At 40.6% G+C, this 72,089-nt stretch overlaps 3 long non-coding RNA genes across 3 annotated transcripts in view; all 3 read left to right on the forward strand.

Moving 5' to 3' along the window:
- Nucleotides 1-6,545: 6,545 nt before the first annotated feature.
- Nucleotides 6,546-17,239, forward strand: LOC116996230. The gene is made up of 3 exons (XR_004417915.1): nt 6,546-6,636; nt 14,664-14,826; nt 17,123-17,239. It is a non-coding gene; the product is annotated as an uncharacterized LOC116996230 (long non-coding RNA).
- Nucleotides 17,240-20,512: 3,273 nt separating this feature from the next.
- On the forward strand, nt 20,513-27,734 carry LOC116997091. The gene is made up of 4 exons (XR_004418085.1): nt 20,513-20,594; nt 22,386-22,559; nt 25,595-25,708; nt 27,628-27,734. It is a non-coding gene; the product is annotated as an uncharacterized LOC116997091 (long non-coding RNA).
- A 42,235-nt stretch (nt 27,735-69,969) lies between these two features.
- Nucleotides 69,970-72,089, forward strand: part of LOC116996199 — a 12,360-nt gene continuing 10,240 nt past the window's right edge. The window contains exons 1-2 of the long non-coding RNA XR_004417905.1: nt 69,970-70,053; nt 71,443-71,551. This is a non-coding gene — a long non-coding RNA (uncharacterized LOC116996199). The remainder of the gene's footprint in view (nt 70,054-71,442; nt 71,552-72,089) is intronic.

The following is a 72,089-nucleotide window of genomic DNA, read 5'->3' on the forward strand; positions in this document are numbered from 1 at the left end:
TCCACCATTTTGTGTGGGACTGTGGGTCACTCTGCCATTTTGTGTTGGGCTGTGGGTTGCTCCGCCGTTTTGTGTGGGGCTGTGGTACACTCCACCATTTTGCGTCAGGCTGTGGGGTCACTCCGCCATGTTTGTCAGGCCTTGCGTTCGGCCGCCTCCATTTGTGTGTGTGTGGACAGAGGCTGGCTGAGCCTCAGGCGGTGTGGGTGGAGCAGAGATATTCCACCTGTGGGATCTCGCCCTGTTTCCCCTACACTTCCCACCTGGCTGTTTGGAGCCACTCAGTCATCCCTCTGGTCTCCTACAGGGACAAAGAAGAAGTATTAACTATTCTGTATTTAATATGCAAAACAATTAAAATAGCATGTGCCATATGGTTCTGCTTTCCTTATGAAAAATTATGTGGTGAACTGAGGAGGCAGCCCAGAGTTGCCTGATTATTTAAGATGAGATGATGTTAATTCTTCCCTATCCAAAACTTCAGTACAAGGCAAATGTACTGAAATAAATGCCTTTTAAGATTCTGCGGAGGTCACATTTGTTATTCACGAAGGTTTCTGGCCTTAGCTGGGGTCCCTGCAGTGATGCCAGGATGCCCATCCCGAGCTCAGTGGAGAAACCTGGGATGCAAATGCACTGTGCTGTTCAAGGGATCTGTCTCTGCCTGTGTTTTCTCACGAGGTGCATCACTTACAGCTTCCTATCTGGATTGTGTATCCTTAAAAGCAGCCATTTATATATCAGTTGATAAAAGTGCAAGGCTTCTATTTCATAGATAAATATTTATTTGGTGGTAGGTGATTATTTGTATAAATAATATAAACATATATTAAAAATATATAATATATAAACATACATATATAAATATATAACATAAAATAGCATTCTTAGAAGGACCAGTATTTTCTGACTGAAAAACTTCCCCATTAGGTTCACTTTGAAGAAAGAACTGCACAAAGACTGGATTTATTACTCAACAGATGCTTATCACATTGCTTAATGCTCTATTTCATGGTCCATATTCATCATCCTTTTTGATTCTTAAATCTACACCCAATTCTTTTTGAACATCTGGTGTTCTTTCTCTTCTGTGTTTGTAAGAGAATAATTTGTTTGGGTGAAGTGTTTCTTCTTGTAATGCTCTTAATCCCCATGGGTGCTTGGATCATAGGCAGGAGAGCAGGACTTCTGCGATTAAATGAAAAGAGGTTTGCAAGATTGTTTCATTTTCTGATAAATATAAGTTTGTTCTTTCAATGACTTCATGTGTTGGCAGCCTTTGACATAAATCTGCTGATGTTGAGAACTGTCCTTGCTCAGGAAATTGCTCTGTGAACCATTGATCTGTATACAGATTTCAAGGTAAATTAAAACAAAAAAAATCCAACCAAATAAACATGGATTTCTCTTTAGAGTGGGCATTAAACTTAGGAATATAGTTTATTGCAAATTTCAAGATTGTTCAACATATTTTTGTATTAGGTGCTTGCCATGTGCCAAAGCATATTGATTCGATTTTTGGTAAGCACATGGGAGTGTGGGCATCATCTGAAAAGCTCCTGAAGCAGAACTGAAAATACAGCTTCCATTCCTGGCATCTCAGTAGAAGACTTTAAAATCTTTTCTTTCTTTTTAAGTTGTAGGTATTTTCTGATACTTTTGAATTATGTTAATTTAATTTTTTTTCCTGTCATATTTGATGAAGAATCAGAAGTCTGGTAAGAGTGAAGTCTTTTTACAATTTTTCATCTTACTGGTGCCTTGTCAGCCTGATACACAAAGAGACTTAGATATATTTTCCCAAGACATTGCCATTTCTCAGACAAGTGTTGAAATAGTAGTTGACATCTTTAATAAGAAAATGGAGCCAGGAAACAGAATGAGTAAATTAAAACAGCCATTAATTTGATTCTAGATTTGATTTTAAAAAAATAGTCTAGACATGAATTAATATTGAAAGAACTGCCATGATTGTAGAATTAATCCTTGCCTGGAATCAGATATTTGAGATAACTTATGATCAGCCAGCACAAGTTCAGAGTTCCACAGCTAAACGTTGACATAAATAATTGGAAATTGAGAAGTGAATAAAATAGCTAAATGGGAGATGCACTGGTTTATGAAACAATTTCAGGGTACAGTTGTTTTTTCCTCTGCAGAGAACAGACAATCTTTTTTACATATAAAATAAGACTCGGCTTTAAAGTATTTTTAATTTTTTCTGAGTTGATGTTTTTATTTGCTTCTTAAGTGGGTTAACTTTAATAATTGCTTATTGATTGTTCATAAGCAGTGGCTCATATGCAATGTTCGTATTGTTTGATTGTTTGTGTTTTCTGCCTTGTTAGATTACTATGGATTTATTCCAGATCTTCTCCACTCTTGAGCTATCTCAGAAAATTTGGGTCATCTCTAAATTTTGTGTGTGTATTCATATAAAATATCTAAAAGAAGTAATGCAAACAGCATTTATTCAGGTTGTTTGGTATTTAAGTTTTCACTTGTTAAACATCAGCAGGGTTAAGTGGATTTAAAGTATCCATGTGGGCTTCATCTGTGTGACATGGGCCATTTTCCCAAGAAATTATGGTTTGAAATGGGAAAAATGTATTAGCAACTTGTAAATATTTCTGTATTCTTTGTGTGCTTCTATTGCCTCTCAATCGATCTGTGCCTAAAACAGGGAGGATGATGCAGCTTTTCCTCACAGTTGGAATAAAAAATATAGTGTTTGGAGAAGGTGAGTGTGGCAGACATTGTGGTTTTTCTCAATATTTTTTATATTTTATATTTTATCTAATCCTTGTGAATTCAGAGAAAAGTTGCAAAATGCTAGAACCTGTTCAGAGAGACAGAAGTAAGTTTGTCCTCCCCAAAATGATTTCTGGAGGTTTACCTGCTAACCCTGGGTGTGTGGGATTGCCCAGATGTGGAAGTGTCATTGAGGGATTTTATTTCCTTCCAGGGTAGGTCTCTTAACCATGCTGTGGTGAGAAACAAAGGAAGCCTTTTTTTGTGTGATTGGATTCTAGAAGTTTGCAAACCAGAGAATAGGGCTGAGACATGAGTGGCGTGGAATGAGTGATGTCTGAGCAATGACCTCAGTGACAGCTGCACACTGTCATCCCCGAATTCCTGTGCTTCAGAGTCTTTGTACACTATCACACGGGATTCTGGCTATTCTGGAAGCAGTCAGGGGTTTGGAACCTCAGCTACTGGGTGCTGTACTCACTGCATTTAGCTTTGAACTGCTGCAGGCTGAGTAAGTGTCTAACAATGTTTCTGAATGAAAAATGGAACTATAACTTGGCACATTTCCAAAACATCACTAAGGGGCAGCATTTATATCACTAAGCAACTTCATTTAATTACAGTTTTAATTCTGTTGAAGATTACTTTGCATTTTTAATCTCTCATGTCCTTGCTCTGATCTGATCCTTTTGTTCCTAAGTTATCACTGAACAGTGCATTTAGTAATAACAGTACAAACAGCAGCTAACATTTTTTTTCATATTGAGGTTTGCTCAGCCATTGTCTGGTTGTTGTAGGTTGTCAGGTCAGTTTGGAGGAATACAGGGACCCTTGCTTTGATCTCTTCTACGTTTTTATTCTTGTGAGCAAGTCTGTGAAGAGAAAAAGTAGGGAATGTGGGGTTTTTTGCAGCAGTTCATTTCAATTTACTTGTAAAATAAGGACTTGAGTAAGGTGTTGGTTTCAAAGCCAAGTGCTGTGGTGACAGCATGATGGGATTTTTCACATGAAGTTTTCTTCTTCCTTTTGGTCTCTAATTAAAGCATATGTGCTGTTCCCACTCCAAGGTCTGCTTCCTTGCCTCCTTGCACCTGTGTGACCACACCAGCTGCAAGACATGGTCTAGTGATGCCTCAGTTCTGCCTGACCCTGCTGGTGCAGCTGGCTTGTTCTGAAGCTGCCCTTTCAGGGCACTGTTCTTTGTGCAAAAGTCAAGCAAAAGAAGAAATCTGGAGGTCCCTGACACCAGCAGCACAGGTATAGTTTTAAATTGATACTGTGACTTTTCCACTGGCACAGCCTTTGGGCATAGATGATCTTGGTTTTGCTTCACTGTTCCATATTCCACTGGATGCAAATTATTAAAACTCATCCTGAGAATATTAGTTTTGCTCAGAACGTTAGACTCTGCTTTTTCTTCTTTTTCTGCACTCTTTTTGGTGAAAATTTGTAGCCCAGTTGGAGTATGTCATTCAATGTAGAATATTGAGAAATGTCACATAATTTAAACCAAAGCATTTCCTTGAGCTAAAGGTACCTAAATTTAACCAAAATAAGTGGGTGAGGGATCTGCTCAGATGCTTTGTATCAGATCCAACTTGGCCCTGCTCTAAAACAGTAATCATAAAGGTGAAAAACAAGACTCATTAGGCATTGGGAAGTGAAATCTAACAGATTGAGGCTAAAAATTTTTTATGTTTACAAAAATATTGAAATATATAAAATGTTCTTTCAGATGGCACAGCACAAATACAGTTTAGAAGCCGTAATAAATTTTCTCTCCAATGAATTTCAAATATTCAAGTCCTATATTAGCATATTTATCCTTCCATGTAAAACTGCATCCCAAAGTGTCAACCTGGTGAGACAGTTGTGAGACCCAGCTTTTTATTTCTGTTTATTATGTGATACATTATAGTAGAGTCTCATGGAATAGTTATAAACTAATTCCTAATACTGTTTGCCTGAATTATTCATTTGCTGTGTTGCTGCCATGATTTTGGGGCAAAGGTGATAATGCTTAGCTATATTTCTAGCAGTTCTTAAAAATAATTGGATTAGAAATCATGCACTGAGACCCTGCTTATTATTCTTAACGGTTCAAGACTTATGTAAGTGTTTTAATCAAGCAGTAAATGATGTGTATCTCAGACTACTTTCTTTCCTGGGTTTTGGGTTGCAATTTTGTAGGCACTTGAGCACAAGCCTTTTCATTTGGCACAACAAATTTTGGTAGCGTTTTCCCTCTCTCGTTGCTCGCAGTAGGAAATGAACCGCGGTCGTTAAGGGTGGAGGCGAGGCACACTGTGCTGTCTAAATAAATACACAGCATTAGCACATCGCTGAACTAATGCGACCACAATTAATCCAATACACCTGCAGAACGTCGGAGCCAAATCACCTCTAATTGATTGCTGTTGGTGTTTTTCTGGCTCGCTAATGGAGCTCCAGTTTTGAGCGAGGCAAACAGCCTGGTGTGTGTTTGCATTGGAGCCGCCGTGCCCGCATTGTGCCGCACCTGCCTGCTCCCCAAGTGCTTGTTAGAGCTGTCATATACTTTTATGAGCACGGGAGCAATGTTCTGGCGAGCCAACTTGACTCAAATTGTGCTGGGACATAAAACATGAAGAGCCACTTGTGATTGCAAAGGCAGTAAGTCTAATTTGATTAGGGCTCCGGTGACGCGGCGCGTTATGGGCGCCGTTTGTCATTCTTCACCGTGCTCCTGCAAAGATCCTGTGCAGAGGAGGCACAAGGCAGCCTGTGAACACAGCCAGCACCTTCCTTGCTCAGGGGAGGAGCAGGGAAATGCCAGGAGATCGTGGTCAGTATTGGCTTTGAAATAAAAAGGAACAGGAAAGGCAGCAACCAGGAATTCCTGCCTTCTGAAACGAGGGAAAAGTTTTCAGTGGGAGAGGGATTTTCTCCTTAAGAATTATGCTGCTCACTCTCAGTTATTCCAAACTCCACAATTTCAAAACTCTGTTGTTAAAAAACAGGGCCTTATTTTAAAAAAAATAATCTAAAAAAGCTTCCATGAGTTGCCAAGCAACTAGGCTTGGACAAAAAGAGCCTCAGTATTTCTGGGTGTATGTTTGAATATAATATCTCCCCCCATTCTTCACAGCTGTGGGTCAGAGTAGTGTCTGTCAGCAGATTTGGTGTTGTATACAGAGAATTCAGCTGATTAAATGATTTTACAGAGATGGCAAACAGTAAAACTTCTGTCAGTGTTAGTATGATAACAAAAATATCTCCGTGTGGAAAATTGCAAGGGTTTTAAATTTCCCATCTCAAGCATCCCACTGGAATATGTGTTTGAGATTTTGTCTTCTGCCTTTTAGTTTTTAAGTGTCTTAGTGTATAAACACTGCTGAAAGGCTTCATTAGAAGGCTGTGAATACTGGGTGGATAAAGGCCTGTTTTTCTGCTTTCTTTTTTTTTCTGGAAATATTATTTTTTTCTTGACACCAAAGTATCTTTGGGATCACTGCTGAAATAGCTGGAATTTCTGCCACTGGACTTCTATGAAAAGATGAGAGTTTCAGAGAAATTTAGGATTTTCATAATTAGATAAATTAATTTAAATCATTACAAAAATATATCATGTATTAATATACTTTTATTCATAATTCATGGTAAAAATGGACATGGCTGTTTAGATTCCTGTATTTTAGAACAGCTTAGAAATTAAATGTATACAGTGAGGTCCTTGTATTCTCTTTTCTGAATGTTTTTCATGTATTTTTTTTCCCCTAGACAATACTTTTGCACAAAAAACTTGTCTTACAGATAACTGTTTGGAAATGCCAAAAAGAAGTGCTCACCAGATGTGGCAGCTCTAAACTGGGGGAAGAGCTCTGTCAGTGGAGGGAATGAGAAAAGGTCTGTAGTGTTTTTCACTATAATAAGTATTTATTGTTTGGTGACTGCTGGTAGAGAAACCTTAATTCTTCCAAAACCAAGTGAGATCTATTCTTATGGTTGTGGGGTTTTTTTGATAAATAAATTATACTGGATATTTTCAGCAGACTATTACAGCTTTTGAAGCCTTGTGACATGCATTTTAATTATCACTTAGCATCCAGTGTGTTGAATGTTTTTAAGCTTGTTCAATGCATTAAAGCAGCAACTGTGTTAATAAATTCTTGTCACTGATTGATATTAAATGACATGTAGCAAACAGTCCATCTGTCTCTGTTCTGTCATCCCATGCCTTCTTTCATGTTTCCATTACAGTCTGTAATAAATAGTCTGATCATTTTGAGTGACATTTGGGATCTTTATTAGACCAGACATTTCAAGTGCATCTGTCTTCTGACTGGTTTGTATCTGACAGCTCTAACAACAGCTATTACCTTCTGAAAGGCTGCATTCACAGTGTTCTCCATATTCCCGTTCCTAATTTCCTCTCTGTTTTTCAGAGTGCCTGTTGCTGGCATTTTTTCATTGTGTATTTCTTAAATCCAAGCACTTCTTTTCTACGAAGATGATGATTTTATCACTGTAATGCTGAGTCCAGCTCTGTCTGCCTCTCACTCAGAAGTTAATCCTGCTCTCTTTTGTCTAATCCTGTTGCTGTCCTCCGTCAGCCTTATCACTTCTGCCCCTTCCTATCTCTGTGGGTGTATCCTCAGTGCTCAGATTCCACAACTTGTGTAATATAAAAAGTTCCTGGAAGCCCAGAGCAGAACAACTAAAACTGCCAACGCAGCAATAGTGTTGGATGTGTTTAATCCACGAGCTATTACTGAGGGCCACACCATGCTCTAGTTACTCTTATCTCAACTTGCTGTGAAATTTCTGTGTAATTGTTGTCAAATCTGATGGCTAAACTACAAAGTTGGCAGGAGATTGTTTCTTCTTATCCATTCAGTTCATGTTACTCAAGAAGTTGAAGACAGAACCTCTCCTTCCCTCAGTTACCCCAGTTGCCATCCCACTGTTGGATTTAACTCTTTGCTAATTTTAGTCACCCATATTTTGGGTGGCCACAAGAGCTGCCCTTGTTTTATCTCCTCATGCCCTGGTGCTGGGAGGCGGCAACTTGCGAGGAGTCACACTGCTGAGTTAAGCCTGACACAGAAAATTATTTAAATTGACAATAATCCTTTCTTGTGTGCAAAGCAAGCCTTAATCCTGCTGCTGAGGATGTGCTGGATTAATTTCCTCTCCCTGCATGAGCAGAGGCAGCAGCCTGTGCTCAGCAAAGCCAGGGAAACGCCTCCAGCTGCAGTGCCTCAAACCAGAGCTCCGTACTGTGCCACTCCTGCCGGGGCTCGTGCCATGCAAACCTTGGCATCCTGAGCTCAGAGATAATGGATCCAGTGACAGGCTATCTCTTGAAATCCCAGGAATGCTACAGTAAATTCAACAACACCTGAATGTCCCCCAAAGCATCCAGGCCCCCCTTCTTTCTTAACTTTACTGAAAGTTTCTTTGAGTTGAACTGAACTTGCTTTAAACGATAAGCAAATTTGGCACTCAAGGTGAGCAGTAACCATTAAAAAGACAGCCATTGTCATAGACAAATCAAACTTTAATTAAAATTAATTTTATTTTAGATATGTGGAAGTAAAAGTAGAGTCCTTACCTGCCTCCATTTTTTACATCAGCACATTTAGTCCACAAGTGCAGAGCAGTTACTGCTGCTGACTAAACTGTAGTGTGATCTATTGTGTTCTGAGCTTGTACTTCTCTCCTTTAAATATTAATATTTCATTATTGCAACACTTTATTTCCAACTCTTGTGAGAATGCAGCATCATACATATTTAATTTTTCAGGCAGACACATTCCACATACACAGGAGTTTTGATGGCAGGTTTCCTTGTTCCAGGGAAACTCTGGGCTGGAGGACTGGGTGGCACAAGGGGCCAGGCAGAGCTTTCCACTTGATCCCAGCTCTGCTGGAGGCCGTCGCTGCCGTAACCTCAGGTCAGTGTAAGCAACCATTCTGTGTTCTGGTCTCTCCCCTCACACACAGCTGTGTCACACACACACTCAGGTGGGTGTCAAGTGACTTGCAGTGGCACCAGAGTGTTTTGTAGCTGCTGTTGTTCTAAAATGTGACCTGTCTTCAGTCAGGACAATTCATTTCCTTAAAAATGCAGCCATGGGCTGTTGAGATTTCTTAGGGTGGCTTACTACTTTATGGGATAAACACGTCAGCAGAATTGTCAGACTCCTACTGTGTTGTATAAGAGCCTTTGACTACCTTAAGTGTATGCAGGGACCTCTGTGGGATTGTGAAAGCATTAAAAACAAGTCAGGCCAAAACGTCTGTGGCCCAGCTCAAACTGGATGACAGAAAGTGCTTTAAGTTTTCAGCTTTAGTCACAATGTGTCCCTTCAACCCTCTCCCTCAGAACACAGGTCCCTTGGTAAGAAGTCAAAATATATGTCTAATGAAGTGAAATATAAAATAGGGCTGAGCCAAGTTACATTTCAAATCCAAGGAGCTCCAGTTCAAGGTCACATCATTTACTCAGTTTTAGCCATAAATCTCCAGATCAATAACAGAGGTTGAAGCGGATAAGAAATATTTAACCTTTGGCAAACACCTCTATCTGTTTTGTATAGACCTTGAAAACACAAAATCCCAGCTCTGTGTCTTTACAGTCACATATGCCTGTGCTTTTTACCCATGAAAGAAACAGAAATGGTGATTATGTTGGCAAAATGTAAAAGATAGAATGAACATATATGCCAAAATATTCCATTACTCAAAATTTCTCTCTTTCTGTGTTCTTACAACACACAGCTTTGATTTAAAAAAATATATATACAAAGGTTTTCTAAAACAAAAATTTATATACTTGAAATTTAAAGCATGTACAAAAAGAAAATAATTAGGATGATTGACATTGGAGAATTAAGGGTAACATAACATTTCTTTTGCTGCTGTTCAGTGCTCCTCAGAAGTGGTTTATCTCTTTGGCTGCTAAATTCAAACTTAAAGCATTTTAATTGAGAATGACTCAAAGAGTTGTTTCAGTTATTATTTTCTGTTACATTGAAGGAAAAGATAAGGCTTCATACTTTCTTTCCTAGTTTTCTTTGGTTTTTTTGTTTCATTAAATTCAAACACAAACCTTCACTAAAATTATTTTGCAGTCTAGCGTGTTACTGGTTTTGGTTTGACTGAAATGTTCTACCAAAAAAATAGTAAAATAAATGTAGTGGAAAACTTCCCAAAGTTTTGCAGGTACCAAGTGCTATTTGCTGTTGCTCTTGAGCTAAGAACTTCAGGTCACTGATGTGTGTTCAGTGGATATTAAAGTTGGGAAGAAGAAGTAAAAGTGCTGCAGTTTGATGCCTGAGAATACCAGAGGTCTGAGAGGAGACACTTCAGAACCAGGTGAAAGAAGGATGGTAGGTGGAAATACAGGCTGAGAGCTGCAGCTCAGCTTTCTGATGGCTTTGGCATCACAGAGCAGAATGACAAGCAGCAGCCACAGCATTCCAGTTTTCACCTTTGCTTTGGAAAGTTTTTCAAAACAGAAAGGATTGAGGAATTTATCCTGAATTAGCAGATAGTATAATAATGACAGATGTAAATAGGAACCATGAGAAAGTTGCAGAGCAGCTCCACTTAAGGTGAGGAAGAATAAATCAGAAAAATCAGCAAAAACCCAGGGATGGAAATGGGAGGAGGAGTTCAGGACCCTCATGAGGACTTGCTGTTCATTTCTGGCTTTGGCCCAAAATGTCTGGGTATGATCCTGTCCCTGGAAAAGTGTTCAGTATTGCAGGAGGAAACCTTTCAGGCATCATATCCTGAAATTTAAACCCAGTAAAGGGAAATTCAGACAAGAGAAGGTTAGGATTGGGAAATCCAAAGTCAAGCTTACAAAGTAAGCATGTTTATCCCTTCCCAAAGCTTCCAGGTGAAGAGAAGGGAAAGCAACATTATACCAGTCATAAACTCTTCTTTTTATTGGAATGAAAGTATGGAAAATTGTAAGGCAGTCCTCTGTAGACTAACCCAAAAAGTGTATTGCCTGTGTTAGTGTGTCTCTCACCTTTTATATCTTTGAGAATCTGGACATGAGGAATTCATTTAGGCATCTTTAGTGAGAGCATTTTCAGGGCAGTAAAGCCTCACTGAGCTGAACTCAAGAACACCTTCTGGTGAGGCGTGAGTGAGAAAAGCACCTACTTAGGATCTCAGTGTCCCAAGGAGGAAAGCAATAATGACTCTGGCTCTCATCTATCTCATCCAAGCAGGCAGGACTCGCCCTGGGCACAGATGCCTGTTTAATAGCTTTGGAAGTGGCATTAACCCAGGTGCACAGTGGGCAGGAATGTGGAATTGCTGTCACTGCAGAGCCTTGGCAGCAGTGTGTAAAATCTGCTCTTACCTGTACCCACCACAGTACCACATTTGTGTCAGCAGCAGCAGGAGCCACAGCTCCCTCACACATATCCCATTAAAGTGGGAAGGCAATTAACTGATTTAGTGGAAAAGTTAAAACATAATTTTCTGCAAGAAACTTACTGCTTGGGAGCTTGGAACAACAAAGGTCATGAATGCATTCCCTCATTTACCTCACCTTCATCCCTCAGCAGTGCAGGATCTTCAGTCTCTCCAGGTTCTGCTGAGCATCATTGTGTGAGGCTCCAAGAGAGAGATGATGAACTGGAAAAGAAACAGAAATAGAGAAAATTTTGATTCTTAGAACCAATTGGCTAGCAGAAGAAATTCAATTTAGGTAATTGTTTGAAAAAAAAAGACCCCTCTTCTGAAAATCAGTTAGAAATTAAGCTAAACTGCCTTTCACTGTGATCACACAGGTATCTAAAGGGAAAAAGCCAGAGCACATCAAATGCAATTTGCAACATATCCTGGGTACAGCTTGTTCTGCCATCCACTGCAATCAATAAAAACCTTTCACTGATGTTAATGCCTTGGGATTGAGGCCTCAAAGAGAACAGCTGTATCCTGATGATGCAGTTGGGCACTGTCTCTCCAAGCCTGGCAGATTTTGGAGGTGAAACAGAAAAAGGTACCAAACAACTGATTTGCAAAAGGTTAGAACAGCAGAAATCAATTTGGAAAGCTGTAGCTTTTTTTAGATTGTTATTTGATCATGAAAGATCAATTTGAAAATACGTATTTCTCAAGTTTAAAAACTATGTTTGTGATAAGTATGTTATGCCTTGAGTAATGCAGGACTTTGTGTAGGTGGATTAGAATCAATACTTAAAGGAATTCAGGGACAGAAACCCATCCATTTGCCTTACAGAATTCTTGCAAAAATTCATATTGGCTAAAAAGCACCCATTTTTTCTAAGTAATGTTTAAACTTTTGACCTAAGTACTTGATACAAACTCATAACTCTCTCAAGCAAATAATAATAGTTTAAAAAGTGGATGATGCCTTGTTTACTTAAAATTTTTCCAAGATGAATATGGACATGTTTGTGAAATATTCTTTCCCATTATCTACAGCTTTTTCTGTCATGTTCTGAGTTATACAACTTGAGCGTTCTCAAAACTGACATATCAGTTAAGTTGCTGCAAGCAAAGATTTATTTGGAAATAGGTTTTTTTACATGAAGTTTTGTAGTTGTCTTCAAAGATAAGAATGGCAATTTATTTTTAGCCTAATAGAAGAAGGAGGAGGGAAAAAAAACAATATTTGGGTTTCTTTTTCCTTTAGGAAAACATGCAGGTCAGTGAGATAATGACCAGCCAAGGGCTGGGCTGTTGTTGGAGAGTCCAGAATGCCAAAGCTTCAGCAGTGTCTGGTGAAGGACAAGGACCTGTGAATAAAGAAATACTCCCACAGCTTCTATGAAACATCTCTTTTCTCTGCTAAGCACCTGTCTTATGTAAGCTCATGAAACATTTCAGTCATGACTTTAGCTGCGAGTCTGTTCTTTTTCATTCACTCGAGGCTCACAGGAAGCAATCACTGAGGAAAGAAGCTATCAAAATATTTATGAAAAATGGAGCCTAGTGCTTGTCAGATGCCATCTCAGAGCTCTTGGAGGCACAGTGAGAGTGCACACTGTGCAGGCTTCTTGAAGAAGGTGCTTATTCTGATCCCAAATGCTTTAGCTGATTGTGGAGCTCCCTGAATAAATCCAGCTCCATGCATCTCTTGCTGGTTGCTCAGCATATTCTTTCCCTTACTCTGAGTGCAGATTTTAGAGATCTCTTAGGAGAACAATTTGCTTTCTGGTAATACAGCAACAGTAGCAACAGCAGAACTTTGTGGGAATTGTTATATTGGAATGTCTATTTGCACTTCCCTTGGTTTGCCACTCTCTGTAAATTCAATTACTCCTTACAAACAGACAGGAGCAGGGTAATATAACTTAAAATAATTGTGTTGTTTCCATGTTTGAATGTTCATCAGTAACTTTTGAAACTTTGCTTTCTTTTCACAACAGGAAAAGTAGTAAGCACTGAAATAAAACTTGTTTAGTGCATTGTGAACTAAAGCAGCCTAACACACTCCAGTTAAATAATGAATTATAGTGGACCATATAATATTTTTTTAAAGTTGCTTTCTTTTCTATGTACTAAATTCAGAGTAACTTCTTTGTCAGAAGTTGTCATTAATATTGATATTAATCTTAAAACCTGTGTCAGTCAAAATCCTGAGATCCTGTAAAAAAATTCCAGTATTCATGTCAATTTCTGGTTTTTTAAAAGAAGTTTTTTAGCAAAACTCCAGTAAGTCTTTCACCAGCTGAAACACATACAGGACTCTGAAGGGTAATTTTATGTATTGTCTTTTCTCTGTGTGTGAAGAATATTTGTACTGATGCCTTTTTTGGCAGGAATCATTTGCAAATGCTCCCAGAATATTTTAGATATTTCTGTGATTTCTTTTGTTGTATCAGTAGCTTTTTGCTTTAAGTGGCTGGTAATTTATATGCTGATATTTGTGAGAACTGGAAAACTGGTGACTTTCATACACTTTTTGTGAACTGATTGTTTTCCCAAATGTTATCCCTTGGAAAAGAGTAATGTTAATATTAATTATAGAACATGAACTGAACCAGAATATTTTAAACCACATTTAAAGCTTCTTGTGTAAAGCTACTAGAATGATTCTCCCTTGTGCTGTTATTGTAAAACACTGATAATATAAAAGTCTTAAAATTGGCAATATAAAACTCTAAAACATTGATAAGGATTTAGGTGCATATGTATTTATACTCTCATATGTCTGTGCACACAGTGTGTTTTTGCTTTACATTTAATGAAATACACAAAATGTACAATATAATTGGCAAAGTAAATGCTAAATACAGCCTCTAAAAATTATCTTCTTCATAAATTTGCCTGGTATTGTAGAAATCTGTACTAGTAAAATGTATTCACCATGATGCTGTAATCTGTTCTCAGTGATATGCCCTCAGTATTTCAAGGAATGAGTATTTTTATCACTGATGATATTTTTTTTCACTAGTTAGTGGAGATTTGATGTTACTGTAAGTATCAAAATAGCATCTTGATGCACTCTGTTATAAACATCCATATTTCAGAAATAGAAAATACTGAAAAGATTAAGGATTAAAAAGTGAATAAGCATTTTTTGTGCAGCTAGATAGGAGCTGCAATGCTTTTAGTATTCTTTGCTTTTCAACACCTGCTTGCAAATCCATGATACTGAAAGAGTTCTTGGTCAGAACTTTTCATTGGAGCATTTTGTTGTTCCTTCCTTATGTTTATATCAATCTTTGGCAGTTCTGAAACTGTTCATTGGCTTTCTACCATTCTTGTGTCTAGTGACTTCTTAGATTATTCTTATTCCTCTGTTGAGTCAGTCTTTAGCAGAAAAATGCAAATGGACTTGCATGAAAGAGTGTTTGGCAGAGAACTTGCACATTAAATAGTAATACTGAAAAGTTAGATGGAAAAGGTTGTTTTCACAAAGCTCTCTTGATTTCTAGAATTCCCTGCCAAAATGCTACTGGAGCCAGGATTTGGCAGCTTGTGTTTGCCCTGTGGAACCAGGGAGGAGTTCCCAGGCATGGTCTGACTCCGTGCTGGAACAACATCAAGATTCCCTGAAGCTGGGGTGCACAGTTGTTTCAGGAAGAGCCTGAAGTTAAGGTAGGACCTGCTTCAGTGGTGTTTTCTATTGGCTCATGAGCAGCTGGGGAGGTAGCAATGGTTCTTTTAAACTATGCAAAACACAGGAATATTTAGTGTGCAGAAAGAGTTCCAGCCACTTTGAGGTGAATCAGTAACTGGAACTGTTTGCATGACTGAACTTTGGCTCTTCTCAGTGACTGTGGACCCTTGAAGGATCAGTTACTGTGGGAATTACAGTACTTCATGCATAAAACCCACATGTCAGAATATGTGAACCCCTTTGACATGTCACATAAAACATGTCTTCATATAACCTGGGTCTTGACAGAGCCCAAACTCAGAGGGAGGAGTGCTGAAGGTAGAAGGGATTAGGGGCAGAGTACGTAGATGGAAATGAGAAGAAGAAAGCCACAAAGAAAGCAGCAGCTCTGGAAGAAACTCACTGTTAAAGCACAACTTTCTAGAGAGAGCTTTGGGGTCTTCTAGGGTTAATTCTGTGTATTTTAAGAACACAGTATTCCTGAGATGCTTAGACGACCTCTCATGTAACATTCATTACACAATCTATATTGTGTCATATCTACAAAATACATGAAATTTCCACAGCTGGAAGAAACCTTGTGTGTTAGGGTGTCATTATGCACTATTTTAATTTAGAAATGCTTGTTCTTGCTATTACTTAGTAGTAAATTCATTAACTATTTGAAGATGCATACCTGCAGTGTTTGGATACAGCATTTGCTTGGCTGCCTCACTCCAAGAAGAATGGACTGCATGCCTGAAGAAGCACAGCAGATGGAAGAGATCTAGAAGTCACAAAATATGCACTTAGCCTTTCTTAGTGCAAAAAGTTAAGCTTTTACCTCTCCAGAAAACTCATTCACAGGACTGGTGTACATTAACACCCCAACAGTAGTTCAGCTGTCACTTCTCTAATTTAGTCTGTTCCACAATTTGTGACCTGTGAATGAATGCTAGTCAGAACATTTAACAGCACTTTATTTTTATGCAAATTTCTTTTTTTGTGGGCTACCATAGACCATTTCATTTAAAATATCAAAGTCCCTAACAGGTGACAGAGACATGAAGCATGTCAGCTGATGGATTTCTGAAGGCCTAATAATAAGTTCTGTTGGTTTTTTCACTGGTTTGTTTTGGTTATTTAATCAAAAAACAGACTGCATGAGATGCTGCTGCTGCAGCTTTCTTTTCCCCCCTGAAAAGTGGAGAATTATGTTGTTCAGCTGAGCTTGTTTTGTTGATGCCATCTATTTACTGTGCTGACAGTCCCAGAGGCAACTGGACCAGTTTTTTGTGACAGAGGATTCACATATAAATTTCTGTGACATTAAAATGGGGTTATTTATTATTTTTTAAAAATATAATGAGGTTTTGAAATAGGGGGATGTAAGCTCTCAGGTACCATTTGAGATACCAATATTGTCATTATATAATCCTGGCAGGCTTTAGACACAGAAAAAGCTGAAAATGGATGTAAGAGTGGGAACAAGAGCAAAGGCACAATGGTGCTTCCAAAAGTAATTGGCCAGGAGAGAATTATTGCAAACCCAGCTCCTTAATGGGAGGAAACTGCACAGGAGGCAGAAATGACTGAAATGACCTGGAGATGACAGTGCCTGTAAGAGCAGGGTGAGCACTAAGGATGCAGCACAGGGAAATGCAAACAGGCCACATTAGGGATGCGATCAGCAAACAGGCAGTGCCCCTTTGTGGCACCACTGAGGCCAGCTGGGCACACCCTCCCTGCAGGGACCAGTGCTGAAGGGAAAGGGCTCAGCTCAGAATGCCCAGAAGAGGGCAAAAAGCCCCAGGGAATGGAATAAAACTGTTACAGCAGTTATTTTTCCTTTTGGGAACAATATTTTAAAACTTTCTGGTTGTAGAATGTACTGAATTGCATATTTTGAAAGAAAGATACAATAAATTCTGTTTTAGAAGTTCAGACTATATTCAGACACAAAACACTTAGGGGTTTTCTCTTTTTTTAGCTTTGACTATTTCTTTTCAGCATTTTTTTTCCACTCAAAATACTTTAATCAAAAAATTATATTTTTAACCTAAGATGAATCTTTAAATACATAAATTTATGTGTGAGTGCATGTTATTTTTAATGTTTTTTTTTTTCTAGCTGCTAAATTACTGATGTGTTGTAATCAACAGTGACTCAGGAAGGAAGGGAGACTAACTCATGGATCTGATTCAAGTAACAGTGTTTGCCAACACTTTGGGAAGGAATTTCTTTCATATGGTCTCACTGCAATGTTACCATTTACTAACCAGGTTCTGTGCTCAGTTTTCATAGGGGGTTTCAAAGATCCATCCCTACTGCCTGGTCTGAAATGATCTGAACTGCAGACAAAGGAATGGATTTAGCCTGGTTCAGTCTGGGTGTTGAGGGAGATTCAGAGTCACCTGGAGAAGTCTGGAGTCATTCTGCCCAAGGAGAGGCTGCATCGCACACCTTAAAGCAGAAATCTTCCAAAGGCAGCAGTGTCAAGCTCACTCTTGTGACAAATACTGGAATGCAGCTGGATGTCACTGGGGAGCAAGGTATTCTATATCAGACCTACATAATGAATGCAAATTGTTTTTTTAGGATCCAAATGGGGAAGCATAAAAGGCTACAGAAGCCTTAATTTATGATTTGTTCATTTAAAGCTTCAGACCATTAAGTAGCCATTAAATCACAATTTTATATTCTGCTAAGTGCATCTCTATCATCAGAATAAAAAGATTGTTTTAATTCCCCCTGTATCAAATAAAACATTTTAATTGAGAGCATTTGTGATAACAAATTGACTGGAATTGGAGAGTAAATTAATGCTGAGCTCTGATGACAGAACATCTTTGTGGTTTTGCTTTTAGTGTCTTGTGTGTGTGAACAGTTACATTATACATGTTTATCTGTACTTAGATTTCAATTACAGAGATTCTACCTCAGATAAAACTTTCATTGCACTGATAGGGCTTTCCAGATTCATGTCTGTCACACTAACTTTTCCTGTAGAGTTCAAATCATAAGTTCTTAACCATTTTAACCTTAGCCTCCCTGCTAGGAGCCTCCATTACTTAGGCTGTGTCCTAAAATGGGGAGTAAACACAAACAGATGAGAGAAAATTGCACATTTTCCTCCCCTTGGACATTTTAATGTTTGTTTCTATTTCTAGAAAGACAAAAATTTTAGCATCTGCCCTTGTCACATGGAGAGTTCAAAGAACATTGATTTGGAAACATATTTTGATATATTTAGTTGTGGCATTTTTTATTGCACTTGAGCACTGCATTCCTTAAAGTGAGCTCTTCCTTTTCTTTCAATCATGAGCCTTCCTGTTGCCAATATTGCCTGGCCTCCCATTTTCTCTGTGGGGCTGAGAAACACCTCTCCCAGGATACACTAACTGGAACTAGATAATGACATGCACAACTCTGCAGCAAGTTGAAGTTCTTGTGCAAAAAAGGTCAGAATTCCCAGATGGGAATATTCTAAGGAAATGCAGTTGGCAGTCATTGTTTTTAAAGCAAGATGTGTTGTCCTGTTTAATGTAATAAATTGTTCCAGTGTGGTTAAAGAAGATCCCAATACTCAATTTTAGATCAGGAATCACCAAGAATTGCTGCACAAGATCATGCATTTTAATGTCTCTTTTATGTGATTATTCAGTACACTGCTGAAATCTGCCTTTAAAATATATTTAGTTTTAATCTGGTTTTAGTGGCCCTCCTGCTTACCCATATGTGAATAATTCCTCCAACAGTTTCAAATTCAATGCCTTAAAATGTTTTTCAACCTGATTCAGAGTGTGAGGGAAATGTATGCTCTCGCTGGGAATTTAAAGAACAATTATGGTTCATAGTGTGAGAGGGTATTTTCAAGGAAACATTTGTTCATTCCATTAAGATACTGTATTATTCTTTTCCTGAGTATTCCATTAATCTGTGTATGTCATTTATACAGACAAGGAATGACTCTGAAAGTGAAAGCTTTTATCTGGTTATCTATTGATGGAAAATCACCCAGCTCAGTACTTCATTTTGCCTCAATGTTTTTATTGAACTTGGAGATTTAGTTCAAATCCACTTCATGAAACTGAATATTGGAAAGCAGAGAGAGGAATATGTTTTTTAAAATGATAAATTGTAGTTTAAGTATTTCTTAAGTATATATTTTCATAATATTAAATAAAGGGATTTATTGATGTGCATTTAATTTTTTTACACCAGATTCTAAAATTTCAGTGGCTGAAAAACAGATTTATGCATATCTTTCAAGTATCATAGAAAAGACTTGACTCTGAATTGAGGGTTTTTTTGTTTGGTTTGGGGAGTTTGGATTTGGTTGGTTTTTTCCCTTTAGCAGATCTTTTGTTTCTGCACATGAAAAATCAATCTCATGTAATGCATTGGGAAACTCTCTCTCTTAAGACTCTCTGCCTTTCACTTTGGGTTATCCTCTGAGCCAAATCCTGCAAGATTGTAATTGATTTTAAAAGTCAGCAGCAAAAGTATTTGATCTTTAGGTGACAAACAGTCAAAGAGAAGCCTTCAGGATCAGTGTTAAATGTCAATGAAATTACAATCATGCTAGGATAGGCAGGTTACAAAAATTTAAATCCTGCTGTAATAGTGACAGTAATAAATGGAAACTCAGCAAAATGAAGCTATTAGTCAACAATGTCTAATGTCATAAAGTTGAACAAGTGATTACAGAGCAGCTCAGGCCTGAATTAGACCAAGCAAGCTGATACAAGCAGTATCATTGAGATGGATAAATGAATTTATCCAAGTGGATATAATGACACATTAGAATAAAAACCAATGTTTTACCTGATGTGTTTAAAATAATCTGGACATTGTCACTCAAAATGGACAACAGCATCTGCATGCACTGCTGCTTGTAGCAGAATTTTGAATGTTGGACCCTGTGGTTGTGTTTTTCTCCTTTTGGGTGCTTTAAAGGATCTCTATAGAGAATTGTAGAGAGCTTCACAATCTTCTCATGAAAATATGCAACTGATTTAATGTCAAGAGCACCTAAAACAATGCTGGTGTGCAGGATGGCAAGGGAGCTCTAGCAGAGAGCAAGGCTGAATTGAATTGACCTGGCACGAAAGAGCAGAAAGCAGCCTGAAGGCACTTGGCCATGGGAAGGGGCTGTAGGACACTTGAAGCCTCTTGACACAACCTCAGAGAAAGCAAACAGAAAACTGCCTCCAGGAAGGCAACCTTCCACTGCACCCAGTCTGCTCCCTGAGCCATGAGGAATACAAATAATGAGAGAAAAAAAAGTGATTGCTGGGAAAACAATTACATAAACAGCGCAGCACATAGTGGTATGTTGTGCTCTTACACACAGCTTGTTTCCAAACAGTGCTAAACAGTGTTAAGGGATTTTAATGATAACTCCATTGATGCCATAGAAAGCTGTAATTTTTCTGGTAAGGTCAAGTGTTCCAAATTACACCTTGAACATCGTCAGCAAATGAAGCAGAGAGTGTAATGCTGATTTTCCTGCAGCAGGAATGCTAAGTGAAAGTATTGGAATAGTCCAGCTATAATGTATAAATAAAGAGATACTTAATGCTGAAACAAAAATGCATAAAAATGAATGCTACCACTTAAGTCATATGAAGTTTTAGTATTTTTGCATATATGTTAGAAAATTATGTGTATTCTGCTTTTTTGAAGGTTTAGAACATCAGATGACTCTTAGCAGATGCTTCTGGAATCCAAACAGTGGTTCTGTTCATACCTGGACCACCTTGTTGTAAGTTGCAAATCCTTGTTAAAACAGAGTACATATTATTTCTTTATAATCTGAGGGCTTCTGAACATCTTGCTTTTGCAGTTTGCCTGGTTTTTTAAGTGTAAACATTGGCTACCGAGTTTTATTTCTCACCCAAGGTGTACTTAATCAGGACAGACCAGATTTCAGTTGATTTCATTTTTTTTTCCCCTGCAAATAGGAAATGGCATGCAGATCTTTAATCTGTGTTCACCTCTTTAAATCAGCAACTCCAAAAACATAAATACAGGTAGTGTATTTCTATTAGTGAAACTCAGTGTAGTGTGTTTGAATTGTAGCCATGAATTAGGGGAGTAGAAAATTCAGTGTGGATCTGATTTTCATTCCAGGGCCAAATATTTAATCATCTCAGAAGAAAAGTAGCCCACTCAATTTAGTCCATTTGTGGGTGTCTGTGAGGTACTTGATCCCCACTCTGGGTGTTGAAGGGCTCTGCCTGCCTCCACAAAGCAGCATCAGTCCAATTCCAGGTCCTTGGTTATCAGTGCTTTCTGCAGTCTGAAAGAGCAGGGAATTACCTGTGAGAAGTCAATAGTCATGACTGCAGCTTGCACTTTTCACATTCATGGAGAGCCTTCTAACCAGTGCTCACAAGATTATTTTTAAATCTTTCATTAATGCTCTGAAATCTAGGCCTGCTCAGCCCTCATCAAGGCCAGTGGAAGATGTTTTATTGACTTGAGGAAAGCTGGCTGAAATCAATGGCTTGAAGGTCTGTCTGCCCTCACTCTTCCTTTCCTTTCTTCCTTCCATTTTCGTTTCTGTGGTGGCTTTCCTATCTGTATCTCCAGGTGACACAGGGAGATAGGCACTCAACTCAGACACAAATGACAAGCCAAAATAAACTAAACAATTCCCATCCTCTTATCTAACATTTCCAAGCTTGTGAGATGTTTTAGAGGGCACTTTGGTGACTTTGAGCCAGCTGGTGCCCTTGTAGCACTCTGACTTGGCCATGTTTTCAGTCCTGTTTCCAAGGGCTTTCTGCTTTGTTTTTTCCCCCTTGGTTGTGCTAAAAGCTGCTTGTTGCCTTGACAAATATTTGTTTCCAATTCTGTGTATGTAAACATCTAACATAAAATTGTCTCAGGATTCAGTATGCAGATGACTGCTGCACTACTGTTTACCAGAGTTCAAAACCTGGGCAAACAGCAATTTGTTTGGGCTGAATAAGTAATACCTTATTTTGAGGGCCCAAATAGCCATGTAATTATTTTGAATTAAGAAATTACCATATCATTTCAGGCTCATTACATGGGTATTTATTCTCAGCAGATTATGTGCAGGCTGTTACAATAGCAACTAGTGTAACTTTTGTTTGGAAAGGGAAAACAGGGTTGGTGATGAGAGGAGGAAGGGGCCTGTGGTGAGCCTGGAGTCCCTGGAATGGGAATGCCACCCCAGAAGTGTGGAGCTCCATTTTCATTGTTCTTGTGCAGCATTTTAGTGAAGATGCAGCCAGCAATAATGAACTATTTCTTTTTATTTATATATTTCACACAAGGAAACCCAGGAGCTTTGGGAGCTCTAACTCAGCTGTTGACTCACTGTCAAAGTACTGCAAGAGTGTAAATAAAAATCAACCAAACTGGGTAACAGGGCCTAGACTTGTGTATTCCTAGTAGACAATAAATAGGTGGTTGCAATTCCCTAAGGAACAGTCTTGGCATCAGATTGAATGTCCCTGCCTTTGGCACTCTCTAATAGAGCAGCTAACTGGTTTGTTAATGCTAATTCCTTTCATTTTCTCAGCATCCATCATGTCTGTGCCACTGCACTGCAGTAGTTTTCTCATCCAGGAGAGCCTGACCATGGACAACAGGATCAACATGCTCTGAAGAGCCTGATCCAGAGGACACAGGGAACCTTCAGGCTTCCATGACTTTCCAGTCCCCCACATCCCCAGTCCAGCTGCCTCAGACAAGAGTAAGATCACTCTCAGCTTCCCTTCATGATTATTAATGATTATTTAACCTCTCTAATCTTCTTAGCACCCACACACAAAAACCTGAGAAATATTTGTTGTGAGGTGGAAATTCATCTTGTTGTGAAATAATTGCTTCTAAAGTGTTAGTCATTCATGGCCTGGCTCTAATTGTATTATACTTAGGGGATCCTAACACAGCAGACTTCCAAATTTACCCTGGAGCACTTTTTTTGCAGTATTGGGTTAGAAAGCTGTAATTTGAATAAATGAAATGAGTAACTGAAGACAGACTCTGCCTCTCCCCAGTATGTCTCATTAAAAAAAAAGGAAGAAAACGGTGTTGTTTAAGTAATTAGCAAGATGCTGACATAGTGCAGGAATTGTGCAATGTGTATTTTGTATTGCAGCTGAAAACAAATTAATAAAGCAGATTTCTTTTTAGACAAGGTAAGTTCATTTTCAGAAGGCAGAAATTCTTATTTTTGTAAGATCAAAGGTAAAAGAGGCAGTGGGAGAAGAAATGTTGATGAAAGCCTGGCAATAGCCTTGTTGTTTATTTGAGAAAGGGAAAGCCATAGCATTGAAAAAGCCCTTAGGTCTGTTCTACAGCTGTCAGACCCTGGGTCTTAGACTGCAGGAGATAATGGCTGCTTGCTGCTCACACAAGGAAAGCCAAAAGGAGGATTGAGGGAGGGCAGTATTTTGCTGGGATACACAACAAGAAGAAATGACTGAATTCTACCTTGGCCCCTTCCCTGTTTTCTCCTCTGTTCCCATGAAGTCATTCTGCCCAAGCTGCTTTCCTCAACTTCATAGTTTGCTCCCTGACACATAGTCAGGGTTTTGCTGGAAGTCACAACTCACTTCTTATTCCAGTTCAGTGCATCTCCTGCTTTGGTCTCATCCCTTTAAAAATCTGGCTTAATTTCAGTTAATTAATTCAGGTCAGTGCATTCCTTCCACAGATGGTTGGAAATAGGCTCTTGTCCAAAGGCTTGGATAATTTGCATGTCCAGTGAGGTCAGGCTGATGTTAGAGCTGAACCTTGACCAACTCATTGAAAACAAGCTAATGAGGAAAACACAACTACACATCTCAGACTGGTTTGTGGATAAGGCAGTGACAGATCACCCCTTACATGTGGATATTACCCTTCTGGCTGGAAAATTTACTGTAAAATAAAATCTGTGTGTGCCTTTACCCCACTCTCAAACTACTGATATTTTCTTCCTGTTCCAAATCCCTGCTTTTCACTGCTGGGAAGGAGAAGCATTCTTTCAGTGTCCTTTTCTCACCCCTGATATTTTACAGTCCTCTTAGAAAAGGTACAGGGAAGATGTGCACTTTCACAGTGACCCTTCACAGTGTATATCAATAGATGGCAGTAGCTGAATCTCCTTGGAAAGAACATCCCTGGAAAAATGTCATAATTGGCTTTTTCCATAAGACAAAATGAATACACTCCTTATGGGTTAAAAAGAGTGCAAGTTATTTCATAAATCAGGGTCAAAGGACAATTTCCTTTTTTTATTCTCAAAAGTATTGATATCCAGAGTTGCTTAGAACAGCACCAGGTTTGCTTGAAGCCATACATTGAAAGGCTCCACGGGTTCAAAACCAGGATCAGAAGCTAGGATCAGTTCAAGTCTATGAATGTTTCATTGGAACCTGGTTGGAGACTTGCTACTGATGACCTGGCCATGATATTCACCTACAAACAGACTATCAAAACCTGCACTGTAATTAGAGTCAGCAAGTCCTGCATCCCAGCTCGACCTGGGGATCTCCCCAGATGTTTTCCTAATGCCTGTGTAAATATTTTACTGCAGTCTTGTAAATACAACCTAAGCTAATTTGTTCATAGTATCCTTGTAAATACAACCTAAGCTAATTTGTTCATAGTATCCTGTGTTTGATCATGTCTATTTTCATATTCCAGCTTATATGGAAACAAAATTGCAGAATACTCTGTAATCACCATTGTTTTAATGGAGTTAGGTCCAAAAAGCTGGTCTGTGAAAGCAGGAACTCCAGAATTTGGTTATTTCCTATGGAAAGTGTAAAACTGAAGAAATTTGTAATTGGAAGTTATCTCAAGAGACCATTTAAACCATTCCCTTTCAGTGAGGCAGAATCAAGAGCATGCACATCTGGTCCCTACATGCTGACCAAAAACAATAGTGTTGCCTGGCCAGTGGAAAAGACAATTGTCTAACAGCAGTGAAGGTTTTCCATGACCCCAAGCCCCAGTCTCCTTCAGAGGCAAATTTTCTTCTCCTTTCATGGCTCCTTCTTATTTTCCTGTTGTTATTGTATTGCTAGAGAAGTTTTGACAAAATCAAAATCTGTTTGCACATATGCATTATACATTTTAAGTGAAAACTCATTTTGAAACATCACATAGATTTTTAGATTACTTAGATTTTTCTCATCAGAAGGAAAATGTCACTGAAATTAGCATAAACCAGTAAATTAAAGCATATGGCTGCTGATGTATCAAAACTTCATGAAGGGGAAAACACAGCCCTCTGGCAGAACATTTCTGAGCACTTTATCATCCGAATTCCTGGGTCTGTGGAAATATTTTGTGCTTATTTGCAAGCACTGTTTTAAAAATCTTGATTATTCAATTTCTTTTGTTTATAATTCAGAGTTTTCCTGCTTCTCCCTTTCTGCAAGTGTCTGCATGATGCTCCAGTGAAAAACATTCAGAGCTGATATATTTTTGTGACAATCTGTGAGCAGTCAGGGGAAATGCCCTGCCTGGTAATTGGTAAACCAGGATTTTCACTTCTCTAGTTGAGTTCAGAGGATGGCAAAATGCTGGAAGCTCTCAGTATTATCTAAGTCCTGTGAGCCTTGAATTAGCAAAAGGTGTTGCAGCCCAAGAGAACCCATTTTTCCATGAGATTTCAAGTTCACTTTCCCTGGAAAAAAGTGTATTAGAGTAATTACTTTAGTGTGCTATTATGAAATGGATTACTTGTTGCTGTATCCTTCTCCAGTTAATAATGTGTTGGTGTTACTAATTCAGGCTTTGGAATTATGAAGAATCATCAGACCCCACTGGCTTACAGCCTGCCCACATCCAGAGCTAGAGGATAACTCCAGCTTCCCAAAATCCCAGTTTAAGCACCTTTAGTAAATGGTGAGTAATGTTATCCATCATTTTCCCCAAATCACAGTCCATGATTTCCCTCAAACATCTGTCAGCCATTCAGCAGTTCATTTTCCCAAATCAAATGCTAGACACAGCTAAAGAACAGCAGTGTTGCTCAAAGAAAATGGGCAAATAATATGACTATTTTCAGCAGTACAGAAGTCTTACATTTGTCCAGCTGTTTCCAGAGGTGTGTCCCAGTGCCCCCTCCTCTGCTCACAAAGTGGCACAGGCCATGGTTTGTATTCCCAGATCAAAGAAAGAGGTTTGAAGTGGGCATATGTGTTTGTCTCAGTTCTTTGAAAGTCCAAAGCTCAGATACGATCTTTCCTGAAATCTCATTCAACCTGTTCCAAAGTCCAAGGGCAGAAATGAAAGGATTTAGCTTAATAAAATTCATCTTTATCTGCTTAAGGTATCTCACTAGAGCAGAGCCCAAGTCTGTAAGCTGCACCCAGAACTCCATTCCCATTTTTCAGAGCAATGTAGAGTCGTTCTATGGAAGTTTGTGCTCAAAGATCTGCTGTGAAGAATTAAGCAGGATTTTTCTTTCCACAGGCTTTTCACATAAGTAAGAAAATCTATCCTTACTTAATATAAAGAGAAAAAAAGCTCCAAGCTGCTAGAGGAGAAGGTGGATTTCCAAGGATTAAAAAAACCCCAAACACACTTCATAATGGCTGAGCTTTAAAGAAAATTGTCTGATCCTTTTTTCCAAGATAACTGTTTTTTTCAGTAATGAGGTTTTAGAAACCTTTTCCTGTAGAGAGAAATTCTCATCCATAGTTGGGACCTTTCTCAGAAAAATGCCTATTATACTATCCTGGTCTAAATTTCTTTTTTGTTGCCAGTAAAAACACAATTTCCTTTTCATCAGATGGGCAGTATTAATTGTACAGACTAAGACTTTGGGATGTAATGTTACTTGCAGGAGCTCAGAAATAAAAAACTACCATTTCATTCCAAAATGCTTGTTATTTCACATCACCTGGATAAGAAAGATTGCTTTTTAAAATGTAAATGCACTTGTATGCAGTTCAGTGAGATGATGGTGGTGCTGGTGTAGACACAGCAACAGTAATGTTGTACCTTCTATAAACACCCAGTTTTAGCTGTGAAAAATCCCAGCCATAATAAATAACCATCTGTTTCTATCTTTTCTTTGGTCACTTCACCCCTAGAAAATTAAACAGAGAAAGCAAAGGGGGTAAACTTATAATACCATGAGTTCTCTTTGCTTCCTATCATTTATTTCCCATCCTGCTGTTCCTTCAGCTCCAGAGCTCCAGATGGTGGTTGCACTGTGGAGCTCCTGAAGGCACTGTGTAGGTTTAAGCACCAGACCGTCAGAATCCCAGCTGCTACCTAACAATCAAGTCTTGATTTTACTTTGGCTGATTTTTTACTCTTCCTAATTATATTTTCTTCCACTAGAGTGGAGTCAAGTTTAAAAAAAAATAAATTTAAAAGAGTATAAGAATGTGGAAGAAGCATAGATATTACTACCAGCATTTTATTCTTCTCTTTAACCTCCCAGTCTACAGAAGATTCACAGCCTCTATTTGGTGAGGATTATTGGGATGATGAATAAATGCTGTAAAGTTTATTGCACAGTCTTGAAGTCTTCAGTCAAATTCATTCAGATTTGCAAACTTTCACTGTACTTTGGCAGCAGTGCTTGATACTTTTCTCAGATACCTTTCCACAGCAGCATTATTTAAGTATTTCCTTACACTCACTCATGAGTGATCATTAGGACAAAAATCTTAACAGGGTCTGTTGAGTTTGACCTGATCCTGACTTGGTGCATTATTTGGTTCCAACCAAAGGATGAAAAATAGCCATTTTTGTACTGTCATTTCTGTTAAACACCTGAACACTGAGTTTATCTCTGTCTTTCTTCTCAGGCTGAAATGGTCCCAGGAACTGCCCCTGCTCTCCTCTGTGGCTACTCCTGCACCACCAAACTCCAGAGGGCCCCTGAGTCCAGAGATCTCAAGTGCAGTCAGCTCTTGGTAAGGTGAGATCTCCTTTGCTCTCACTTCCCACAAGTCCTTGGAAAGGAGACAGCAAATCCCAGCCTGCTTCTAGCAGGTGCCTGGTGTGGGGGGAGGATCCTGGAACATGTGGTGGGGGCTCTGCCAGTCAAGTGTAAATGTCTGCTTTATCTTCTCTAGAATAAATTAGACCATTGGCTCAGAGAGGTGTTCCAACAGTGCTTTAACCAATTTTAGTAGGACAGGTGATGGCAATGTGGATTATTTACTAATATTTTATCCAACTCAGTTTTTGCCCTCCTGACACTGACCTGCTGTCATATTTAGTAACATCAACATGCTTGTTTTACCTTCTGAAAATACATTTCCTTTATAACTACAAATTGCCAGAGGTCCTGTTTCAGTAGTGAAAGAGTTTTGTTGTAGTGTAAGTTGTGTGCTGGAGTTCCCAGAGGCTGTGGAAGCAATTCTAACGTTATTGTTTCAATCCAAATAAATATGATAAAGACATACAGAAACTCGTTAGCCAAGAACCTTGAAAACACATTCCTGTAAGTGCTTTCTGGTAGAGCCATGACATTGCAGCAAATCTGAAAAATCCTACCAAATGATCATTTTTCATTGTGATTATTCAAATACCAGAAGAAACCTGTGGCTTTTCAGCCCTTAATTAAACCATAGGTGCTTCTTTGTTTCCCTTTCCTCCGTATGTTTTGCTTTTATCAAGGATGGCAAGCCTGGAATGCTTCAGGGTTGTGCTGTGTCCCAGAAATGGCTGTGAGCTGGCACTCTGAGATGATGGCAAGCTGTGGTTTGCTGGGAATGAGCTTAGTGCTCTTGCTGGGACTGGGAATCACGGAGTGGAACTAAGGCGATAGAGCATTGCCGGCTTTCGTCCTGGCAGCTTCAGGGACAAAGTGCTTGCTCTGAGTGCTTTGGGGGAACTTCAGGGAGCATGAGGAGAACTCTGCTTTCACACAATAGCCCTTGGACATTTTTCCAGGCAGGGAAGGGGTCTGTCTTCTGTTTATGCTTTTCAAATCTGGTATGTAAGAGGAACTATATTTCTCAGACTGCAAGAGTAAATAATGTAATGATGTAATCATCTAACTACTGGTTATTCAGTTTCATGATAGGACTTTGCTTGATTTGCCAGTATATTTAAAATATAAAAATAATTAAAATATTTATTTCTGAGATTAATTTTTAAAATTAATTAATTAATTTTTAATAAAAAGCATCTTGGAATATTTTTTGGGGCACAAGTTCTCTCCCTTTCATTTCAGGAACAGACCTTCCTCTCACGTGGAACCGTCCCAGACTGATATTTGTTTTGTGGTCAGTTTTGTTAATTTCTTTTGCCTTATCTGTTACAAACTCATGTAAAGCCCAGGCTAATTTAGAGTGTAACATAACAAGGATTTTGCTTATTCATAACAATTTCTTAAGCTGTGCAAAGATAGTGCATTTTAAAAGTTTTTAGATTGTATCTGTTATCTTCTAAAAAGCAGAAAATGCAAATGGCTCCTACAATCAGCTCTATCTGCTTAGACTTGCTAAATCATAGGGAGTCATGGTACAAAACAATGCTGCAACACTCTAAATTTGTGGAACAGTGATGCAAGATGACAGTGGAATTGTAAAGCAAGTGCTTAGTATATCAAAAATTAATACCTAGAGGGTCCATTTTTGTATGGGGATGATTATAAGTATCACTTTGTGTGTGAACATAATCCCCTCAGAACAGCAGTTTACTGAATGTGCTGGAGATTATTGAACAAAACACAAGTCGAGGTCATGTTTGGTTTTTCACTGGGCAAATCACTATCATTTTCTTCTCAGTCCAAACTGAAATTGCAGTGTTGCAGGAGGCACTCGGGTTCGGTGCACACAAATGGGAGGATGATACCTGTGCTCAGAGCAATTCAGAGCTATGCAGAGGAAAATCAGCAAGTCATAATGTCCTTCTCTTAGTTATGAGAACAAGAGTGTTATTTGGCCTCAGGAGCTGTTTGTTAAATCACTGAGCAAACACCAAAGAGGTGGCACTGCCACCGAGTGCCACGCAGAGATGGACAGCTGCAGCAGTGTGAGTACACACTGACACATGAGGGTGAGCAGTGCAGAGGGGTACTTACAATACTCACTGCAAATTGAAGTTTCACAACCTCTACTTCAGAATCCATCTGTTATATTATGTCCCTATTTTATTTGAGGTAACAAATCAGTTACAAACATTTATTTTTAGCAGTGAATCTCACTTGTGAGCACACTGAACCAGAGCTCATGTATGGTGTGTCCAGTAATCTGTGTGCAGCTCTTTGCATCACATGAGAAATGTACAACTTAATCACTTGTAGCTATAGCTATATACCAGGAGGGCTGCTTGATCCTGAAGATGAAGAAATCACACTGACTTTATTTGTTTATTATTTCCGCTTAACAGCCTCATGCAAAATGCAAGAGTTTATTTTAGCGGCAATCATAAAAATGAATTACTTGTTTCTAGAGATAGTCTTTGCTAATTTCTACCACAGTAAATTATTTTTTAGTCAATTTTGTGTCTTTAGCCACAGCTCCTCATAGGCATTTCCATACAGACCCAGCTGTCAGTACTGGAAAAGCAGCAGCAGAGTTGCTGCTGTTGTACAGTGGAGCTTGAGTAATTAGCCCAGTACTTACCATGGTTAAAGTGCAACTTACTCAAAGTGCAAGGGAAGTGTGGAGAGGGTCACTAACTCTGTGTGTGTTCAGCTGTGAATTTCATCCCTCATTTTTGCCCTCTCTGCTGTGGAATTTCTCCTGCCTGTGTAACTCGGGAGATAATGTAAATCTAATGTAAGGACATTAATGAGACCAACCCCTTTAGTTTTAAGGTTTGACTTTTTTCCCCCCCGGCCTCCTGTTAATGATGTGACAGTTTGTTGCTAGAGGAGAGGGAGAGAAGTGCATCTGTGGTAAGAAAAGGTCAGATGCCCTGGGCTGCTGTGCTCATCTCACCCAGGGAGAAAAGAGAGGGCTCATGGTTTCTCAGTGTTAAGTGTGGCCTCACAAAAGATATGTATTTGAAATAACAGTGGTTTGAAGTAGCATGTTACTAACCTCCAGTTCTGAATTTAAAAAACCCCCAAAACTCTCAAGCCCTTGAATATTTAATGATGGCTGAACAAACAAACTTGGAATGACCTGAGAAAGATGGAAAGTCACAGAAGTTAATGCTCCCAAAACGCAGCAGAGCTCAGTAGTCCTTAAAAGCAGTTAAAGAGCTTTTACCATCTGTTAAGTAATTACCTATCATCATTAGTTATTAGAAGTAGGAAATGATGTCAAGGGCACAAACACAGAAAAAGAACAGCCAGCTTCTTGTGGGTTTCTTGAATGAGGTCATAAAAACATGGTTATTAATACTGAAATAGAAATGAGAAACATTTACAGATGATGTTGTAGCTGCTTTGCTTTAATAAGAAAAGTATTACATTTTTCCTAACAGTAAATATTTAGCTCAAGTCTTGCACTTGTTACCAGTATGAAATGAAATTTATTATAATATTCATCTCCAAAAAACAACATAAGATCAAAAAGATTTAAGGTTTCTAAATTCAATGCATTATAGCTCAGCTAAAACCAATTATGGAAAACCCAATTTGAGGCTCATGACTTGGAACAGATTAAAACCAAGTAACCAAAAACCCCCAAAGCTGTTGTGTGCTTTTAAGCTGTATGATTTTACATGCAAACATGCACACATTTTTACTTATGTATAAGTATGGGCTTCCACGGCCCTAATTCTAATTTCTTTTTTCCCGCTTCTTAGTCAGAATAGAGTCCTTAAAATGCATTTCTTTCAGGGTATTAGCTGCATATCTTTAAACATTCTGCAAGAGTTTCAGTCCATAGGTCTGAGGTTGCACAGGGACCCTTGGGTATGTACTTTGCTATTTTTTTTACTCTTATTTCCTTCAGCAAGTTGATCCATCTCACTGCAAGTTCATAACACACATGAGAGTTACACAACCAACCTGTCCTGAGTGCTCTGAGACAGAAGCATGAGACACTATTGATGTCCAAACAGTGCCCAAGCAAGTGGCCACAAAGAGGCACAAGCAGAATAGAAATACAGGACACTGCAGGAACCATCTAGAAATCAAAGAGAAGTCATGTCCAAGCTGTCCAGGCTAACCCTCACTTGTGGCTGCAATAACAAAATAACAGTGTGAGAAGAGGAGAAATCTTGTAAATAAAAATATGAGGACTCAGGAAACTGCTGTGGCAGGTGATTGAGGAAATGTATAAATACCAAAAGGGGGAATTAGGGTGGCACGACTAGGGCCACTGGGGTAAGAGAACACAGGGTGAGCTGTGAATGGAGAGACAAAGGAATAAAAGGAATAAAAGCTGCTGCTGCTCCAGGCTCCTTTTGAGCAGCTCCGTGCCTGATCACACAGTTGTTCCCACTGTAATCCCATCTGCCTTGCTTTTCCATGCAGGAGGGAGATGGTGTGCATTCCCTGGCCTCAGGGGATCCCCAGCAGCTCTGGCCATGGTGGGAGCACTTGGGGGCTGCCCTCCACCACGTGCCCTTCATACCCTGTGTGAGAGCCTGGGGCTCTGTGGCTGCAGGCATCAGGGACTGCAATATCTGCATGTGTTTGTAAGGCCTTCTTTCTTTCTGGGGCTTCTTGGCAAAATCTAGTGAATAATATTCAAGTATTTTGTTTTATTAGAGTCACTTTTCCCTGTGTAATTTTTTTTTTAAATATGGAAAGTGTGCTCTATATAAAATGTGCCACATATTTAAAACAAACCAATTTTATTTTGGTTTTGCCTGCTGCAAGTCTAAACATTTAGGTAAAGAACAGAAGCACTGGGTTTGTGTTGCCAAAATCTTACTCATAAGGTACTTTATCCCATTATTTTTTCCATCTGTTTTGTCTCTTAGAGATTATTGCAGCAGCTTAAGAGTTTGATTTATTTCCACCAAGGCATAGGAAGAGAATGTGCAAAGAGACGGAACTGCTTAAAACCGCAGTCTTAACTGCTGAAATATTCTGTTTATGAAAATACTTGCTGAATTTATGTCCAAAATCCTCTGCCTGATTTGCTGAATGAGGAGGAAGAGAGAGCAGGGGAATTTTCTCTGTCAGGTCTCCACAAGTACAGCTGTGTTGAATATTTAAATATGGCATTTGCAGTCAGTGCATATTGTGATATGCTTTTTTGGGGGGAACAACAATCTGTGAGAGATTATGAGTGCCTTTTTATTAGAGTAAAAAGAAAATATCAAACAGGCACTGAATTATATTTTAATGTAAGTTGATGTTATTTTCCATTTTAATCAGAAGCTGTTTGTGAGAGCCTCTCCCCTTTGTTGCTTTAGAACCCAGCAGCAATTTGGGCAGGTGTGTGAAGGGCAGCAAGTTGTCTGGCTGATGGTGGTGGCAAAGGAGCCTGTGACAAAGACAGCACGAAGTGAGGACCTTTTAATCAGTGCTCTGACACCTAACTAAAAGGTGGGCTGCACAGTCCTTGGGTGCCCAAGGCCCTTTTATTGAAGCAGCTTCATTCTGCAGAATTGCTGCGTCTGTGTGGACAGCTTCATCTGCTCTCAGCCTCGCCCTGCACCTGAAGCATGGCTCCAATCCATAAATAACAGAGTCCTGCTGGCACACAGCCTCAGTCCTGGCAGCTGATTTATGGACCTGCAGGAAGAGCAGGCCAGCCCTCGAGGCTGGAGACTCACCCCTCTGTATTTGAGTATCCAGGAGGGTGTAAGAGTGGTGAGGCTGAAATGCTGACCTTCTCACAGGCTGTAATATACCATAGAACACTGCAAATGTTGGGTTGCTAACAGGAAATCAGCTACAAGGACACAGTTTACTCTGAAATGAGCAGAAATGTAGCTTGCCTAGAATGGAAAGGGAGCTCTGGAACCATGTGTCACCAATTCTGTACACGTAAAGTCCCTTCAATGTGAAAAAATGTGCAAAAATAATTAGGTTTTAGGTTTGGTTTGTTTGGGGTTTATTCTAGAAAACCACAGTCAGACTACCTGAGCAATTGTTGAGGAGAGCACTGTAACAGGGCATCTCAATGGTATTTAAGGTAAGAAAATGACATGGGGTGAGTGAATCTGTATCAGTACCAGCACCAAACCCCTTGATACATCCTCAGTAAGTTAGAAATGTAAGTTCTCAGAATGTTGAAAGCAGTGACAAAGAAGGTGTGACAGTTAAAAAGCAAATATCAAAAATAAAGCAAAGTAAATCTTTGAACAAGCTGAACTCTAAATATTTATAACTCCTAAGAAGTGAAGCAGAAATAATTGTTGGTGCTAATATCTAAAAGCTATGAAATGCCTGCATGTGTCCAGGCACCATTTTTTTCCTAAGATGTCAGATTTCACATTAGCAGAAAATTGTCACCCCCAGACTGGTATTTTTGGAGCTGCTCAGTGTCTAATCAGTTAGTGACAGTAGTTAACAATTGCAAGCCTGATGCCTGAAAACCAAGTGAATGTGAGTGCTCCTGCTGTGAGCTGGGGATGGTGGTGGGAGCTGATGGCGCTTTGGGTGCCCAGCAGGTGCCCACTTCACCTACTCCAATAAACTTTTAGCCACACCTTGAACTGTTTCCTTCAATCCCTACTAGCAGGAATTGGGATGGGTCAGTGGGAACACAGGAAGTGCCCCCTGGTTCTTAACCCAGAGGCACAACAGCCATTTAACTCTATAAATCTGTAAATATTGCTACAAGCCTGCTTTTGTAACTTTGCTTTACATGTTTGTGTTCTCTTGAAAAGCTTTTTTTTAATATTGCAAAAGTAGGATGATGATGATGTAGCCAGCAGTGGGGATTTGTGGAGGAACAGGGAGAGCAGCGGCGCTCTGTGACAGCAGAAGCAAAAGCACAAGCAGGGAGCCACACTGCAGTCCTGAGCCACCAGAGACAACTTGGAGTCAGCAGCTGCCCCCTGCAGCCTCCAGGGCCCAGAGCCACAGGGGGCTCAGCTTTGGAGGGTGAGCTGGGGGAGTCCTGCTGGGTGTCTGAGGGAAGGAGAGGCAGGCAGGGCAGGAAGTTGGAGTTTTCTATTGCTGTGGTGCTTTTCTGTGGAGTCAGGGAGGTGAAGCAGCCCCAGCAGGATCAGGCAGGAGGAACAGATATCCCTGAGAGGGCATCCAGGGGCAAGGAGGACATGACAGGGGGTATAAAGAGCCGCCAGGGCATGGGAGGAGCTTTGAGGCTGGTTTGTCCAGCACCTGCAATTCCATCCTGAGCTGCACTGGTGGCCTTGGAGCTGAGGCCTCAAGGTTCTTTGGCTGTCCTTGGGTGTCAGAAGTGGGCAGGGCAGGTTCAGGTGGCATCTCCAGCTCCCATCCCAAATAAACATCTGTGTACACTCCCAGCCACTGTTAGGGTGGTGTGCAGTGTTTGCCATGGCTGCAGGGGCTGCTCTGGTTTCCCTGCCTGTTAATCCCTGCTCTCCTCAGTGTTGATTTAAATACCTTCCTGTGACATTTGGAGACTAATGGAGCGTGCCGGCCCAGAAGGAGCTGGGAAAGGTTGTCAGATATGATCTGCATTAATCAGAGCCCATTCACTGTGCTGTGTGATCCTTGCCTGCACAGCCATGGCTTCTGTGGCAAAAGGTGCTGAAGGAGCAGCCTCCCTGTGCATCCTCTGACAGGCAGGAGAAGGATTCACCCTGGCACTGTGATTCCAGCTGTGATGCACAGTGACAATGGCAGCTGCTCCTTTGCAGGGAGCAGTACCTGTGTGCTCCTTCCCAGGTGCATCATTTCCTGCTCCAGGGCTGATCCAGCCTCTGGGTGACACGCAGCTCGGTGGCACCACACACATACCTATCACCTGATTAACTCAGGTTTTCAAGGGCCTTTCCTGTGGAAAGGGAGAGGCTAAGGCTGCAAGTGTCACAGTCTCCCTGAAAGCAGTACAAACATGTCCCCTCCTGCATTCATGGGATCAACAACCTTTCCTGGAGTATGGAGCTGAGCCCTTTCCTTGTGCCTTTTCCTGTCATAATCTGCAGAGAATGAGGGAGGCTTTTTTCCTGCCTTGCTGAGTGTGTTGCTTTAGTACTTGTGTGTAGCTTAGCTAAGGAAAAGAGAGCTCTTTCCATGCCCAACAGCACTTGAATTGTTGGGCTACTCAAGGAAAAAGTATTTCTCAGTCACTCCTTTTGAATCTGCTGTATTTGACTTAGAAGTGCTAAACATGAGTGGGAGAGAATAAAGAGCTTTGATTTCTCAAGGCTGGTGATGAATGGTGGTGGTGATGGGAATTTTGGGCTAATTGTATCTCTTTTTTCCCCCTTCCTTTTTTTTTTTTTTTTCTTTCTTTCATCCCATAATTGAACAAGCTGCTAAAGGAACCTTGGGATTAAATATTGAACAGAATGGTTCCCGAGTGAGTGTCACTGCTGATGCACCAGAGAGTTGTGCTAGTTCTTTTTACACTTGTGGTGTTTAGAGAATGCTCTTCATGCAGCTTTGCCTCTCGTGCCTGTAAACACAGAACTCTCAGCAGCAAGAGGAAGGATGGAGAGGCTCTGTGCCTGCACACCAGGCTGGTGACCCTTTCTGGATTGTACAGATGCACTCTGAGGAGAGAGGGAAGCTCTTTAGTTCCCTGTGCAGAGGGGGCTCCCAGGAACAGGCAGCCTTGCCTACAGAATTCAGTGCTTAAAGCTGATGTTCCATCAACATGGACTAAGAGAGGAAAAGAAACATAGTAAGTAATCTGAAGAGACAGCCATGCTGTGCTGGAAAAAGCATTCAGAAGTAATTACATAAGAAGCGTGAGCTTCTGTGTGGAGTTAGGGTCCCTGAATGGATTAATTAAAAAGGAAGATCCATTTTCTGACAGAAATCTGTCCCAAGTAAAACCAAAATGCAATCAGATTCAGCTTTTAGATGGAAAGTCACTGTGCACCAATAAACATTTTTCCTTTTTTAACTTCACAGCATAACTAAAAGAAGGCAGATAACAAACACTGCCAGTTCCCCTCACTGTCATCAAGACTGAAGTGCTTTGTTGTAGTAAAATGTTAAGAAGCTGGGACTGGACATTTGAAGACTTAAAAGTTACTGAATTTTCTCCCCAAGCTGATGGTGAGTAACCATTCTCTCGTTCACTGCAGAATGTGAAGTGTCTGAGCAGGGCAAGGAGCAGGGCAGCTGAGGAGCTTCAGTCACAGCCTGTGTTGCTTCAGCTATTGCCAGGGGAAGGCTTTGGCTCATCAGAGTAGTTTGTATGTAAATCAAGTGAGGTTATTTGTGCTTCAGTGTTACTTAGAAGTCAAACAGCCCTTCTAGAAGGAAATTTTAGTGGAATCAACTCATGCATTCTGCCTTCCTCCCAATGGGGAAGCAATTAGAAAAGCAAGGAGAGTATTCCCAAACAGCATTGCTTAACAAACAGGTTTGAAGGGTTTGCTTTTTTTTAATCCAGTAGTAATACTGACTTGATGTCTCTTTTTTCTTTGTATTTCACTCCCTCATTGTCTAAGCATAGACAATCATGTATGAATCTTCTGTTTTGTACCAGTTCATTAGAGTGTTGCTAATACAATTTTTTTTTCTTGTTGCATTGGGGGAAAAGATGCAGAAGATAATGCTTGTATCTTACATATTCTCGAGAGCTCAATAAGAGATGAAAAAGCTCCCAAAATACAAATCTAAAATTGTAAGCATTGCTTAGCAAGATCTTTCCTATCTAATATTCTGGATGTTGGTAGCAATCCAATTTGATTACACTTTCAAGGTGGGAACTGCCAATTATCCAGTCAGAAATGTTGGATTTTGTTAGTCAGACTGGATTCTGTATGGATCCAGCAATGCCTGGGTGAAATTCCATGGGTCATGTTGTGCAGGAAGGCAGGAGAGCAGGTCTTGGGGCATTTTTGGGGACCTGTCAGTCTGACCAGTCAGACTCCCAGAGGATAAGAAGCACACAAATATTTGTATTTTTAAATTTTTTTTATTTTTATTATTTATTTTCATAATTTGCAATTTATGCCTTACCATCATGTGAAAGATCTGTTGCAGACTGTCAATCTTATTCTCCAGGGCAGCTGTGATTGTCACGCTTCAGTTTTCTCTTCTATGCACGTTGGAGCTCTGTGGTGTAAGAGGTGAGCACATTCTGCCTTGCTCTTAGAGGTGGTTTGAAAAATCACTGTATAAGTCAAAAGAGTCACACCTGGAATTTCAGTTGAGATTTTCAGAGGAGTTCTTATTTGATGTCTCTGTATGATTGGAATTACCACGTGAGAATAAATTAATGTATCATCACAGTAGCTACCATGGACACTACGCTGTCCATCACTTCAGCATCGCCTTTTCTCTCCAGTTCCCCCCAGAAATGCTGTTGCCTAGTGCCCTCTTTTCTCATCACTAGGTTGCAGAAGTTCAGTGCCCAGTTCTACACTATTTTCTTGGAGATGCCTCACTTTGACTTTTGTGCCTTGTTTATTTGGGAGCCTGTCAACGGAGTGGATTTAACTTGGTAAGTCTGTCTGGCTGTCACTGTCACTAATGTGCTCAAACTTGGATAATTTCATTTCTGTCCTTTTGTAAAAACAGGTTTGTTTTTCAGACCTTTCCCCCCTTGAGACCACAATGATGTAAATGCTAACTGAGCTCTGTGCATTTATGCATACATGTGTCCCAGGGCCTAGATGCACAATTTCCCATAAACATTTCCAAGCTGGGAACAAAAGCAGGTTTTTGCATTAAAAGCACCTTTTTATGTTTGCAAGAAAGCTCTGTGCGAGCTGGCTGTGCTCAGGCAAGTGCACTTCATTAGGTAATTCTGCTCTCAACTGTGTGTTCACAAACCATTCCCATTTAACCTTGGAGAAGGATGTGCATGTGTGAAGTCAATGAGCTCTTGCTGCCCTGGGGAGTTATCCTTTTGGAAACTATTAAAAACTACAATAATAATATTTTTAAAGCTGTTTCCCGAGGTTAACAGCTAAAGGCCATTTGAGATCCCTGCTCCATTTTCCAGTGTGTCATGCTTAGAGGAGTGGTGTGGTGTCCAGCCCCCATGGAGAGATGTGTGCCAGCCACCACAGCCAGAGCTGTTCAGGTTGTCAGGGGGCTGAAAGGCACCACAGGTACCCAGTGTAAGTCTGTACTCAGCACAGTGATGAACCAGCAGCAAAGTCCTTGTTCCTCCTTGTTCCTCCTCCTTGTTCCTCCTCTCCTCCAGGTGATTCTCTGAGCTTCCCTCCCAGCCTGCTGTTTCATGGAGGTGGGCTGGGCAAAGGAATTACAGCAAATAATAGTCAGCTTCTAGACCAAGGAGAAATACTCAGCAGGTGAGATGTGTGTGCACAACATTGGTTTGGCTGGTGGCTCTGGAAACTGTCAGTGCTGTGTGGTGCCAGTGCCAGAGCCACTGCTTTTATCTTTATGTTCTGGTGGCATTGGAGACCCATTCACAGTGTCAATGAGCTGCTTTAGTCTGTTTAAACCATGGCTGAAGACTCTAGAGCACCCAATTCCAGTGACCTTTTAAAACCATAGGTATCTTTAGCCTGCTGAAAATAAGTTCATGCTTTCAAAATTCAGAGCTATTGTCTTCACACAGAACAAAAAGCACAAAAGCATGAATGTCCAACCTCATATTCCTCATCTTATCCTGTGGGAATTATTCTTGATCATGCAAAACCCCCACATTATTCCTGTGGGTGCTTATATCTGACAGTCTCTTTTGTAATATGGCTGCTGTTACAAATCTCCTCTTTTTAATAATGACCTGCTTTTATTCAGAAATAGTTGGGCTGCAGTGGCCCAGTCTATTTTAGATAACAAAGACTGTGCTTTTTAAAGCTGAACTGTTTGAATACTTTTTAAGCCCTTCTTTTTAAAAGAGAAACCTGATATTCTCAAACACTTTAGGTTATACGTTTGCTATAACAAACCACATGCTGCTGATGTGCTGGGGTTTCTGACTGTTTTTAATAAAATGTTTTCCAAAGAAATGGCAAAATTCCCCATGGACACAAGGGTATCAGCAGTAGTGCTAAACATCTGGTTTGTCTCTGTAGACTGCACCATGTGGAACCCAGAATATTTGGTTCAGTGCTGTGCCTGTCTCCCAATTATATTCAAAACATCAGCTTTTCTTGGAGAACATTTGGTAAAAGCTCCCTTCATTGCTTTAAGCCAATTCCCATGAGGATATTACTGCTTCAGATCGATGTGAAATTATTCAGATTAGAGAAAAACAAAGTTGTCAACATTTGTGCACAGAACAAAATACTGCATTGCAATTATAAGTGTGGGACAGGGAAAATTGCAACAGCATGGAGTACATTGTAATTCTAATTTCCCCCCAACATTTCCAGCTTTAATTGAATATTTGCTGGTCTGCAAGACTAATTTTGTTGTAAGAAAAGTTATTAATAGTACTGAATTCAGTCAACAGTTCTGTCTTACCTAAGCAGACTAATACTTGTCATGTAAGTATAAACCACAGCCAGTACAAACAAGATCTTGATTTTTGTCTCCATTTCAAGAGCTGTAAAGAAAGGTGAGAGAACACTTTTTGATTATAAGGTTAAGAATTATTTAGGGAAAATAATCGAGCCCAACAACTACATTTTGTCTAATGCTGTAAATCATAAACCAGATAGCATTATCTGCAGCAACAGGATCTTTCAAAATCTTCTGAAAGAGACTCCCTGAATTACAAATTCTCTGCAGTTGCATTGTCTTCTGATTCAATTGCACAGATTAATGTGATCCATTCCTCTTATGTGCCTCAGTTTTACTGCATTATATGTATGTCATGAACCAGGTTTGTGGTTGAAAAGGGAATTGTACTGCCACAGGATGAGAGTGAAAAAGCATAATTAAGAGACAAGTCATGAACATCCTTTATTATGGTCTAACAGCCATGCTAATAGTCTCCCTTCACATTTATGTGTAAAAGGCACTTTAAGAGGCAGTGTCTTACAGAATAAATTTAATTTTGACATTAGGATGCTGTTATAACATACACAGCCTGTAGATGACATAAAATGGTTGTCTGCCATGTACCTCAGCTAAGAGACACAAACACAACCTTGACTGGGGGAAGCACCAAAAACCAGGGCTTTTAGTGCAGGGCTAACTCTTTTTTTTCCCCAGAGGAACAGTATTTTTCCATTTAAGAGCTTTTCACCTATGTTTGCAGTAGGGATATTACTAATATATAAATGGTGACAGCAGGTTTTCACCCAGATTATACATGTGCAGAAATCTATACATGAAGCTGGAAGATTTGTCTCCTGGAGATGTGGCTCAGGAAAGGGAGAGAACCTGTGTAAATATGAACCTCACACCTGCACTGCAATAAGGCACCTTCTACCTGTCCTTCCACCAATCTCTTCCTCATCCAAGGAATCCTTTCTTTGCTGTTTTCAGTGCCTATGGAAACAGAAAAACTGAAGAAAGATGTATGACTTCTGTGTGAAATTTCCTTCCAGGGAACTAACTACAAATTTCAGTGGTTATTAATACTAGTATCTCAAGTCTAATCAGGGATAATGAAGAGCAAACATTTACTTTGCATCCTAAAATCTGTGTTTGGGCTAGAAAACAAGAATTCTTTTGCTTTTTTGGTACTGATTTTCATTTTCTTGATTTTGTTGTTTGTTTAAAGAAAAAAATGGAAAAAGGAAATCTATCTCAGGAAAGAGAAAAGCTAAGCTGTCTTGTCACCTGGGATATGGAGAATCAAAGGTGGAGTCCATGGTGAAAAGTGGGCAGAGAGGGCTCCCCTGGCAGGGATGGGAGCCTCTGTAGGGTATGATGGGATGTGGGCTGGTGCTGTAACTGGGAGTTCCCCTTGTATAGAGCTTTACCCCAGTGCTTCTGCATGTTCAGTGCCAAACTGGCCAGTCTGTTCCATCTCCTACATTAACATGGGAATTATCTTTGCTTAAATCATACCTTATGCCAGATGATTGTAAAAGTGGGAGAAACTCAGCACACAGTTTGGAAGTTATCCATTTCCCCAACCAGAATGGTTCTGGGCAGTGGAGTTCAGTGCTTTCATTTAAGCAGCAATTTTATGTTACAGATAGAAAACAAAATGGTGAAAGTAGAATTTCCTGTAGGATTCTGCTGAACTTTGAACATGAATGAGAAGACAAATTGGGATGATGTTATTCTTGCCAAAAGTTATCTTGCTCCTCACTGTGAGATGCTATTTAATGCCAGCAGAAGCTTCATGTTCTGGCCCAGCCCTGATTGACATGCTCTGTCTGAAAGTCAGATGGAGAAAACCTGTGTCCATATCCTGCCATGAAATAGTGAGCTACCTTGTAATCAATAATATATTCCCTGTGGGTGTCTGTAGAATAGAGATATATTTTAAGTAGCATTCACCTTTAGCTTTTATTTTGCTAATTTTTTATACTTCTGTGTTTCATACACCATTCCTACTGACTGAGCAAGATCAACCATGCTGATATAGTGCAAGCTTCCCTTCCAACAGAGTTTATTTTTATTTAGGAGTTTTTAGTTTGTAACCAATCAGTCTGTAATTCTGACAAGCTGCGTCAGAGGCTCCCCATGCCAGATCCTGTCTTTGTGACATTTTTGGAACTCCAGAAATAATAGTGAGGAGTTAAAAATGCAATCCAACAAGACATTGGAACAGGCAGCTACCTAGAGAGGCTGCAGGAAGTAATAGCATTTATTACATTTGAGAAAAACTAGCAGTTTGTTTAAGGCAAGTAATTATGTGCATTATTTTGATAGAACAGCTTTGACAAGCCACTCAGATGGTTTAAACAGCATCGTTATATGCAAATCTGACTCTGTTACTGTTAAGGGGCTCAGTTGATTTATTAGTGCAGTATTGCCTTACACTTGGTTTATTCTTTGGACATGTTTCCAGAGGGTTTAGTTTCACAGTCTCTTGGGCATCGCATTTTGTTGACTAGCCATCATCTAAACTTGGCCAGGAGCAATCAGATGAGCTTTCCGCCCAAGCTCTATAAGCTACATCTGTTCTCAGTAATTGACAATGCAGAAATCCTCCCCCAAAACTCCTCCTTGGGGCACGCTGTATCCTCACTTGCCCTGCACATCCCTCACTTAGTTGGCTCTGCACATCAGTCACCTGCCTTGTATGCACTGTTCCAGCAAAACTTCCAGTGCTGGGGAAGAGGAGATGTGCTTGGGGAGAAAGAGGTGGCATCACAAACAGCAGGAAAGGAAGGCTGAGTATCAGGGAGCATTTGGCAGGACTCAGAGGATGCATCTCTGATAGCACAGGCCCACAGCACTTCCCTTGTTTCTCCCATGGAAGTCAAGGCATGTGGATCTCCGCAGGTCCCATTTTCTGTACAGTGTTTGTTCCATTGTAGAGTTCCCATCCCTGGAGAGGGCATTAGATGAAACTGCAGTGATTCAATCACATTTTCTGTTTTGTACCACCATGAGAATTAACCTAAGGGAAAGGAGGTGGGTTACAGGAGAGCAGAAAAGGCTGTGGCTCTGTGAGAGCACTGCCCAGCAACAATGAAAACATCCCCAAATTCCCAGCACTGTTCCCAGCACAAATCCAAAACACCCAGCAGCCCCATACACCTGCTGGGAAGGCAGTGAACTGCCCCAACCCAAAGTAGCACACTGAGCTGTTTGCATTGTCTCCTCCTGCTTTCATTAGTGGATTTTTATGTCAGAGTGTGATGGCTGAAAAGCAACCTGCTGCAGTGGCTGCGTAAATTTGGGAAACTCTTCTTGAAATCTGTGGTGTGACCCGTGTACTATTGTGTGTCCAAATGGATTTAGTGTATCATAACGCTCCTAGAAAAACAAAAGGACAAAGAAGATGGGATTGCTAAGGGAGACATTAGATTTCATTTCACACTGGTAATAGTTTAGAGATGTGTGCTGAGCAAAATGGGATTCAATTCTGTGGCACTTTTCTTTTTTATTGCGGCTAAGTGATTTCAGTATCCAGTCTAAAGTGATATTGAGAGTGTTCGATGGAACGGGGATGAAATCAGGGAGTGCTGGAGGCTCAGAGGAGGCCACAAATCTCCGGTTGACTGGGGGGAGCCTTTCAGAGCCATCCCAGCCGACCTCAGCGGGTGTTATTTAACCTGGAGGCTGCTGGTAAGTACCTGCAGTGTAAGGAATGCTCGGGTGTTAGAGGGAGCCACGAGCCCAGGCTGCATTTCAGCCATCAATTGATGTTACACAGTTATAGCTTTGGCCGTGAACTTCCCGCTCTCAGGAACATTTATGGCTCAAAGTTTATTGCCCAGCTGTTGCTGCCTGATAGACGTATCATAACTGGGAAGTGGTTTAAGCCCTGTAACCTTTCTATTTATGGCTGTTGGAAGCAGATGGGGATTGCTACACAAACAAGGAGGCATACCTGCAGTCCACAAGGCAATGGTCACAAACACTGTGCTGGGGGGCACTTCTCGTGAGTGTATATCACAGCTCCAGAAGGTGACTGTTGTTTGTTCTGCATGTTCTGCATTCTTATGGGCAGAGTAATTTCTCCATTTCTTGAGTTTTAACTCAACTGTCATAACTTGTTTTGTGTAACAGTGTACAGTGTAGGATCCTAAATCCTGTGATGACACGAGGAGCCTGAGGGGCACAGGTGGAACTGTTGAGAATCTGTTTTGGCTTCTGCAGGTTTTGGGCAAAGAACTGAGCAAGTGTGAAATGAGGGCAATACAGAAAAATAGATCAGACAAAGGCAGTGGCTCAGTAGGCACACACATTAGCAAGGTTTTCACAAATCTGTTTTCTGTGTAACAGAGTTACAATAGAAAAACAAGTTTCTGTTCTGCAAGAAGAGGCTCAGGAGCTACACTGTTTTGTCCTCGCTATGCTTTTGGAATCCTTTCTATTTCTAGGCACCATCTCATTTTCTCTAACAAAACACTGAGTTGCTGATAAAGTGCCGTGAAATTTAAAAAACAAAACAAAAACAACCAACCTTTGAGAGGATTTTAGCTTTGTGTCCTGCGGTTAAACAGCCTTGGCTTTTTTTCTGGAACCAAATGGCTTCTAACTTATTTTAGCATAGAATATTTTGTACAGTTTCTGTGGAATACTTTGAGAGCAAACTTCTGGTTTTGATCTTACTTAGCTGCATAATACTTTGGGTTAAGACTGGTTGGAGTAAATAATGCAGAAAACGAGCCTTGGTCTGGTGAAACCTTCCCCGTGGCTGTATTTATTCCATGTGCTGTGTTTCCATTTGGAGGCAGGAGTGGTGCTGTCACTGGTGAGGTGTGTGAGGCTGGGTAAGGAGGAGGAGTGAGCTCTGAGCACAGTGCCCTTGTGGGCAGGCAGCCACTGAGCTGCCACCAGCTCTGCTCTGACAGGGGAGACACAGGGACACCCTGGTGGGGCTGGCAGGGCAGCAGGGCAGAGCATTCAGCATTCCTGCCTCTCCTGTTCCACCACGAGCAGCTCCAGACATTGCTGTGCCTTTCCCCACTGGGCCTCTGTGTGAAGTGCAGCCCTGGCAGCAGACAGGACTTCTGCAGAGTCATCAATGATTGCTGCTAAAGCTTCATTAGCGGTGCAGAGCACACCAGCAGTGCTGTGCTCAGATTTGAAGTGGCACCGTTTCATTTTCCTATATGTGAGCAGATAATTTGTTTTGTGCTGAGATACTTTGCCTGTGTAATAATTTATTGGTTTCTGTAGCATCCAGGGACCTTTTTTTTTAAGACTCAGAAAGCATTTGTGAAATGTGCGTTCCTGGTATTATTATTTTTAATTTTCTCTCAGCAACTGAATTTTCTTTTCTGCTGCAGAGAATAATGAAACAAGATGTGTTTGCTGGATTCCAGTTTAGTTTAAGAAATCACAATGGCAATTTACATATGCTTTACCCTTACACCAAGATTTTCACTATTTACCATAACTGGATTAGATTCTAGTTATGTGCAGAACTGACTGGAAAATAAACTGGCATCCTGATTTGCATTCATTCTGCACCAGTGGTTCCCCTGTCAAATTTGCTCAGTGTAGAAGATTTGGCCAAGAGCTGGGTTTGTGCATTACCTGTTTCTGCAGGCAAAAGCTTCAAGTATGCCTTGGCCCAAACCCCTGACATGGATAAGGAATGACATATTGTTACCAGGGAATAGGAATACTGGAATCACAATGCACTTAGTGCTCAGTGTAGAACAGGGCTGGGGGAAGGTTTGTGCCAGATTGCCAGGAGCCCTCATTGGCAGAGTGTGAAAATAGCTGCTGGATGCAAGGTGGTCACACTGCCAGGTAGCTTCCTGCTCCAATTCCTGCCCTCTGAGGCAGAGGGGTCAAGTTTGGGGGATGTGTTGGTCAGGCAGCTAAAGAGCTTGCTGTGAGCTAAAATCTTCCAGCTGAAGGTGTGTGATTTCAGGGGGCAAATGTTAATTTATCTGTCTTTTTACACTGTTTCCTCCTCATGGATTTTGCTTATATGTGTAGCTAACTGTGGACAACTGTAACCAGTGGAAGTTAAGAAACAAATTCTGGTGTGTGCTCATAAAATATGCATTAATACTGAAATGTTCTATGCTAAGAAAAGATTGTCTTTCTCTACTTACTTTCCATCCTTATTTTCCCTTATTTTAACTTTTTCATGCAAAACTTCTCAGGCCTAATGCCTAGCTCCCATTCTGGGTGCCTTTTGTTCTTTGCTGACTCCTAGGCAGAATCCAGTCCTGCTCAGTACAGGACATGGATTTTCCTCATGTGCTGAGTTAAGTATTTGTTTCACCAGCCCTTGTTCCCTCTGGTGTCAGTCACATTTTTAGTAGAAAAGTTTAAGTCGCCCTTTACTCTGCTGTTCACTGTTGCCATCCCTGAGCTGCTGCAGTCAAACCCCTTGTCCTGATGTACAGCCCAACACTATGGTCTCACCAACAGATTGGTATTGATACTACTGTAAATTGTAATTATTCCTCTTTCCATCTAAAAGAGACGGGAAGGGACTCACTCAGAGGTAGATTTAGTACAAAATGTTTCAGCTTGAGCTAGGCAGATTTGTTAAAAGCAGAATTAATAAAATTGGATATAAGGCTGTGCTAGCACAAATAGAAACGTTTTGAAGCCTTTACTGCAGCAGCCACCTCAGTTTGTGCATTGTGCTTCTGGGATGCACATTCACACCCCTGAAGCTTGGCCTCTCTGGACAGAAACAGAGAACTTTGAGCCATATCCTGATATCCCAGTCCTGATCACCTCCTGCTGCAGTCTGCTCATCTAAGTGAGTTGTGTAATCTGAGATCCTGTGTTGATGGGACTTGGCAGTAAAATCCGTAAGAAATCAAGTGGTGGAAGAGGGAATTAACAGCCAGCTCTGTCTGTGTCACATTCAAAGTCCAGCCCCTGTTCTCCTTTCAGCAGGGAAAGTTTCCAAGACCTCACTCCAAGGTTGCAGCTCTGTCGTGTGTCTGTGGGTGGTGATGTGCATCAGTAGCTTGATTTGTGCTGTTGTCACATTCCTCAAGCAAATGTGGCTTTGGTGTACTCAGTTATGGATTTGTCTAAAGCTGGTTGTATGAGTGCTCTGAGAGACAGGACACAACTCAGGGCTGATTCCAAGCAATAATTTGTCTCCATCCCTACAGATTTCCCAGGCATTAGGGACAGAGAGGTGCTCATTAAACTCTAGAGTTTGCCCAGGTTTTCATCTGTTCAGGTACATCTATCTTGTATTCAGTAGAAGGGGTTGAAAAATACTTAAATTGGTCATTTAGAAAGATCTTCCATCAAGAAGCAAAGTACATCTCAGTTTACTTTGAAATTCAGCTTGTTATTGTTTCATCTCCTAGAAGCTGCCAGTGAACTGCTGTTTGCACACAGCCCTGAGCAGTTGCACATCTTTTCACATGGTGTTTAATTATCATTTGTGCAGGAGCTCTTGGCCCTCTCCATGCAGATACAAAAATGGTTTTAATTGTGTGGGGAGGACACAGGCAGTGTGATATCATTAGCAATAAATCAGCATGTCTCAGGAGCTGAACAGATTGGTAAAAACTAAAAATAAAAAAACGAAACCCAAACTGATAAATATTATGGTAATGATGTTTTGATATTATCTGATGGCCAAGTGACTGCTTTCAGAAATCCCAAAGACCTCAGTTCCTAATTGACAGTGACATATTAGTGCTAATAAGACAATGATGATGCCAATGGAAGATGAAGTGATGGGACACACAAAACCAGGGCTGTGCAAAAGGACACCAGGAAGGGCTTCCTTAAGGAGTAGGACACGACAGTGAGTGGAAAAAATGCTTCTCATTGTTCTCGTTTCTGCTCTTTGGGTTTTGGTTTTGTGTGTTTTTAAAATACATGGTAATTCTTTTAATCTTTTTATGTTTTATTTTATCTCACAGTATCAGTGTTCCAGCTGCTTTAAGCAGAGAACATTGCTGTGACCTGTTTCAGAGAGAAAGTGTTTTAAATTTTCTAAGCTTTCCCCATTATAACATTTCCTGTTAAATACCTGACATACAGAGATAACCTGTACCAGCTTAGTCTGCTATCAGGGCTCTTTTGTTGCTACTGCTTTATGCAATAAACTGTGCATGAGCAAAATTTTCCTTAGTCATGCTGATCCTCATAATATTTCCAGCACAGCAGATTACTGGAATGAAATAAAACTGAAAAATAGCTAATTTCACTAGACTGTGCCTTTCTTGAAGGTAACTACCACATTATAACCTTCCTGACTCTGTGCCATTGCCAGCAGGTAACAAATGTACCAAATAAAAGGTGTTGCAAAGGTCTGCTGATGGTCTAGAAGTCTGGTCTAGTTTTCTCTAGATACAACCCAATTTTATGTGTCTGTAATTATATTTCAGTCACATGTATAAAATCAATCCTGCAGACTTGGAATGACTTGCTGCTTTTGGTTCATCATGTAGGGGCACATTTTAATTCTCCAGGAAGGTTAATAGCTTCATGCATTCATTGATTGAGTAATTCCTTAAATCCTCCATGCTTACATGAGCAACTTTACTGGCTTATATTTTCTTTTATGGAAATATATTGCAGGAAATTCCTTAGAGCTACTTCATTAAGTTCCATTGTAAAATGCTGTGTGCCTCAGAAAGAAATACTAATCTGTAATACTTGTTCTTAAAGGGAGACCTCAGCTCTCTACTTGAAAAACTGCAGGAAGTATCTCTCAGCTTCATTAGAGATACCAGTGGGTGCTCCTGTTCTGCTGCTGCTGAAGGCAATGAGAAAAGGTTCCCTTCCTCAAGGGTCAGTGTGATATCAGGATTAGGATGAAGTTAGTTAAGGAAATGTTGATTCATCTGTGTTTTCACCTCAGGTTGAGATAGTGCTACTCACAGCCTGGGTAAAACAAAAATCCCCTTTCTCCCCCCAGGAGTTAGAATTTTCTTCTTATTATTTTGAGTATACAGAGATGGAAGTGCAGAATGATAGAGCTGAGATCCAAATGGGACTCCTTGGAGTGTTGAGGCTGTTTGTGAAAAACTGTGCTGTTTGAAATGGCCCTGTGGGTTCCTGATGAATATAATTTCTTTCCGTGGTGATGCTTGGGTTTGGTTCCTTTTGCTACAACTGGTTTGATAAAATACACGTGATGATGATGCTGGTTGATGTACCTCAGTGAAAATGTATTGATTTTCTGAAAAGTCCATTTTTTGAAAAGCTCTTACACTGTTTTTACATACATTTGCTTGTAACTTAATTGCTGTATCTGTAAGCTGCTGCACATCCTGCTGATGTAGCTTAAAGAGCCACACAAAACTGTGAAAAGGGTTCAAGAGATCTGTCTGGAGTAAAGAAGGAATTAAGGTTTTTTAATAGTTAAATTCCTCAGGATTTATGTCAGCTTCTTTCCTGTACACTGTTGACACCTCATCCAAAGTATCTGTTGACTTCATATTTAAGGGTTTATGCCATAAATGACTGAGCTCAGTAGGTCAGATGGTGCATATTCAGGAGCTTTAAAGACTTTTTCACAGAAGAAAGAGCAGCTTAGTGTCTGTTTTAACACTGTTGAACATGCAGAAATTCCTACAGTATAAAATGGAAAACAGTGCTGCTTGCTGTGCTTGGTGTGCACCTGAGGGAAGCTGTGTGGTGGAACATTTCCAACGAGGAAGGGAAAGGAGACAGTCTGAGCAGAGGAGAACACACAGGACACACAGCAGTGATGGTTACTGTGTGAGCGATGATCAAAGCAGCTGCTAATGCACTCGGTGCTCTCTGGGTATTTGGATGGAAATATCTCCCATTGATTCCCCCAGACTGTGGCACTCAGGAGCACTGTGGAGTACCTCCCTTTTCATAGAGTTTATCTCCATCCCATTATTTATTTCACTTTTGAAAACAGGTTTTATATTATACTGCTTAAAGAAATGGAAGAGTGTAATCAAAAGCTGGGGTTAACAGCAGAGGAATCCACTGTGGAACCTGGGTATGGGACAAACCTCCTTAGCAATAGGGGCAGGTAGATCAGTTTTTAGAAGGCTGGTAATGAACACTCTGTATCATTAAGTCTTGTCTTAATTATTTGCTGTAAGACTTTATTTCAGTTCTCAGCTTAGAGGGTAATAAACAAGGCACGTGCACATTGATGTTCAACTCATCCCTGAGGATTAGGATTTTAATCACATGAAATTATTTTGTTTATTTGTATTTTTAATCTGCATTGGGTACTACTGTTGGTACTCAGATTTGTTTATTTTCTATGTGGGTTTGTTTGTTTGTTTGTTTGCTTTCTAGTGCCTTTAATATATCACTTGATATATTGTTGAACCCCTCCATAGTTCATTAGCATAGCACAGCTCCCAGATGAATTGGGATGAGTTTGCTGAGTCAGCTGACAGAAGGAAGAGAGGAATCATGTCTGGCAGCAGCACGGAGTTACTTTGGCATAAGGTGGGAATGACCTCACATTTGTCATCTCTTGTTTATTCTCTTGTCCCCTACTGCTCCAGGACCCAGTGGGGGCTGCTTGGATTGGAGCTTTTATTGCTAGTGTCACTGTGTATTTATGGATTTGTTTTGCGCTTTGTGGGGAAGGTGCAGAGGTTTATGCAGTGATCCTTGGAGATGTTGTGCCTTCAGCCAGGAGCACACAGACTGCTTGCTCATGGTCATGAGAGACCAAACTGAGGTCTTGGGACAAATGGGACTTTGCTGTTTCAGTGGTGTACAAGTCACAACAGGCCAGTGATGGCACACACAGGCACCTCAGGGGGATACTGCAGAGATTTTGTGGGGAACAGGTGAGTCCTCAGTAGCAACCCTAGAAAGGATTCAGACCACAAGGCAGCATGAAACACCTCTTGAGGCAGCAGGAATGGTTTTGGTTGACAGCACAAAACAAGATAAGTACTACGTTACCTTTTGGGTCAACTGCCTGTGTAGTTCCCTGTCAGGACTGGAACATTTCTGCATACTGCACAATTTAGGATCACATGGTGCTTTTTTTGGCTTTTTTTTCCTTAACCTTGCTGTTCAAGGTAAACTGTAGCAAAATGGGATAGAATTTTGATTGCTGTAATCAGACCTACCACACTTAAATGTTCTGAAGTGTTTTTCATCTCCTCATTTTCAGCTATCAGTAGCATTTATGACCCACTTTGCTTCCTCTTGAAATCACAGCTTCTGAAGCAGAGCACCCACCCTAAGAGGCTGTCAGCAGCCTTTGCAGCTCTGAACTCATGTTTCTCAGCACCTCAATAATATTTTTTTGTTCCTGGATCCCAGGAAACTCTTTTGGATCATGACTGCTCCTTGTTCTTTCCTGATTATACTAAAATTTCAAGGGTAGTGTTAAAAAAGCCCTAGAAATTATTGGTCTGATTCCCTCCTTAATGGGCTCTAACTACTGATTGCTTTTGAAAAATCTATTCTAAACTATAAATTTCTTTTTCTTCACCTTTATTTTATCAACAAATGTAATTAAACTGACCACAGAGGAGCCCAAAAATACGAGTACAAAAGATATTGAATTTTTGGACAGATATGAATGTGCTAATTAGCTTTCAATTCAGTCATGTTAAAAAAAAATGAAGTCTTTAGTACATCTCTACTATTTTTTATTAAAAGTAAAGAATTAGGAAAGTACCACATGTCAAAGAATAAATAATAAAGCTTTCAGTATATTGAGACAATATTGGTAAATCTTACTGATATGCTGTTTATTAAAAAAAATACAGTGCTGAAATTTTAATGATATCCTGCGCTGTTGAATCTCCCTCTAGTTTTGAGAACAAGGCAATTTGTACTCTCTTCTAGAGCAATTTAAATTGTTTCTTTTATGTTGTATGGTTTTGCACTAATGTTTCTTTTCAAGTTCTGCTTTTGTGGGCCTCCTTTCTCCTTGTTTTCTGTTGAAGTGCTGAGGACCATTTCAGTCAAACCCATTAACTTTGCCATGGTTTTCAATCAAGACCTTTGCAAAATGCCCAGTTCCACAATGGCTTTAATGGAAAATATAGATTGCTTCATATTTGATTTAGACCTCACCCCTGTGCTTGTTTGCTTTCCCCACCCTCAGGTTATCAGGCTCTGCTTGATTTTTCTGGCTTTTCTAGCATAAGCATGTAAGCTGGACAATTGCTCTGCCTCTGATTATTTTTGCACTGCACTGAAAGTCATTAATGTTATTTCTGGTGATTGCAGCTGAAAATGAAAACATTCAGTGAGAACTCCAGGGTCTGCTGGAGTTAAGGAAAAACTCTTCTTGAGTGAACACTTCTTCTACCCATCTGGGCATGCAGGTCAAAATATAATTAGTAATTAGATCCTGGTTTGTCTCCAGCCCATCTTTACTGGAAATATTGATAATCTTTAATGGAAATGGTAACAGTAGTTAAACTAAGAGAGTGTACAGTATATGAGCAAGGGGCAGTGTGGTTGAGATGGAAGAGGTAATTCCTGTTTGTGTCTCACTACTGGAAGGAAGGATGCCCAGAATGAAGAGGCAGGGAAGTGGCTGTGTGGTCAGGATTGTTCTTTGGAAGCAGTTTGGTTGTTCTTGCAGGCTGCAGGTGGAAGGAAGTGTTGCTCTTTTCCAGTCACCTAAAAACATCTGGAAAAATGAAAGTAATGGACTCGAGGTTTTTCCAAAGGCTTGTGCAGAATGTGACAAATACATGAGATTGCATCAGTGAGGCCTTTATGAGAACATGCAAACAATGTCATTTGTGTCCCAGCTGTGCTCCCAGAGCTCTGTTTCCAAGCAGAGCTGCACAGTAATGGGCAGGGCTGGTGGTGGGACTGATCCAGGGATCTGTGGCACGTGTTGTGAGATTTTGGAATGTAGATTTTGTGTATAATTTATGGAAGTATGGATTTTACTCACTACAAATGTGCCTCCCAACTTCAGCAGGTCTAATGCACTGCTGCACTTCTCAGCCTGACTGCATCCCAGCACAGAGTTTGTACATTGTAGAGATTCAAAGAAGGGGGATAGGAAATACCGTCTACTAGAAGAGAATTAAAGGGAAAAAAAGGAAAAATGATCCAATATGGCACAGGTGTCCCTCATGTTTTACAGAAGGCTTCTTCCATAGGCTCTCTGTGATTCTTTTGCTTCATTTTGGCCTCCTGTGTTTGTCAGTCACCTTTTAAATTTTGGCCTGAGAGCATCCTGAGTGCAAAACTGATAATGCCATGCTCAGCAGGATGGTAACTGGAGACAGGCTCAATAGGAAAGCTCTCGTTCCATCACTTCCCACTTTGTGCTGGATGGGGGTTTTTATTTTATTTTTCTCTTCAGTCATACCATATTTCAGAGACATGGCCAGCTTGACTTTTTGGGTTTTCAGCAATATGAGTTGTTGGTTTTGTTGGTTTTTTTCATTTCCCTGGTGAAAAATGTGATGTCACCAATGCACTTGGAGTGTACGCAAACCTTGAGAGAAGAGAGCAGATTTGTTTATTGAAAAACATCCCCATGTTCCTTCTGGTGGCAGGGAAAGTGTAAAGGTAGAAAATGATTCAAACCCCATGTGTCCTGACTGCAAAGTGAATTTTTAGGAATACGGAGCACAGTAAGCCAGTAGACTCACTAGATGGCTCTTTTTTTTTTTTTCCTGGTTTATTTAATCATTTCCATTTAACCCTGTTTCCAAGGCACGAGTGTCCCCAGCTTCTCCAAAGTGAGCATATGGGCAGTATGTGGATATCACAACTATGTCCTAATATCCAGCTGCTATTTGTGTGCCAGTGGGGAATGGCTGCATGGCTGGCTGGAGTACCCTGGGTGAACCTGCTGCTTACACAGGAATATTTCTGAATAACAGTGGTCAATGGCATTAATTTGGGCAGCTGCTGATCCTTGGCATGGATGGGATAGCAGAGAGAAAGCAGATTGAATTAATGGAAGTATGGAAACTGTTCAGAGGGAAGGAAAGAGAGCTCACTCTTTCCTCTCTGCCTTTACAGATAGAGGATTGGGGTCACAAAGCTCCGTGTGGGTTTAACATCCTTGAAAATGGCAGGAACAGAGTAATTGGATGACTGGAACAGACTGTGGATGCAGCTCTTTCGTCACTGCCCTTGGTGAATGGAATTCTTTTCACTCTGCATTCAAATGTAACAGAGGCTTTTTGCTTTCAGCCTGGATGGTTTCACCTCTGTGCCAGGCAGCAGCCCCAGCGGTAAGGTACAGATAATTGGAGCAAATCACTCCAAACCCTCCTGAAAGCACTACATTATGCATGCACCAGCTCCAAAAATGGACAATTAGAAAGACACCTCTTTTAGAAAGTGCTTTTGTAGTGAGTAAAACAAAATGATTTCTTCAGGTTCCAGTGCAAAATGGGTGGATACAAAGCATGTGCAAAGATTTCTGGAGATACAATTCAAGGGGGATGATAATAATAACCTTTTTCTGTCGCCAGAGAGTCTGCACAAAGAGTCCATCAGATTTTGCACAGTATGATAAAAAATGTGTGAAATCCTCAGCATCAGTGGAGGTTCAAAGTGAAACAGACTCAAGCAGAATAAGGTACCCATAACGAAAAGAAATAGCTAAATGATATTAAGGAAGCCAAGATAACTGAAAAGATTAACAGCACATTAGCTTTTAGAGTCTGCTTCTGCTAACAAAGGCAATCTTTAGCACCCAGTGTCTCCATTCAGTCTGAAAAGACTGGAATGAACAAAATAGGAATAGTATAAAAAAAAAATTGAAATGTGAAGTTAAGACACTTGAACTCTGACCTCTCCATAAAAAGAGAGGCTCCCTGTCTCTTGCAGCATCCCAGTACTGAGTAATGCCTGGCTGCCTGTGGCACAGAGCGAGCCAGCAGGGCAGGGATGGTCTGTGGGAAGGCAGGAAGGGATTTCCTGGAAAGACTCCTTTAGGGAGCCTGGGAGCCTGCATAGCTGGCCCTGACAAGGCTGGGTTTGTTGAGACACTTCCCCTCCTAAGGGACAAAAGCCCAAAGCCCTCCCAAAGCTACTCAGTCCAAAACAGAGTGGTGGATGAAGTCTGCCTTTAGCCTGAAATACCCATGAATCTCTAAAATCAAACCCAAAGGTTTTGTGTTCAACTGTTGATCTCCATAGGAACTCTATCCTGGAGACTTTTTCTCTTGGAAATCTCCAACCTTGTAGCTGAGGCTGAAATCAGCTGAGACAAGAGTATTTTGGAGGGGAGCTTTTTGGTTTTTTACCATTTACAGCTACACCTTTGTCTACAAAAGCAAAGGTCAGAGGGTTGTGTTCGTTAGAATATTTTTAAAATGTGTATCTCTGAGGTCTTCAAAGTCCAGAATAATGAAAAACAGAAATGCAGAAAAGGAGGTTAGGGAAGATGAGGAAAAATATTAATATGTTTGTTTTTAGACTTGTTTTTATGATCCACATCTCTTACATACACCAAAGTTTTAAATCAAGCAAATTAAACCTTACTACAGTTCACCTTTGAGCACAGGGCAGAGGTAGAGTTGGCTCCAGAGGTCACTGTGCTGTGCAGCAGCCCAGCAAGAGCCAGTGTAATTTTGTTTAAATTCAGAACATGTTCTGACAACACATGCCCATCTGCTAACCCTCTGGCTCAGAGTCAGGTCTGCACAAGTAATATAAAGATGCAACTCCTGTTCCAGTCTGATTTTTTTGCCCCTTCAGATGCCTCCAAGAATTTTTCAACTCCAAGAAGTTTTCTAACAATATGAAAATATGGGCAATGAATGCAGGGGGGCAGATTTACAAAAGGAGGGGGAAAGCCCATAGGTGGTTGTTGTTGGAGGATGGATGGAGGGATGGGTGGGATGGATGGATGATGGATGGATGGATTGGATGGATGGGTGGACGGATGGATGGATGGATGGGTGGAGGGATGGATGGATGGACGGATGGATGGATGGACGGATGGATGGATGGATGATGGATGGGATGGATGAAGGGATGGATGGATGGATGGATGGATGGATGGATGGATGGATGGATGGATGGATGGATGGATGGATGGATGGAGGCAGGCTCTTGTGGAAAGGCCGGGATGTTACTGAGCTGGGGGTGAAAAGCAGTGATAGTGATTATTGTATCAGTATGAACTTGGAGCCATGCAGACATTCTGATGGATATCAAATGGATTTGGCAGTTCTGTGGTGTTTGCCTCTGCCATGAAAAAACTCCACTCATTCCTCATAACTGGTTCCATCTGCCAAAAATAGAGGCAGTCTCCTTCACTTACCCTTGCTCTGTGCTGGTTAGAACTCACATTACAGCATGATGAATTAATTGTGTCTCACAGTGCTACAGGTTGGCTGCACCAAATTGGCTGAGTGTAAAATATTTCAGTGCAGTAATTCCACAGCTTTGTTCAAAAATGCTTTTCTGCATAGGATATGATGTATACATGACCATAAGTAAAGAAGACAAAAGAATATTAATACCTTATTTTTAAGGCAGGAAAACTCACATGGGAAACAGAGTAACAATCCTGATCAACAATGGACAGAAAAAATGTGGGACAAAAAATGCAGTAAAAAGTCAGTTTGGGCAAGTGAGAGAGGCAGAGACAACATAGCAAAGGCCTTACAGACATTGATGTTGAAAACAGAACAAGTGAAGAAATAAACTGGTGTAGGTGTGAATATGCAGGTTTTGAATGGGGAGCAGTCAGAGTTTTGAGTTAAAACTCAATCTCACCATACAGCCTGGGCAGGAATTGGTGTGCATGTGAGTTCAGCCCTACATGGACAGACACAGGGAATAAAGAGGACTGTGTCTCTTTGAAGCATTTGGGATGCACCCTGTGGTACTGGAGAATAAAAATAAGGAATTTCAAAGTATCATTATGAGTAAATGAATGGAAGTAGTATGGTGGGATTTTAATTTGCAGCTTAATTTTAGAAACTAAACAACAAATACAAAACTACAGAGGTGGGGAAGGTTGTTGGAGGTTTTTTGTTTGCTTTAGGGAGGATATTTTCTTTGCCAGTTTGGGCTACAGATGGGTCTCATGGGATTTGCTTTCTGACATAAGGGAGATATTCAGGCTTTCAGTTTTCATTACCACTTTCTTCATTATTGTGCCTTGAGGAGCTATAAATAACACATGGCTAATTTGTGAATATGGCACGTTCCAGGGGATGTGTGTATTCTAATCAGGGCACCTTCTGACATTTGGTAATTGGTTTACAGATTTGTTATATAATTTCATGAGTATTAAGTTGCTAAGAGGAAAAAATCTAAATTTATGTGATCTAAAATGTGCCCTCATTGCACCCTTGCAGCAGCTGTGCTCCTTCCAGGTCTAGCTGAGGACAGATTTTAAGTCAACAAGTGCATCAGCTGGCATCTATTTTTTCATTTCTTACAGTTTTAGTAAAGTAGTAGTTAGATTCTTCATGGCATCTTTCTTTTAATTAAAGTTTTTATTTTCATTTGTTTGATGAGTAAATCATTCATCAGAATGAAGCAATCCCTGTCCTGGGAACCTGCAGAGGGGTGTATGAATGCTGGAAATTTGTATCCTGTGTGTTGCAAGCTGTGGATAATGGGTAAGATCAGACAGTTGGGGAGAGGTGTGAGCAAAGAAGTTCAGCCTGGATCTGGAATTTTATGCTTCTGTTACATATTTCAAGTTCTTCCACTTAACCAATGCACTATTAACATATTTAGAACTGATGCTGAGCAAAACAGAAATACATAAAAGCCCACTAAGTTCTTGCAATTTCCTCTTTGTGATTTGAGTCTGGGTGTGTTGCAGCACATCCCACCATCCCAGGCTGCAGCACTGAGGACAAAGGTGAGGTTTGTCTGCCTGGCCAAATGGCCTCGCTGTCCATGCCTGACTTTGGCTGCCCTGCATGCTGAAGAGCACAGTCACCTGTGGCTTTGTTGTGACATTAAAAATGCCAAGCACCTGCCTCAGATGTTGCCATCTGTCAGTGCAGCATGGATTGAGGCAGTTGGGCTGTAGGAGGCTGCCTCAGACCAGGCAAGGTACCAAAAGTTTTGCCTTTCCAGAGCTTCACCTCTGCTGGCATGTTGAAAACCCTCAGAGGCTCAAGCTTGTATTTGCCTTGTGTAGAATGTTGCTGGAATTTTAGGACATTTTCCATCAGTGTATCTATCCCTGAGCCAGGAGGAGTGATGAGGGTGTCTGGAATACATGTGCTACTGTGGGGACAAGGACACAGAAGGAGCTCTCTCATTCCCACAGTGAAGGTGAGGGACTGCAGTGCTGTGCAATATTGCCCAAGATCAGTCAGTTACTTTAATGTTGCTTGAGATCATTGAATATGTGTGCAGCCTGTGGCTTGGGGAGAAAGAGTAATTCTGCAGGGCCTGATGGGGTAACAGCTCTCTGCTGAGCCAAGCTCCTGGCTTCTCCTGTTGAGCTCTGGAGCCAGTCCCTGCACCCTTGGACTGCAGTGTGGTACAGCAGTGTGTGAGGCCATCACTCCCCATAGCCTGGTACATCTGGGCACATGGGGCTCTTCCCTGAGGCTGTTCTCCCGTGCCAGGCAGACTGGGATTCACTCAGGCTCCCTGAGATGTGCTTCTTGCCTGGGGAGGGAGTCTCCTTCAGAAGGGGCCTCACCTGGAGTGCACACAGGCCTTTTTGGAGCATGTTGTTGTTGCATGGCACTTGGTTCCTGCTCACTGAGTTCTGATTGTTTTTTTATTGAGGCCAAAGAAATTCCATTTTAAAAAAATCAGCTTTTCTTGAGGAAAAGGCAGTGTTGAGAACAGTGCTTTGCAAACAGTTTTTGTCAGTTTTTGCAATCTTTGAAGATGTCCAGGCAGTCACTGAGGGGTCATACTGGGCTGACTTCAGCTATGCAATGCTGTAACTTGAAGTTCTGTGGGGTTTGGTATTTTTTACTGCATATGGCTATAAAATAGAGACTTTCCCATAAACCAGATTAAGGAGGATCTTTGATACTTTTGTTCAAAGAACAGCTCCTCCAGCAGGTGAGCATTAACAAGATGGTAGTGTCACATTTTCATGACAAGGATCTGACTGAGCAGATCATTAGAGAAAGGATCAAAGCCACTTCCTCGTGTTGCATTTCAGGTGGACATGAGTTTGTCACTGGCAAAAAAGCTCAAGTAGCAAATTTCACAGGAGGGGGAAGCTCACTCCTCCCACCTATCTATCCTTTGCAATTTCCTTCCAGTGAGTCACAAATTCTGGAGTTTCAAACGAGTTATGTTTTAATCCAACTGCTGGGGCTGATACAGGTCTGATGAGAGAACATCAGACGTCAGAAGAGATGCTGGCTCTCCTTTATTGCTAGTGAGCAAGACCCAAATACTGCATTAAACAATTAAGTGTTTAATTCTTACTGGCTTTCCAGTAATCTCCTTGGTCTGGAATTGCTTTTGTTTCTTTGTAAGGGTTTACTTATCTAACGAAAAAAAAAGAATAAATTGATTAAATACGTTCAGCCAGGAAATTTTACTTTGTAAATTTTACTAAAGTAGACTGGCAATTTAATTCTAATTTATTCACTTAATTAAAAATACTAAATTTTACCAAATTAGAAAACTGATTTAACATGTAAACCTCCTCTGCTCTGTGTCTGCTGGCAGGAATTCTGTGCTTTTTTCCCTGGATACAGAATATGTAACCCAGAGCCTGAGGGCATAGGGAGCTCTTAGATCCTGATCTCAGGGTGTTGTGCAGGCAGGAAAGGCCCTTCCACTGCTTGATGAAATCTGCTGAACTTGTTGGATTGCCATTCCTCACCTTCATCTCCAAGTGGGAGCCAGCTCCTAGTGCAGCTCAAAGACAGCAAGAGCTGCACTCAAGTTAAAAGCTGTACAATAGAATGGTAAGGCATGTATCCAAAGTGCTTCTCAAACTTTTTACAGATACTCCAGCACATTTGAAGCGTTTGACAGAAAAGAATAGGCAAGGGCAACAATGATTGATCCATGTTTTTAAGAAAAAAATTGAAGCCATATTTCCACCGGGGGCTTCAGACGGACATTGATGTATTTATCGAGAAAGGGCCCACGAGCGCCAGCCTTTGCATCACTAAAAATGTAGCCTGCTGCAAGAATTTACAGCTGTGATGGAAGATTCATAGCTGCTCTCTTTATTTATTGGAAACATCTCTTGCAGCTGAGTAAAGGCATAAATATGAGATTAAATCACAAAAACTACTTTCAAGTAGTGCTAAGGGTACTTTTTAAACCTGCGGGGCCAGGACAACTTAAAACTAATGTTGGAACCCGATTGAGATGAACAATATTTACTGATTCATTATTCCATCCCTTTGCAGCTAATATGTAAAATCACAGATTATTGGAGACCATTTGCTGTTTTCTTATATGTAAAGCTTAACAGGAGGAGTCAAGGGCAGCACGTTAGATAAAGGTGCATCCATGAATTTCTGTCTTTGTGATTTATAGTTTTCATGTCACTGTAAAATTATTTTTATAGTTTATTTTACCAGCAAGTGGTGTGAGAGAACTTTATATGCTCTTGAAAAATAGCTTCATAAACAACAACAGGCTGTGATAGGAGTTCTTTGAGGCATAGCTATGGGTGTGAATGCCAGTATTAGGTTAATATTGCTTGTCCTTTCAGGTCATTGCAGAGATTTGAAGTGGCCACAGCTCCATTGGGAGAGCAGAGCAGCCAGGAGAAAGGGGGCAAAACACAACCCACCCCAGGAGCAATTAGTGTTCATGTCTTATTTTGGATAATGATGATCCACAGTTTCTACATGGCAAGTTTTCATCTCTACATCTTGTAGCTCCTTATCTCAATTTTGCAGGTCGCAAAACTAATTAATTACACTAGCAGCAGTAGTATAATTAGTGCTGATTATTCTCTGAGCTTTTTCTTCTTTAATCATCTGTTTAATTGGAACTAAATCCCTATTTATCAAATAGCGTAGGTTTTAGCATGTGAAGACAGTGGATTTTGTTTAAGTCTTTCCACCTTGAACTCAGGCATTGTTATAAAAGCTTTGGGAATATTTCTGTGGGATTATACCGATTATAACTGGATCAGGATTTGGCATTTTTTAGTATCTGGTCGTTTGTCAAATGTTTTGATGTTATACTGAGCACTTTCTTTAAAAATCTAGGAAAAAGAGATGAAGAATAAACAGAGTGGAGACTCTTATAAATGACCTGCCATATTTACACTGTTACTTCACAGCAGAATCTCTGTAAAATGATGAGGGAGAATACTTTGTTGAGCAACCTGGAGAAGTTTGAATTGTCTTTAATCAGGAGCTGTCAGAATAAAAGAAAATACATGGAAGCAATAGGTGACTGTTTTTCAAAACATAAATGCAACAAAATCTGAAGAAATAAGAACCAGACCATACTTGTGCTTGAGGTGCTCTTTGTATCACCACGGTGTGTTCTGTTGATGGATTGTGCAGTGACAGGACAAAAGGGAAAACAAACAACACCTGGAGCAGTGGTGGAATGACAAGAAAGGGAACCAAGTCATACTTGTTTCACCTCAAATCTTTCAGTAGGTCTGGAGCTGTTAGTTCTAACTCTTCATTCAGCTTCTGCTGGGGCTTTTTGCTTCCCTCCCCTCTCCTGCCCCCACAAACTGCTGTAAAAATAGTTACAATGACAATGAATAGGGTTTTTTCTGTTTTAAACTCCCTTAATATGAAGATCTTCCTGCTTCTGTCGTTCTCCTAACTACTTCAAAAGTCAGTGTAATTCTCTGTAATTCACAAGCTCTGGGCATTTTGCCCATTAGGATCTTTCTTTCCTTCATCATTTTGGTAGCTGCAGTACATCTTGTCTAAGTGAAAAGGAGAATAAGGAAGAAAAGTCACCTCTTGATCCCACTCCAAGCCTGCTTAGGTAAGGGACCTGCTGCAGATCTTTATTGTTTTGTCACACTAATTGGAGCAGGAAGTATTTGGGCTGTACCAGCAGCATTTCTGTGGCTGTAAGCCACAGTGGGGCTGTGCAGCACCACACACTCACATCCCTGTGCAGGGGGTGGCCCAGGCCCTTTGCAGGCAGCTCTTCACCCACTGGCCTGGTCCTGGTCAGCTGTGCATCTCAGATGTGCTTGGGCTGCATTTAAACTGTGTGGTTAAGGTATTCTCATGATTCTACTGCTAAAGATGTGCTTAATCTTTCCTCTGTGTGGAAAAAAAAAATGTTTTATATGGTGGCTCATCTTGATTTAACATTACCAAATGCTGTTGATGGCTTATTCAAGTTGCATTAATGTAAAATGTTGAAGTTTGGTTTCAGTGACATTATTGAGTAGGGGTGGTGCATTATTTGTAATATATGCTGTGTAACTGCACTCCCTGCAGATTTAGCATGTATTAATTTTTGTAGAGGAGACATACTTGCCTGATGAACAAGTTTATAGTGAGAAAGAAGTGCTCATTTTCTAGTCATGATCTTGTGCTCTTTTCCTTCTTATTTTCCATGACTGTAAAGCTTCATTCTTTGGTGTAACTGCAAAAAACCCCAAGCTGTGTCCCATTGCAATCCTGACTCCTTGAGTTTGAACTTTTCAGTTTCTAGGCTGATGTCTCTCATCAGGTCATTGCAGAGAAAACAGAGAGCAGTGAGATGAGAAAACAAACAGGAGATGGTTCACATGTAGCATTTTTTTTCCCTCCTGACCTTCCAAATCTATGATGCTGCTGTGTTTTAAAGGACAAGCTGCAAGAGGCACCTAGAATGACATCATTCTATTCTATTAGCCTTTTATATAATTTCTCTAATATTTCTAACCTTTCCAATTGCAGTAAATTTACCTGGGCTTTGTTGTGTTTTGAGGTTTTTTTATTAGATTTTACGTAAAACCATATTAACTTCTTTAGTTCTTTGTGTTCCTGCTATATAAATGCCATTTCATGGTCACCTGTTTTACCCCTTACCACAGCTGGCAGCATGTGAAACACGAAAACACCTCCATCCCTACCAGTGGCTTAAAATGCTGGAGAAAATGAGTATAATTTGTAATAGAGTCCTTTCATTTTCTCAGAGTTGCTGATACTTGGTAATTTAAGGTTTGAAAGGCCTCATGGCTACAGCAGTGAGGAATGCTCAGGATGTGGGTCATGGATAACTGGGCAGGTATTTGTTCCTGTCATGTGTAAAATGAGAGCAAACAGGGAGAAAATGCAAAGCTGGGAGTACTGAGCTGTGTCCATGGCTCTGGGTGCTCCCTGCATGCAGACAGTGGGAACAAATTCAGAGGGAAACTGGGTGTTCTGACCATCAGCTGGGGAGGGAAAGCACAGGTGGAAAAAAAAAGTGATATCAATCTATCAGCCTAGGAAAGGCAAAAATAAGAAAACCATTGATTTTTTTAACATCATTAGAATCAGTAATGGATCACTTCCTTGTGAGAAATGACCCGTCCTCCTCCTTTCCAATCCTGTTACTTCTGTAATGAGTTTTTATTAGGTAACCTATTTTCTGTAAATTGTAGCCCAGATTTCTCAACAGACACCACACCATCTTCTCAGTAAGAATACTTGTTTAATATTTATTTCTACTTGGGGAAAAAAAATAGTGGATAATTCAATCCAATCACTGGAAGGCTAAAGAAGAAGATAAGAGGATGCAATTACTGAGCAAGCGTGTCCATCCTGGACAATGTCTGTGGATGTTCCAGTAGCATGGTAGCATTCAAGGGCCCATGGGAGCAAAAAATGAAGCATGCCATTTAAATCTTATTCCAGGTTTCTGTAAGATTTTGGCACAGCTTTCATGTTTTTATTGAAAGGAGATGATAACTGTGACACAGGGAATTGCAGCTGCTGAATTTTCATATTATCCAGAGAGTGCCAACAAGAGGTATTGAACAGGTATAGTGTTCTCAGAGTAGATGAACTAAGAGAGTAAAACTTTATTAAATGAAGGACCTAAAATATTTTGTGTAACAGTAACAGTTGTGTGCAGTTAGAAAGTCCCAGCCTCTGATCTCCACTAGTAAGAGGCTGAAGAACAATTACCAGTTGACCAGCAAGTTCTCAATATGAGAGAAATTTTTGGGTTTGTGTAGTTGCACCCTGCTCCTGTGACCTCTCTTAGGAGATGTAGAAACCATCATGCAATAAAGGGGTTTGGTCCTGCTCTGTCCTGCCCTGCCCTGTCCTATCCTGTCCTCCTTAGTGGCATAGCAGTCACTTAAACGATGCCCAAGTGGATTTGATCCTAAGGATCATTCATGCCTAAGAGCCAGGGAGCTGCAAGTTCCAGACTTGAATGAAGTCATGGGTAAACAACTGTGCAGGAGGGCTCTGTCATGATTTTAGAAGAAAACAGGATTGTTGGATGTGAACTTTACAGAATGGACACAGAGAATCAAATTAAGGGGAAGCTGCAAAGGGCAGTGCAGCTCAAAGGGTGACCCTGGGCCCTGGCTGAGGGAGGGGTCAGGCAGGAGCTTCATGAGAAGTCAAGTGGGGAGAGTGTGATGTCAGAGGATGAGAAAGGTGAAAATAATACATAACTTCAGTTCATGGCTGCATATGCTGAAAGAATAATGCCTGGTGCCATGAGCATGGATATTGACAGTGTGGATTTGGTGCAGCTTTGGGAGAGCCTGGATTGGCTGGCTTGCTCTGCCTCACTGCAGGGCTGTTCCTCACACACCTTCCCAGGCTGGCTCCAGGCTCAATCTAAGAGGTAAAGAACAGCAAATAATCCCATCTTGTACCTCTTTGTGGTCAGCATCCACTGATCCCCCAAGCACAGAGAGCAGGCTCTGCTACCAGCTCTGCCACTGGGAATTTTCCTGAAGGGCTGTAAATACCTCAGAATTCTTCACTGGAAAGTAAATGCAGTGGAATGCAGCTGCTTTGCTGCTCTGTAGATTTGGTGAGCACCACATGTTTTTATGTGCCATCCTAACAAGATAAAAGAGGTGTGAATGAGCAAAGAAAACACAGAGTGTTTTATATAGGAGTTGTTAAAATTAGCTGCTTCTGCTTCACAGAAATTTGTAACAACTATTTTCAGTGTGTTCCTTATTACACTTCTTTTTTCCCCTCTCTTTTGTATGGCACAAAGCAACAAACGCTGCCTCTCCCTCTTGCCATTTATCTTTTCCTTTCTTTTTCTTAAGGGATAGAAGAGAAAATGCAAAAAAGAAACAGGAAAAGCAAAACATCATTTGAACATTGTGCATTCCATTAAACTCAGCAGAAGAGAACCAGGAAAATAATCTGAAATGTTGTCAGTTCTGAGGTATCACCCCATCTTCCTTTTTGAATTAAAAGACATATCTAGACCTACTGTCTCTCCTTCCAGCAGAGCTGAAACTTTGGAGAATATCTTTGGAACCATTAAGTCTCAGGGAAATCAAAAGCCCCCAATTTCAAAGCCCTCATCAGTGATGAGTTTGTGCCTGAACTTATGATGCAATTTGGTCTTACTTTTGCAAAAGGACTTCAGGAATTTTAGATTATAAGCTTGATGTGTTTTTCTCAAACGGCATCAATCGCTTCAGGTTTCTGAACCTGACAGAGCAACTGAGTCATTTATTTTTAAAAATAGATGGGGATTATCTGTTTTGTAACATTTGTATTTTGTTGTCCAAAAGGCATGGAAAATCAGCACATCTGTACAAATGTAAATAATTTTCATGTGAGGCCCAGCTGAAATCTGGCATTCTCAGGCAGATGACATTTATCCATCAACATTCACAGATTGACACCTCTAATTTTGAAAAGCTTCATCTATCACTTGTTGAATGTTTGATGCTGAACTGCTCTTTCTGAAAAAATTGTTTCTTAGATTGATGGATTCTGATGATAACTTTAAAAAACCACCTGTCTGTGCCTGCTGTGGCACAGTTCTGAAAATGGCCTGGAACCAGCAGAGTGGTGCATTTCAAATATTCAGTTTATTCTGGTCATTAGATAGTGAAGTTGCATATGAAGTACATTAGAAATGAATATTGAAAGTTTCCTGTTAAGCAAAAATTGTAGTTACTCAACAGATTTTGTTCCTGTTGGTTTTATAATTAGCTGGCTTATTCCTGAGAATAATTTCCTCTTCTTTATTTTCACAACTTCATATATCTTTTTTAATCAGCCAACACACATATTTGTCTTACAGACAAATGCATTATATGCTACATATTTCATCACTGAGTGTCTGCCAGAAATGCATTTCCATATCTGCTCTCCATGAATCAGCAGAACACCACTATAAATCTTTACTCCCTATAAAACTTTTTAAATAGAGGTGTATCCTCATTCTGATGTTCTATAATCAGCTTTGTCAGAGACACTGTGGGCCCTCTTTCCTTAAAATATTAGCTTACTAAAGATTTCAACACTATTTATAAGCAAGAGAGAGAATCCACATCTTTTATCCAAATTCATTGAAAGATGGATGAGCGTTCATACCTGGAAAATTCTGGCAGAATAATGATTTCTTTGCAGCAGCCCATGTAATTAAAGAGAGGATGAATATTGGTGGGAACATGACTCCTTACTCTCCTCTTCTACTCACTGTAGGAGAGGAAGGACTAATCACTGTTTGCAAACCTGTAGAGTTACAGTTAGCCAAGGAATGGATGGCTGGATGTAATCCCAGCCCCTTCAGTCCATGTTGTGGGACAGCAAGAGGGAGGTGGACAGGATGGGCAAGGCATCACCTAAACCTCTGTGGGGCAGGAATGATCTGGATCTTCTGTAGGCATCAGTGTTTCTGTAATTCACTGGTGCAGGCACACAAAGAACGTTCATGTGGCCACATTGCCTCCAGCAAGCAGCTAAACCAGTTTGAGAGTCACTGGTAAAACAAGTTCTATTGTTCTTTTCAGCAAGAGGTTATGCTACCTGCTCCAAAGCAGACATGCCTGTAGGTTCCTGCTTTAAGTACACTTACTGGCATATGGAATTACAAAAGGAACACTCAATGGCTTAGGGCAAGAGCAGCATCCCAAATAGACTTTAAATGACAAACAAATTGGAGCAGACACTTCTATCCACATGAGCCTAATGGTACTTACCTTTGACAGTAAATGCACAAAATTACATCTGGCTGAGAAAGTCCCTCTGGGCTACAAGTAATTGGCAGGTGGAATAGGACTCAGAGGAGCACCACTCTTCTGGTCTCACTTGTCTTTTGATGTCTGCTTGTGCCCACAGCAGGAGAGAATACTGGGATCTCAGAGCAGGAGCTGGCACTTGTGTGTTTTTAGGTTATTTTCAAGGCATGATACCATCCCTTACCTTCTGCCATTCTTCTCCTTGAGTCACTTCAGTGGCCATTCTGAAATAACTGTAATGCTAATTCTGGGTTAAATCAAGTAGAAATGCTTTAATGTTTGCATTTGCCATGTTCATTTTACCTCAACTTTCTGTGGCTCTTTTCCAAGCATGTCCCACACTTCCCTAGCTCTGCTTAGTCTGGGAAAGGTTTAAGAAAATTAGCTGAAGGTCATATGGCTGCTATCCATGCATAACTAATCCTTTATCAGAGCAGATGTGAGTTGCAAAGCAAGTTAATGTCTAACTTTTCAAAAGGTTTGATGGAAATCTGTCAGGGAGCAGCCAGAGCTGAGTACAATACCTACAGTGAATCTTGGCTTACTTCACTGAGGACTGGTGGAAGTACCATGTGCCAATAGCATTACTCAAGTCAACATGGATTTAAAATCAGATGTCTGGGTGTGATCAGTCATTTCTGTCTGGAACCTAAGGAGATTAATGAAAGTTTCCTTTGTCTAAAGCTGGCACAGCCCAAAACAGCTGCACTGGGATTGTATTTCTGTGTAATAGAAACATAATTTTCATAGGTGTGATGAATAGTGCTGACAATTTGCTTTAGCAAGCCTGAGGAGTTTAAACCATGTAACTAATCCAAATGTTAGGAATTCTTTGGTTTGCACTAATTGTGGATGTCAGGTTTGGTGGTGGCTGGTACTGTGGTGATGGGTCCCTCAGAAGTGCTGAGAGGTAGCTAAAGTTGGGCTGAACTGATGTATTTCATATTAGGAGCAGCTGGATGAGCCCTGAACACCATACCCAAGTGATTCATTTCTGAATGGTGCTGAAAAGAGAGGGGGGTGCTTAAATAAATCAATGGTGATTTTAATAAACTGGGAGCTTCTCGGTACTAAATCTGTCTGCATCTGATCTGAATTGCAATTACCTGTCAAAAATTCATCCATCATTGCAAGTTCCAGACAAACTTTCTGGCAGCAGATGTTTCAGGGAAGCTATTTCATGTGGGAAATATATTGTTTGGTGTGCAGCATTCCCAAGAACAAAAGGCAAAGCAGAAAACATTTCCTGAGTAACAGCAATAACTCCTGTGTCATACCTAAGCCGAGTTTATTGGTGAATATAATTTGTAAATGTGGGTTTCCAGCATAAATCAGTCAATGAAACACTACTCATAATTCAGCCATCTCAAAGAGATGTAGTAATTCAATATTTGTGTACTTGTGAAAGCAATGGTATTTCTAATAACTTTAAATTCAGCATTATTAAACCCCTCTCTGAGGCTGTGACACTGGTGACTGCCAAACAAACGTGGTGTGTTCCAGCAGCCAGGCTGTGGGGAGAGCTCTGAGAGACTGCCTAAAGAAATGTGCCACTCTCCCTCACATCTGTATTCAGCAGCTGTGGGGCAACCTGTGCAATCCAACATCTCTCTCACACCAAAACCCAGAAAGAGACTGGGGGGGAAAAGTATTTGCCTGCCACTTAATATGGGTTCATTGACTTCCTGTCATAAGAGAAAGGGCTGGGTGGGGACTGTGTGAAGGATTTAAATTCTGAATAGCTAAACTCCAGTTTTTCACTGACACCCTTCCCCACCACCTGATACATGGCTGGTCCCTTCTGTGGCAAGAAGGCAGCATAATGAACATTTCTGTGCAGCCATCAGAAATTGTCACAGAACACTGCTATTGCTCATCTGAACATGTACCTTGAAAATGACCTCTGGGGACAGGCTGGACATATGATGAGAAGATTGCTATCCCAGCCAAATAATACCCCAAAAGCTGTTCTACTGTCACCTCTATCAAAACCCTCCATTCTCTTTGCCAATTATAACAGCAGAATCTATCACTCTCTTCAATTTTCATTATATCAGGAATTTACTTTGCACATTTTCTTCCTCTCTGTAGTACTTTAAAACCATGTTTCATTAAAAGCTGTTCCCAGCATAACTGGGAGCAATTCAGTTCTAAAGTAACTGCTGACAGATGGATCCATTTATATCTTAGACATGATGTGCTGGGCTTCTTATCTTGTCACCTGTGCCTGGTGTTTGAGGATTCATCTTTTGTGTTGGTGGCTCAGAAAGCCCCAGCCTCATAAGCTGCACCAAGTGTGTCATTCTGAGCTCTGGAGAACTGATGGCTGCCAAAGGTTTGGAAAAAACATCCTGGTTTGCCCTACTTCTCTCATTCATCAGTGCACAGTGTCACTGGGGTAACATTTTCCACAGAAATCAGAAAATATTTGCTTATTGCACATCCACTTTTCTCCTTTATTTCCCTATTATTTATTTTGTTCTATAATTTAGCTTGGAAGGGCTGTGGGTACTTTGTGCAAATCACTTCTCAGCCTGTGACAAGAGATTGTGTCCCCTCCAAGGGGTTTACTGCCTCAGCACTGGCTCCCAGGGCCATCTGTGCATTCCCCTGTGCCAAAGGCACGGAGGAGAACCAAAGGACAGGAAATAAATGGTCAGCTGCTGTCCCAGGCTGCTGCAGGGGTGCATGGGTCCTTCCCTGGATTGTACATCAGAGGTAATCATTAGGGAGTGAATTATAATGAACCTTTAAAAGGAGGATAAATTGCTTTTACCCAACACAGGAGAGATGCTGGAGCTGGCAGAGGAAGAGAGAAGAAGTGAATGGCATGGAAATGATGCTGGCAGGGAGCTCCATGATGAGCAGAGGGTAAGATAATTTACACTGAGACCTGGGCACAGCAGGCACTGCAAGGGCAGGGTGTGAACCTGAACCCCACCCTTCCCTCTCTTCACCTTTATGAAAGGCTGCCCTTTAGGAAGATGAAAAGCAAAATGAACTTTTGGCCTTAGGAGAGCTGGAGAAGCAGGTGCCTGGGGCTGAAGCCTGGTGTTTCTCCAGGATATGATGGAGCTCTGGGAGGTGCCAGTGGATTCACTGCTTTGGAGGCTGCTTACCCTGGGGAGCACAGGGTGCCAGCACCAGTCAAACAATGTCAAGCTTTGTGATTAGAAGCAAATTGGTTGGAGCTGGAATTGTTCCCAATGGATGTTTTTAATTTCATTTTCCTGTGGAAAGATTATTGAAAAAGCTGTTCCAGGTACTCAGATGATGCATTTCAACAAGTTTAACATTTAAACTTGTTCTGAGGGAAGAAATGGGTGTTTCAGGCCTATATGCATAATATATTTAAATACTGCTAAGGCAGCTGTGACCTCAGCACAGAAGTGTCATGAGATGGAATGGCAGAAGCAAGACAGGAGGAGGACAGGGAGTAAAGCTTAAAACAGCCTCATTAAAATGTATTTTTCTCAGTTTGGAAAAATAATGAGACCCACCCCTTGATCCATTTTCCTGAAAGCAGTGATGAAATGCTTCAGAGGCCAGTTTCATTCTTATTAATAGTTTTTTTTATTAAGAAGGATGAAAACTATCTAATGTGATAACTATGAAGGAATGCAGAGTCATTTTCATTATGGCCATGAACATTTATTTGTGGCATAAAATTACCCTTAGGCAGGAAAGTCCCCTGCTATTGCACACACACACCTGGTTCTTGCAGCTGTTGCTTCACATCCTGCTGTAATGAAATACCTGCTTTAGGTGCATCAAATAAACAGTCCAAACACCACAGACACAATCCTGTGTCATCATATTTCTGTCATTTTCCATTGTAAACTCTAAGGTTCCTTTCATTAAAGACAGCAAATGTGTACTTGAGTCACTCCAAGGAATCACAGCCCTTCCACCTCCTTAAACTCTGTATTGATATCTGCAGAAAGCAATTTAATCCATCTTTTCTTCCCACCCCACACAATGGAAGACAAAAATCGCAGTTTGAATTACATTAGCCTTCAGGTCTTCCTAAAGATAAATAATGTTGCCTGCAGGTTTACATTAGGGATTAAGTGTCTGCATTCTGAATAACTCTGGAAATAAATTAAATGAAGGGAGGCACAGCCTTTAGCTCTTTTTCCAGACTGTGTTTTTACAAAGCACTTTTGTTTCACCTGTGCTTGAGGACAAAATATAAAATGTTTTTGGAAAATATCTTCCCATTTCCATTTTCTTAATATAAATGTGAACTTTTTTTTTCAGCTCTCTCAGAATGGTGAGGCTGACAAGTGATATTCCACATGGACCTGACTGCTTTGTGGCTCACCTTGGGCTTCTCAGCTCTCCACAGAGATCCATCACCTCTTCTCTGGTGAGACTCCTAATTCGGGCAACACTCAGTGAGTGATTGCTGCAGCACAGGATGGTCCCCTCCTGCCTTGGGAAAATATTTCAAAGGTTAATTGGCACTTCTATGCTCAAGGTAGAAATGCTCATTTATAAATGTTTATTTCTAAGCACAGAGTGAAGATCCAACTAACATATTCCCATTTTTCTTACACAAAAGATGGAATGAACACTTGCAAGAAAAAGCTGTATTTATTTTTAGGACAGTAGTGCAAGTTGTTGTTTTAAAGCAGTTTGGACCATGTGGTCTTTTCCAGATCTCCAGACTTTGTCAGTGGAATGGAAGGCTGTTTGTTTACATATGGTACATTTCTACTCTTGCATTTTTGTGTCCTCTCCTGAAATCAGGAAGGCTAAGGACTGATTCCAGATATTTCATTTCCATTTTTTCCCCCTCTGACTTTCCTTGGCTTTAGATGTTTGATTTGAATTATCCCTGTTTTGCTTCACATTATGAATAAGTAGGCTTTTAATATAAACACCTGAGCACAAAAAATCAAGAT

The sequence above is a fragment of the Catharus ustulatus genome, chromosome 5, assembly GCF_009819885.2.
Source record: "Catharus ustulatus isolate bCatUst1 chromosome 5, bCatUst1.pri.v2, whole genome shotgun sequence".
Taxonomy (NCBI): domain Eukaryota; kingdom Metazoa; phylum Chordata; class Aves; order Passeriformes; family Turdidae; genus Catharus; species Catharus ustulatus.